The sequence below is a fragment of the Lagopus muta genome, chromosome 2 (genome assembly GCF_023343835.1).
Source record: "Lagopus muta isolate bLagMut1 chromosome 2, bLagMut1 primary, whole genome shotgun sequence".
Taxonomy (NCBI): Eukaryota; Metazoa; Chordata; class Aves; order Galliformes; family Phasianidae; genus Lagopus; species Lagopus muta.
This window is the reverse complement of record NC_064434.1, coordinates 54,319,213-54,391,301: the sequence shown is the minus strand read 5'-3', so window position 1 is coordinate 54,391,301 and position 72,089 is coordinate 54,319,213. Positions and strand designations below refer to the sequence as shown.

At 40.9% G+C, this 72,089-nt stretch overlaps 2 protein-coding genes across 3 annotated transcripts; one reads left to right on the top strand and one right to left on the bottom strand.

The window, feature by feature from the left end:
- The first annotated feature begins 21,547 nt into the window (after nucleotides 1-21,547).
- On the top strand, nucleotides 21,548-49,387 carry SLC2A12 (solute carrier family 2 member 12). The gene is made up of 5 exons (XM_048936756.1): nucleotides 21,548-21,845; nucleotides 29,061-30,380; nucleotides 45,937-46,059; nucleotides 48,187-48,319; nucleotides 49,110-49,387. The coding sequence occupies exons 1-5, from the start codon at nucleotides 21,728-21,730 to the stop codon at nucleotides 49,204-49,206; spliced, it is 1,791 nt and encodes a 596-aa protein (XP_048792713.1). The 5' UTR covers nucleotides 21,548-21,727; the 3' UTR covers nucleotides 49,207-49,387.
- Nucleotides 49,388-55,906: 6,519 nt separating this feature from the next.
- TBPL1 (TATA-box binding protein like 1) lies at nucleotides 55,907-68,369 on the bottom strand. 2 transcript variants are annotated; one of them, XM_048936384.1, is made up of 7 exons: nucleotides 68,052-68,369; nucleotides 61,725-61,911; nucleotides 61,050-61,132; nucleotides 59,870-59,933; nucleotides 58,176-58,279; nucleotides 57,995-58,089; nucleotides 55,907-56,426 (listed from the first exon to the last, which is right to left on the bottom strand). In XM_048936384.1, the coding sequence occupies exons 2-7, from the start codon at nucleotides 61,857-61,859 to the stop codon at nucleotides 56,356-56,358; spliced, it is 552 nt and encodes a 183-aa protein (XP_048792341.1). In that variant the 5' UTR covers nucleotides 61,860-61,911; nucleotides 68,052-68,369; the 3' UTR covers nucleotides 55,907-56,355. The 2 variants fall into 2 exon arrangements, with proteins under 2 accessions (XP_048792341.1, XP_048792343.1); XM_048936386.1 differs by having other exon boundaries at nucleotides 68,202-68,369.
- Between the last annotated feature and the right edge of the window lie 3,720 nt (nucleotides 68,370-72,089).

Sequence of the window (72,089 nt, the reverse complement as noted above, 5' to 3'; positions counted from 1 at the left end):
AGATAAAAGTTTTTTTCTTCAAGAGATTGAAGCTTAGTAATTTATTTCTTCACTGTAAAGGTAGGGTAGGTACTCTACAATACTCTTATATAATGACTACAAATTTCCACTCGATCACCTGCAGTTGTGAAATAAGTTTTCCAGCTTTGCTCTTTGGAAACCCAGAAGAGAGATGGGGTCTATTGTTTATTCAGGAGTTTCCTCCCATGTGTTTGAATATATAAAAGTGATGAGAGGGAAAAAAAGAAGAGTGAACCTCTGTTGTTCTCTACAGAGTAAGCACAGCCTAAAGAACCCAACCTGCTCTCACCTTGTGCTGCACTGCGAAATGGCCTTTGCACGAATATCAAAGGGCCATAGCCATGTCTGGAGAAGGCAGTCAGCATCCACATCCATTCAGTCTCTGGTCTTTGTACATGGTACCATGAGAACGGTGATGGTGGAACTTTCTTGTGTAAGTGCTTAGCTGTACCTCAATGGGAAATCCTTTGACTTATCTCACCACTTATGCCAATATTTGCTTCTGCACACAGCTGGAGGCCTCTCTTCAAGCCATGCTGCCCTGCTATGGGCTCTTTTGGGTCTCGGTGCAGGGAGGTGGTCTGGGCTCAACATAAGTCTGGACCAAGGGTGACATCGTGTGGTCAGATCGTGTAGTGTCTAGCTTCTGAGTGGCCGTAAGCACTCGGTAGTACAAATATCTGTTAGCTTGTCTATCTCGAGATTGCTGTCATTCTGCACCTGGCTCATCAATTGCTTTAACTTGCTATTAAGAGATGAGAGTGGTCTCAGAACTCCAGACCTTGTTCCACACGGGCTTCATCTTCTGATGACAGACTGTTTTCTTTCCTGAAGCTGGGCAGGCTGCAGTCTGCCCAGACAAACCCTTCCCTCAATCAGGTGCCGTCCCCTCTGTAATACCTAATACCCCTCTCTAGATCCACCTTTGAGATGCTCCCATCTGACACAAGTGTTCCCTCCATTTATTTAATTACTCACAAGTGTTTCCCGCATTTTAGTGTTTTGGTACGTAGAATGTCAACTGCTACAAAAACTGTTTATTTATTGCCTCCCTCCCTGTCCTCTAGCAGGTAGGCCCAAGCTGTGACAGGAAAACAACATGCACTATGCCAATGGACTCCTTCAGCAGCTCTTGTGTGGGACAACTGAACTGTTCAGTGAATGGGCTATAGCCTGCACTGGTTTGTTCAGGGAGGATCTGTTCACTGTTTTGGTCCTCTCCGCTGTGCAGGGGAATATGAGGAACCCAGTAGTTTATGCAAGGCCTCTCATTTATGAAGAGAAGATATCCCACTGCTCAGACTATCTCTTATGAATGTAATGTATGAAACACATGAATAAGTTGTTACTAGGATAAGGCCTAAGACTACTTCAACTTTATCCTTTTTTTTCAGTACTCATAAACATCCTCCTGCTTCTTATGATCTATAATAATAACAGTTCTCTGTTGGTTTGATACTGAGATTTTCTGGTCTTTTGAGTTTGAAAACACAGAATTAACATTAGTATATTGGAGATGTAGTACAGAGATCAAACTGTTTCAAAAATATATTCTAAGTCAGTTACTTTTTTTGCTGTTCCCAAGGAGATCAGTTCATTAGTTCAAGTAAATGAATATGTTGCTGTGATGACAGCTGAGTAGATATCTTCTAGTACAAAGTATATGCTATTCAGTGAAGTTTCCTGCTGAGAACCGTGCTGTATCAATTGCATTGTATATGCCAAAAATAGCCTTTAAGTGGATTTGAACAGAAGTAATAGATGCCATACAGCCATAGTTGAAGACTGACTGTAAAATAGCCTTTAAGTGGATTTGAACAGAAGTAATAGATGCCATACAGCCATAGTTGAAGACTGACTGTACTAAGGCACACTGAAATAAGAAATAGAGCCTATGTGTGAGTATATAGGGACTCAGCTTTTCCAAAGGGACAAAATAACATGCTGACTTCTTTTAATCAACAGTCACACAACAAGCTATGGGAGATGCTTCAATGAATAATGGTAAAGAGGGTCTCAGATGTGACATGTTTCCAAATTTGGGCACAAAGTTGCTCAGTGCTCCAGGATCACTTGGCGTCAGGGTTAGGAGCACACTGCGTATTCTGGGGTAGATGTCATCCTTAAACTCAACAACCAGAAGAGAGTGGTACAGTTATAAGCAATTCACCCGCTATCATTGGTGACTAGAAGCTATAGAGGTAGACTGATATAAAAAAGACACAGGACTGGAAATCATGAAACTCACTAGGGAGCTGAAGTATTTTACCATTTCAGTTGCTTGCAAGTCTTGTAAGTCATTGAAACAAAATTAACAAAGAAAAGCTACATTTATTTAAAACATCACTGCAAGCCAGTAGAAGTCGCATCAAATGTGACTATGAACATACTGGAAAAGCATGGGTTTTTAAATTCTGGTTTATAGGTAACTAGTAATATATTACTCCTTATTCCATGGTCACTAAAATGAAATGTCAGCAGCTGAGAACCAGGAGAGAAGGGGAACAAGTGTTCTATAAAATGAAAAGTGCTGGAGAACAAGAAATATGAAAACACAGGGAAAACATATTTTTGAACTTTCTAAAGCACGTTAGCTGCCTGCCCTGAAATATATGTGATAAATCAAAAATTAATCACATAACGCTACATCTTTTAGCATGTTTCCATCATGGAAAATATTGTGACAGATAATGGGAGAGTGCTGGAAATAGGTAAGATGCTGGAAATAAATAAGATACTGCAACACTCCATTAGAAAATCATTTGCAGAGCTTTCCATGGAGAAGTGAAATTATGTCCAAAAGTGTGTGCAAACATTTAAACTTCTTCCTGCTACTTTTTTCATACAACATAACAGCGTTGTTAGAGAAGCCATACTGCTAACACCAGTCAAACTAATCAAACCAAACGTTTGATGAGGGCATGTTATTACTATCTGGGTCAAAATTAAATTACCAGCTGTTCTTAATAAAATGCTTGAGTAATTACTACTAGCCAGATTATAGAGGTTGCCAAGATATCACGCACACAAAGCACTCACTCCAGTTCTGCCTTTGGTTTCAGTGAAGCTGTTTACATGAACAGAAGTTAACATCAGTGAGTACCTGCTCCATCACTGAACATTTGATAGCTCTGGCTGATGTATTCAAATAACCTTTTTTCGTGTGTGATTCAATGTTTTTCTGCATTCCATCTCAACTATGTGTGATAATGGATAAGCTGGACAACCATTGATTTTCATGTCACTTTGATTGCAACTGTCTGAAAGGAAACATTTGGTGACAGAACTTGCGAACTACCTTGCCTTAATTAAGTATTGCCTATCAAAATAGCTGTGGTAACCTACACTCTGTCTTGCCAGAAGCTGCATGGTGAACGTTAGAGGGTTCTTTAACAGTTCATTTAACCAAAATGGGAGGGCTCCTGTAAGTCCTCCTTTCTGTCATACCCTGGGGCCAGCATAGAGGTGGGGAAGGGAAGCTGTAATGCAGAGCCCAGGCTCCATTTTAGCGAAAGTTTTTAAATTGGCTCACCATTCTCATGGGTCTGCTACTGATGGTTTTCCATAGGCTATGGAAAACTGATCCCTTTGAATTCCCTGACTGTGACTTGAGATTACAGGTGGCAACTATGGGATTTGGTGGGTGCCAGCTGTGGGCACCAGCAGGCCTTTCCTTGTTTCATTTATGAGTCCACATATCAGGCTCCGGGCCGTGGACTATGACAGGAATTTTGCAGCACATACTTGCAATTCTGATGACCTCTGCAATATTTTTAATGGGTTCCCATGTTTGAGCTGAAGTCCTCACATGAGGCCCCTTGGGGAAACTCTATGATCTTCTAAATAAGCATAAATTGAATTTAGATAATCTCTTAAGTGTGTTCATGCATCTGAGTTTTTTTTCCTTTCCATTACGCAGTGAGGCGTTGGGTCACTTCAGAAATCTAGGAATGCTCAAATTAAGTGTTGGTATGCATTTTAATTTGCCAAAATTATTTTGAAAACCTCAATGATAATGAAATCAGGAGAAAAAAAAACCGACAACAGCAAATGAGCTTAATTCTTGCTTCTCTTTCTGATAGTTTGATTCTGGCACAGCAAGGGTGACTCTTCTGAAATTAATATGAGATTCTGCTGTGCAATAAAAAAATAGACCTACAACTTTTAAAATTTCATGCAGGTTGTTATAGTGAGAATAAATTTTGACAAGATATACTTACCTTTTTCTGCTAGAGACAGTTTTATGTGACAGATCGTAGTTTTAAAGGAGACAAATGCCAAACCTCTGTGAAGTGTGAGGAATTGCAAACAGGCTACTTGCATCTATTTTATGAGTGGATTTGAACCAAGTGGTAGGTTTTTTTCCTCACATGTAGCAAAGTATCTAGTCTCTATGTGTTTCTTCCATTTCAGTTATGCTCTTTCATACGTTACAGCAAGTATACCTTCATATTATCTTGTCATTTTATGAGTCCTTTTCAAGTTAAAAAAAAAAAAAAAAAAAAAAAAAGTGAACAGGTTCCAGAATTTTCTTTCTGTAGAGACCATTTAAAAATAGACATCAATATCCTTCTCTGGATGAGTGTTCAAGAACTCAATTTTCACTGCTGTTGTACTCCTGGTACTGTACTCATGGCTGATGGATGACATTCACATATACTGTATTATTCATGCAGCTACACACAGTATCCAAAGCCATTACACGTGGAGATAAAATATGCCTATAGTTTAAAATGCAACAGCTATCTATGTGACCACATATTAAAAACAGGACCTATTTTATCTCTCTATTTATCCAGCATCTAGTAGCAAATTATTCTATGAAACTGCAATTACAGTTTTGTTTCACAAAGATTACACCTAAAACCCCATTGGCCCAGCTGTCTGTGACCCTCTTTACAGTCTTTTGTGTGTCAGATCCCAGTCTCTCTGAATCCTCAGATTCAGGCAAGGTTATGTTCTATGGTGCAAGGAAATATGATGTCTTCTCATAGATAGTGCTGTAGTTTCTTACACATTACAGTGTACTGCAGATAGGTTTCTTTCCGAGGCTTTGATTCAGGTCCTCCACTGATCATGCATGGCACAGCAAGCCCTAACAGCCTGTTTTTTGTTTGTTTGTTTGTTTGTTTCTTTAAGCTGTAGACAACATTTTTAACAATATGCTGCCAGATATGTGAAGTAGGAACTCATATATTTTCATGGTCAAAACAGCTTTTCCCACATCCTTTCACTTTTTACTTATAGGAAAGATTTTATCCTGCTTGAAATTTCATGAAACTGGTAGTTACTTGCTGTAGAATCATTAAGTTCCACATTAGTCCAGAAAGCTTTAAATCCAAACAGGAACTTATTCCTATGTGAAAGACTACAAACTTTGTTTCAGTCATTTTTTAACTGGCCAGTTTTTAAAAAGGTAGACATTCCACTTGAATTACAGTGACCCCAGTGAGTCATCAGAGCTTACCTGGGGTTACACAACTGAAACTGAAAGCAAGGTTTGGCCATCATGGTCATTACTACTTAATAACTGAGTCCTGCTGAAGAACAAAATAGCCCAACAGTAATCTGTTCCCACGACGCTATCTGCTTTTGTTTTTAGCTCTAAGTACAATGCTTTCCATTATCCATCCTAAATTTAGAATATCTGTCTTTACAGGTTTAGAGTCTTTTCTTATGCTTGCCATAGATCAGGATTGTTTCGCAACAGCCCTAAATAAAGTGAGGCTCTAATGCTAAATTACTCACTGCCTAAGGACAAAAATACACCAATTACATGATCAGGATATAAAAAGGATGTCAAGAATCTTTTGATTGCAAGTGTGGTATTTCCAGGAAGCTTAGCTGTCTATACTGTGTCTTCTTTTTGTTATTGAAATCTGCACTCCAAAAAAGCAGCTGGAAAAGGACTGTTACGAAAATGAAAAATTACTTCAGAACCAATCTGATGACATCATCCACTTTCTTCCTTTGCACAGTGTCAGCCTGCCAATATATTCTGGAGTGAGGATTATTGATTTTTCACACTATAAATTCTTGATCAAAAAGGTATTTTTATTCTATTTGTTTAAAATACTGTGTATCGGCTTTCCGAAATTAAAGTCCCTTAATGACATCTCCGTAATAACTTGAATGACAAGTTAATTCATATTCCTAAATTAATGAAAGAGAATTTTTCAATACACATATTAAATCATTGCAGATGTACTCTAATATTTTCTCATTCTCAGCATAGGAGTTTGGTCTTCTGCCTTCATATCTCAGCAATATTCAGAGCCACACAACCAGACAGTTTTTCTCCACTCCAAGAAACTGAGATGAGAAGATTCTACCTCATTCTACCTCATGGAGTTCACCCAACACTACATGACAAAACTCTCAGTTATTTATCTAGGAATAGGCATGGTATTGCATCATAGAAATAGGAAGTCCTGTTTCCTAACCTCTTACTTGAGCCTCACTCTGGGAGCATGTATACCCTGCAGCTGGGATGTGACTGCACGAGTGTATAGGCATCCTTGAACTAGATTTAAGGTACCTGCAGGCTGCTCTTTCTGGTAGCAGGCTGCTTGGCTGCTCAAATACGTATTCTGCTTCTAAACTGGGTTTGGCAGTCTGAATTAAATTCTGCCGTGGGAACATTGCTAACTTGATTGATGTTTATCCTACACAACTCTGACAGGAACTGCAAGCAAGGCGTGACAGCCTGGCTTTCATTGTGGGCTCAGCAAACCTACAGGGGACATGCAATGCTTGCTTCAGCGATGAGCCTGTGCAGAAAACACGTGTGCTGTTCTTCACTTCTGTATATATTAAAGTTGACTAGATGAAGTTCTAACCAAGTACATTTCACTGTCCTGTCATCCTACCTTCATCTGGCAGCAGACTTCTCACTTTTGCTGATTCATAAGAAAGAGGGGTGCAAGGTCATACCTCACAATTCATGTCTTCATGCCAGTTCCTGCCACAAGAGGACAGTATGGGAGCTGGACTGTGGCCACAGACTGTCTCTGCTCCTGGACTTCCTTTTTATCTCTCTTCTCCTCGATGACCTTAGAGTTGTCACATTAAGGAAATAGTGAATGATCAGTCCCTGCTATCCCTCTCAGCGTCACTTGTGATTTATAGGCAACCAGCTAAAGGTGAGAAAAAGCAATTACCAAGGGGGTGAACATCCACAGTTTCGTGAGAGGACAATTTTTCTCCATCCCAGAGTCTTTAGCCATGTACAATACTTTGTTTTTTTTTTTTTCTTTTGCCTCTGAACAAGGGCAAAAATGATGTTGGCAAGGACTGAGAGAACGGAAGGAGTGTCATGCTCTTTAGCAGGTTTTTCCTGAACTACACAGACTTCATTTCAGAGATACTGCTGCTGAGAAGTGTTAGCTGCCATTGGTTAAATGCAACTGATATCTGTCAAGTGCTGTAAATAATAAGGTTATTCACATTCACAGTGGCTTAGCTGTTCCTTTTAAAAAAATGTAGTGCACAGTGCAGCACTGGAAAGAGTCTGCTTCAATTCCTTCTTCATCTGTTCCAAATGTGAGTGGCCCAGCTAAGCAGGTGGGGGTTTTCCTGTTCCTGTCAACTCTGAACCACTTCTTGCTGCCAGAAATGCCTGGAAGCCTTGCAGCTACCTTCTTGAGTTCTCTGCCATGCTCCCCTTGGAGCTGCAAACTGCAGGGAGTGAGATTTTCTACATTCTGGCAAACAGTATAACCAGAGGCAATACAGTCAGAACATTTGGTACCATATCATGACCCATTATTACTTGACACTCTCACTTTCCTGCAGGCAGAAGTTGAACTGCTCCAGAGTCACAGGACTGTGGTGACTAACAGTTTCAGGCAGACAGATAACCCCTTGTCTCTTTGCCTTCTTGGTGGAGCATGGCCAGGGCAATGCCCATGGAGGGGATGAGGATGGTAGACCCCAAAATAGACTAATAAACAGGAAATTAATGGGGTTAAGTCTTTGCAAAGAGTTGAAGGCAAAACATGGAAGAGGGAAATATCTGCAATGATGCTTATGAACTCATTAAACATTCTGTGCAAGCCATTGCTCAAGGAACTGTACAAAGTTTGGCAGCAGTGTTTGCCATTGATATCAGGTGATACATGAGCAATACACAATTTCTGGGAAAAGACTCATTTTGTTTCAAATTGCATGGCCTGTGACACAGTCTGGCAGCAATGGTGCACTCAGGGCTGTGTACCAGGACTGTGGGATACTGTATGCCATCATCTCCTGCTGCAGCATGATGTGTGATGGCCTGCTCCCCCCAGAAAAGCATGCCAAGGCCTGAAATTTCATTGTTCATGGAAAAATACAACCTCCTAGTAACCAAACCAACCTACATAGCCTGTGGCTCTGCATAATGACCTGATCCTTTTATAGGATGAGGTGTCAAGGCGAGGCTATGTTCAGGTCTTGAGATAACAGGTTAAATCAGGCTTGAACCTGACACTATTACGACACCAAAAGAGATAACTGTGCCATGCAGCTGTGGGGAAAGAACACTGCAGTATTTCTGTGTTGCAACAGGAGGAGAACCATGGGTGGCCTCAGGCTGCTGCAGGGAGCAGAAGGCAGGTTTGGTGCTCCCAGTGCGATGCTCTTGTTGCTAGATGTGTTAGAGACATGGGGTTGCAGTTAAGAACTGCTACTGCCAGCTCTTGATCTGATCACCCCTGTGTTACATAGCATATCACATAAATTTGGTATTAGCCAGCTGCAAAACCACCAGCAATAGAGTTGTGATGATCATGAGCTGAGCACAGCCCTCAGCCCCACAGAACAGGCACAACAGCAAAAATGGTTTCTGATTGAGTTTGCCCCTAGAGGTCAGATTATTGAGACAACTCTGCACTGCTGCAGGCCTCAAAGTGATCTTGAGGATAAACTCAAAGCTGGGTTTGAACAATTGTTCCAGAATTCCTTGGCCATATTCATCATAGAGTCTTAAGTGAATTTCTTAAACTGAAACAATTCCGGTCTTTCCCACAGCCTTCTTTGTAAAAATATTGTGCTGGTGACATCTAGTGGAATAAAAAAAAATATATAGATACCTTTTGATCCTTTAAGACAGACCCTAAAATCCCTATTAAAAACAGTGATTTTTTTTCCCAAGCTTTATTAATCTGAACACCATAAAATCAGAATTTATTTCACTTCTTTTGTGTTTAAAAAACTCAAATCAACACTATGAAACTGCTCTTGGGAGCTCATAATCCCAAGTGATTCATGTTACTGGTAAGATCACGGTGTTATTATTAACACAAAGGAGGTATGTGACATTTATAAAGCACATTTAAACTCTGGGTAAAAAGAGGGAATTCACAGAGGATGATTCCCTCAAAGCCTTTTCGGCGCTTGCTGTTGTTCTTCTCTATGGCCAGACGGTGGAGAACTCGTGGTTTCCCTCTCACAACTGATAGCAGGCGAGGCACTGCGAACAACTCAGCCGCTGTTGAGAACCAACTGCAAGCTTTCTGGTAACAACCCAATTAATATACTTAACAGAAAGAGTTAGTTACCTTTTTCCGTCCATTACCTCAGAGGTTGCCAATGGCTATTGTAAACGTTATTTGGCTGTAACTGTACAATTATGCCTTGTTTTGTTTGAGGCCTTTGAGCAGTGATTTTCTGTTCCTACTCTTTCCTTCTGGCTAAGCATCCTGTCCGGGCTCCTTGATTGCCTGCCCAAGTCTTTTTCAAGTTTCCTGGGCAGAGTGGCAGCCTGGAGCACCACCCGACTTCCCTGCACAAATGAAGCCCTGGTGATCAGTATGTACACTTAAGATCTGCTCACGGTGTAACAATGTTCTCTCCACAAGCAGTGCTAGGGAAAAAAAGGTGTTTGCCAATGATAGAAAATATGTTTACTTAGAAAAGCATGACTGCCACGTCCTCCTCCCCCATTCTGCCATATACCAACTATTTGAAATTTAGCAAAAGTAACTTTTGTATCAAGAATGCATGGTTTCCTGCAAAAAGCTGTTTGGATTTGGTCACATTAGGAGTTTGGACATGTACAGGTGTGCAAGAGCTTACAGGCTGAAGTCTCTCAGGGTGCTATAGAGAACAAATAATTGCACCCTTCCATCCCAGCTGTACCTTGCCCATGTCTCTCTCTGGAAGGGAGAGCTGCCCCTGTCCAGCTGCCCAGCAAACAAGGCCAAGAGGTGCCTTAGCCTGGAGGTGGATAGAAGTTGAGATCTGACCGCAGCCTGTGGCATGGAGTTGCAATGTGATGAAGAAGTAATGCCAAGCTTTCTGCAGGAGTTTATTTCCAAGTGCCTCGTTTCTTAAATGCACAGTTAGTAATGATAGTAGGATCACTACTTGAGGAAATACTGACAAATCATCATCAAAATGTACGAAAACCTTTTTCAGCTTCCACCATGGACTATCCTGAGTCTTCTTCTCTTTCCTGCTTTCTGTTCCACTGCTTATGTCATTAAAAGATGCACATATTGAAATTCTGTGGGAGACAACAAAGAACATACGGCTGGGAGAGGAGCTGCAGGCACATGGGAGGGCAGGAAGCAGACTGCAGCGAGTTGAAAGGAAGAAATAATTCAGGTAGGAAGACCACAGAGATTTACATTTAAGTAAGGGTAATTGATTTTCAAATTATAAAAAGGGACCTGATGGGATGGATAATAGTTCTGCAAATAAAGATCAGGGGTTACAGTGTACCCCAAGTTATTCATGAGCAAGAACATGATACTGTTGAAAGAAAAGTGGAGATCACTTCTGGGTCATATAAACAGAAGTAGCAGGAAAGAGGCACAAAGAAATCTTTCTGTCTTACACAGCACCGTGAGCCCCTGGTGCTTTGTGTCCAGCTCTGGGCAGCATTCCCCAAGGAGAGGTGTGAGCCAGCAAGCACTCCAGGGGCCAGCAGCAGATCCTCAGTGTGTTCAAAGAGCAGAGGAACATGCAGTTCTGTATGTTCCCTGCAGACAGAGCAAGAAAAGATGGACTGGATATTGTACAGAGGGTTTTGTCTAAACACCAGTCTAACAAGAAGCATAATTAGGAACTGGAAGAGACCTGCCTCAGAAGTCAGTTAAATGTCTATTTTTAGGATTTTTTAAGAACAGGTTATGCAGGAACAATTTAACTATGGGAATATCCAGGGAAGACAGCTTTAGCTGACCTTTTCTTAAGGCAGGAGGATGGGCTAGGTGGCCTACAGTGGATCCTTTTCTCTTTGTAAGAGCTGAGATTCTGAAGCTTTATTTTTCAGCTTTGTTTGAGACTCTCAAGTGCAAAGAAAGTCAGTGCACACTGCCTTTGAGCCTATTAAGACTTGCTTAGTGCTCAAAGACAAGAGCAGACTCTAGGTTTTCAGACTGAGCACCTAAATTTAAGGCATGTTTTTGTATTTTAATAATATGTCTCAGTTCCCCAACCCCAAAACTGAGATAATGCTGTCTACTCATCTTAATAGCATGTTGTGAAGACAGATTAGTTCAGGCTTAGGATTTTTTAATTATTATTATTTTTTTTTACATATATTACAGCACCATATAGGATTTTATAGGGAAGCTGTTAATCATAACTCCATGATGGATTATCCCCATTTGACAGCTTAGGACCATATGGCAGAACAAATAGAATCAAAATAGTGAGTAACACTGCACATTATAAGGACAGCAGAAATCATTGTGATTTTGCAGTCTGAGTTCTGATGTAACACAATTATTAGCTAATTGCTATCTGCTCTACGTAGTAAACAGGGTAAGGGTGTATGAAAGAAATCATATGCAGTAAAGCTATTAAACAATGTACTGTGCATATGCACAGAAGAGTTGAAGTACAGAGGCATGAATACTCTCTAAGTTTGGGATTTCCTAACTTCTGCGTAACTACCTTTTATAATAATCTTTCTAGGTATCTGAGTGCATGGAATAAACCTAAGCAGTACTCGAACATAAAGAACAGATACACAAGATTTATTGAAAGACCTGCCTTTTCATCACTAGGCAGCCTAGACAGGAAATATTTACTTCTTTCTCCTGCTCAGATGAAGGTGCCCAAAGAGCAGCACAACACAATTGTTGTTGAGACAGCTGCAACACTGTTCCCTATGTTCACCATCTCCCAGAACAGGAGACAACGTGCAGAGGGCTGTGCAACCCATTCAGGAACCACATCCATGTCTGTGGCTACTCAAAGATCTCTCCTCTCTGAACTTAGAGCTGCCAAACCTCTGTTTGGTACATAGTCACTCAGGGAAGAAGCAGAGGAATGGAATGACACAAGAGGCCTCAGAAAGCAGCCACAGCAAATACAAGAGTCTGTGCAACCTCTGCAGCTACCCCAGGCTGTAGAGCCGGGTAGACAGTTAATATCATGTGTTGCACCTGACCACCTGCAGCCATAATTCTGAAGGATTAAATCTCTTCTAGCTTTAGATTTGCTTATCCTCAATTTTAATGTCATGTATATTCAAGCTAAAGATAAATTGTTAAACTTTTTATGTACCTTTCTGAAAGCCAAAATCAAAGGACTGACCTACACAGCTTGGCTGTAAAAAATGAAAAAGCAAACAAACAAAAAAACCACTTGAATTCTTTATGATCATAGTCTCATTTTTGAGTGTCTTTTGAATGAAATTAAACTAGCTCAGGCTTTGAAGATTTTACCACTGAGAGAGTGGGTTGGGTTGCATAAGTGTGACAACCATAAGACTGCAGAAATTAGGCACTTCAGCATGTTGGTTATGTTTTCAGTGGCATGTTTGAGAGCTGGCCCAAGTGCATTTGTTTTTAGAATTTGCAAGGGAGCTAAATCCTACAATGATAGATATAAGAAGACATAGAGAACTGGGAGTCAGAAAGTCTGAGTGTGTGCTTGTGGGAGTGAAGGTGTCTTCACTGAAGCATAACTGAAATTTCAGAGCTGTCTGTCAGGAGAGAACAGACACCTGTGGCAGAAAGACCAGGTGCAATTCAGGAGTCACAAACATGGAAAAAAGGACATTTCTTTTGGTCAGGATAGTATGTATTTGTCATTACCTAGGAAAGAGGAAGATATGAAGAAGGCAGAGCTTGAGGAAAATGCTCCAAGTTCATTGCCTAACAAGGGAGAATGTGAAGGTAGTGCCAAAACTCCTCACAGGCTTCCCCAGAAGTCAGCAAGATTTGCGTCATCTCTCTGTGATGATACTGGAGAAGGAAAAGTGTTGCTTTGCTGATCCAAAGAAGCTAGGAAAAGCCTCTCATGTTCCCATGCTCTAATAAAGGCAGCTACAAGTAAGCAGCCACCCTACTGCTGCACTGGTTTATGATTGCTTTTTGTAATGAGAAAATAACCTTCAGCTGAGTGAAGTAATCCCTGCCTATTGACTCCATGTGCACAAATGCTTTCCTGAGCCTTGTGTCTGTTCAAGACACCACACATCTTGTGCAACACTTTGTACCACTGATAGTCTGCTGGCCTTTGCCAATTTCTTCTACGTTAATTTAAACACTTAATGATAAATTTTCAGTGATTAACCTGAAACAGGGAGCCTAAGGCCAAATTTAGCAGCACAGAATCTGAATTTGAACAAGATATGAGAGAGAAAGGTTTCTTATAGATGAGGTTTGTCACAGGCTGGCAGACCAAGACAAGGAGAAGCCAAATGGGTGCACCAGGTGAGGGGAAGTTCCAGCCTCAGCACTGATGTCTCATTGCACAATCCTTGGGCATAGCTTTGTGCTTGTGGTGGGGGGGGAGCAGTATCCAGGTGTCTGGGAGGAAGCCCAGAGCAAGGCACTGTTTGTAGAAGTCACACCATTAAAGCAAAGGGAAAATTACTGTAATATTCTCTGGACAGAGCTTGCTTCTACCCCAAAAGTAACTACATCAGCTGTCCCAGAGGTGGCATGGGCCTGCAGCTTTTAGAAAACCAAATAAAAAGCAAGCTCCTGAGCAACCAGCTCTACACCTATACTGATCAGGTCATGGGGCTGGGCATTTGACCTTCATTATTTCTTGCATCTACCAAGAGGAATCCTTTTATTTTTAAATTGAGAAATGAGGCCACAGTTTCCCTGCTCCTCCCAAGCTAGTCAAATGTATACATGGTGCAGGTATATATGTATATATACATATATACATACCTGGGCAGTGGGGACAGGAACTCTCCATGGGGCCACCCTGTTAAAGCCCTGACAGGCTCTTGCCTCCCCAACTGGCACTGAAAAGACCAAATTTCTGTGGGTGAAGATGCAGAGAAGGATATTGGGACAGAAGCCTCAATTAGTTCTCAGTCGTCCCTGGTTTGTTGTCCTGGCAGATACCAGAGCTGTCAGCCCATCTTCTGAGCTTTAAGTTTCTCCTGCTGTGGGTGAGGATGCTAAAAGACAAACCCAATGCAACTTTCTTCAGCAGCCACATGTTTGTCTATAAGAGCTGCCAGAGCTATTTTCTTTTTGTGTGGTGAGGAAAATGCCCCAGGAACTCACCTCCTCCAAAGCACAACTGACAACTCATGGTAACATCTTGGCAAAGCACGCTGGGAGTTGGTCTCATTCCCCATCTGCCTGTGATGGTCTCAGTGTTTTGCTGGGCTTTCGAAAGCTTTACTTGGACATTTGGTATTAATGAATGCCTGTAAGACTCCTTTTGGGCTGCCAACTGCGGTAAAAAAAACAGCAAGACATTAAAGAATTGAGGCATTAATGACATTTAGTTGTTTATTTTTGCAACAACAAAATTTGCAGGAGAAAACACAACACTTTCTCAGCAGAAATAATTAAAACCATGAAAATGACTGCATTTCCTATGTGACTGACACAGACCACGCGGGATAAAATGTTTCTCAGCAACCAGAAATACATTATAGTGGCTCACATTTCTCAATACACAATTTTTTCCCTAACCAAAACAGGCAAATTGAACTATAGGTTGCACATTTTTAACAATTTCTCACATGAGGAAGCAGAAATATCCTTTTCCCATGGAGCTGGAAAAATTTCAAAATCCCCCTAACTCTAAAAATAGACATATTTCATAATAGTCTTTCCATTCACGCTACTTGTAACCTGAGTTTATAGCATGACATAAATAAACTTTGTTTATTTATTTATTTATTTATGGTGGGAAATCTTCACTGCTGTGAAAGTAAAAATCTAAAGTAAAAATCTCTTTTTATTTCTCCTCTCCTCTCCTCTCCTCTCCTCTCCTCTCCTCTCCTCTCCTCTCCTCTCCTCTCCTCTCCTCTCCTCTCCTCTCCTCTCCTCTCCTCTCCTCCCTTCCCTTTTCCCCATCTCATTTTTTTTTGGTATTGTACTTGTCAACATCCCACTCATAACTTCAGTTTAATTTTAAGCCTTTGCCAAAATATAATTCTTAAAGTTGCTGGCCCTGGTCATATTGCACTTCTACAGAGTACTTTTAAAGAAGATGTTAACAGAAGAATAGCAGGAATAAATAGTTGTGGAACAAATCAGTAGGTGTTCTTGAAGCACTGGAGGGAGTTGTGAAGTGCAATGAGCTCTGGACTGTATTCATTGTTTGTGCTATCAGAAGAAATCAAGAACTTTTTTAGAAGACTTTTCTCGTTAGATAAAAATATGTTGGTAAAAATCAGTGCCTCTCAAAAAGTAAGGACTAAACATAAAGAGAATGACCTACCCTTGGGGGGACTCCATGATCTCTTGAGATCCCCTCCAACCCCTGCTATTCTGTAGTTCTGTGATAGTAAGTAAAATATGGAGCTGGGAACGGAGAAGTTTGTGTTCTCAGCTCTGACATGAACTCACTGTATGCCATCAGGCTATTTCATTCATTTATTTCCTTAACACTATCCATTTATTGATATATTTTGAGATCATTCTTTTGTAAAATGAGGCAAATTAAATAATATATTATCACGTTTATGAAATCTATCTTACATTTATAAAAAAGGCTCTTTGCACTGCCAACTCTGAATAGCAATTCGTTTACTGCATAATAGTGACAATACTTATCTTTTCTATATTCAAAACATCTTAAGGACGGATCATTTCATTTTCCGAAGATTGTTCTCTCTATCTCTTTAATCAGTTTTCCATTTCTTTGTGACTGAAATGTTGGTAATTTTTCTCCCTTGTGTGTGAGTGTCCATGTGTCAACACAACTAATGGGAAGACCACTTTTAGATTGGTCCTTTTTTTTCCTGGAATAAATGGATTTTTTTTGTTTGTTTATTTGCTCTGCTTCCTTTTCTGCTGTGTGTCTTTTTCCTCCTTTCTTCCTCCCAGCCTCTCTCACACTGTCACTTGCTGGCTAACCTAGGAAACTCATTTGTAAACACTGAACTATCTATCCTGAGAAGAAAGCCCAGAAACCACAGATTCAGGAAACATAACTTCAGCTGATATGTCAACTAAATCTCTTTCACAGTTCTGCTCCTAATCTTTACTTCCATATCTAAGAAGAAATGAATTGAAAGACTTCCATTATCTTCTTTTCATGAGTCATAAAATCTACAGATGAACTAAGATGATATTCCTTATTCCAACACTTACAAAAATGGCCTGAGAAAAATTGATTTAGAAAGCTGTTCAGCAGTTGGTACATTCCCATTGGCTAAACACTGACTTTTCCATCTCTCCACCATCCCAAATTTGAAGTATTAGTTCACTGGAAATGCAGACAAACACAGATGAGGACCAGAGAATTTAGAAAAAAAGGCAGACTTTAGCCTCATATGTTTTCTGGGCAGATTATTCAGCAATTTAATGTGAGTATCTTCATTTTTCAGCCTCATCGTGTTTCTAATCATAAACTTTTAAATCAGTTTTGAAAGCAAGGAATTCTACGAATATCAGAAAGATGATTTCTTGCCAAATGCATTTGGATATAACAAACAGAGGAATCTCATGACAATGTTACACTCACATTACTGGACTGTCTCCTGACTCTCTCATGTTTTAGGTTGTTTTATCTTTTCCACTCCTTTTTTATTCTGAATGTGTGACCTTCTTCTCAGCTTCAAACTGCACAGTTGTGGAACAGCTGCTTATATACTGCTTGGAGTGTCACTGTTGGTCTCTCCTGGTGTTTGGAATCTTTCTGGAGTATTCCACAGTCCCTATTTCATCAGGACTCCTTATCCATGCAGCAATGAGAGGGACAGAGTGGTGTCATGATGGATGTTCTCACTTTGCAAATCCTCTAGCAGCCCCTTGCCACCTTATTCTGTTTGTAGCTGTTGTGCTGAACTTTTGCTTGGCTGTTTGCTTGTTTGTTCCTACTAGAAAATAGAGTGGGGCTCAGGAACCACAGTGCTGGAGACTACCAGTAAGTGTTTCACCACTGCTGTGTCTCCAGATCCCTGTGCAATTGCCTTGGCTACAGGACCAGCATAAGCTGTTTGCTTTCCTTCCTACTGTCTGCTTTTGTTGGCTACAACCAACCTATTTGCAGTCCATTTTATGGGATGCCAGTTAATACCAAAAATATTAATACCTCAGCTTTCCAGACATAATTGTGAAACCAGACTCCTGCACCTGCTGAGCTGCAGCTCTTCATTATCCGAGAGCTACCAACGATGATTAAAAAAATCCCTCCTGTCAATTTCACACAGCAGATCTCAAAGTAAAGTATTTCACATTTCTACTTGCTGGGTACATTTTCCCCCAAGACCTCTTATAGGAAAGTGTTTATCATCCTCATGTAATGTGTTTTGCATGGGGTATTGCTGAGGGAGCAAGTCAAAGCCTTGAAGACTCCCTGGTGCCTCTGCAAGATCATAGAATCACAGAATATTCCATGTTGGAAGAAACCCACAAGGATGCAACTCCTGGCTCCACAGAGCACTACCCAAAATTCAAACCCTATGTCTGAGAGTGGTGACCAAAAGCTGCTTGAACTCCAGCATTTGGGATTGTGCCCACTGCTCGGGTGAGCTTGTTCCAGAGCCCGACCACCTTCTGGTGAAGAACCTCTTCCCAGCCTCCAACCTGACCCTCCCCTGACCCAGATCCATGCCATTCCCTCATGTCCTGTTGCTGTCAACAGAGAGCAGAGATCAGCACCTGTCCCTGTGCTCCTCTCATGAGGAGTTTGGAGGCTATCATGAAGCCTCCCCTCAGCCTCCTTGTCTCTGAGCTGCACAAACCTGGGGGCCTTAGCCACTCCTCATACTTGCTCTCTAGGCTCTACACCATCTTCATAGCCCTCCTTTGCATGCTCTGTAATAGCTTTATGTCCTCCTTATACTGTGGCACCCACACCACACTTGATCCTCAAGGTGAGGCTGCACAGCATAGAGCATAACAGGACAATTCTTCCCTTCACACGGTGGCAGTGCTGAGCCTGGTGCACCCCAGCATATGGTTGGATCTTTGCACTCCCTGTTCATTCATGTTCAACTTGCTGCCAACCAGAACCCACTGATCCCTTTCCACAAGGCTGCTCTCCAACCTCTCATCCCCCCATCTGTACATATACCCAGAGCTGCGCAATCCCAGGTGCAGAATCCAGCACTTGCTCTTGTCAAATTTTATGCAACTTGTGATTGCCCAGACCTTCAATTTGTCAAAATCTCTCTGCAAAGCCTCTATCCTTGTGGGAGTCAACAGCTCCACCCAATTTAGTGTCGTCTGCAAACTCTCTTAAGTATACCTTCAAGTCCTGTATCCAAGTCATTGGTTAAACCACTGAAGAGAAGCAGCCCTGCACAGCCCTTCTAGTGACCCACCACTAGCAGGAGAGGCTCAGCATGGTAAGCATGCACTGCTCTGGATGGCCAGGCTCAAAACACCAGTAGAGTTCTTTGCCCTTTCAACACTGCCAACCTGTCAGTATCTTCCTTCATTTCTGGCTGGTCATTGTGATCTGTGTTCTATACTGGCTTCTTAACCATAAATAAGAGCTCACTGTCTCCTGAGTTTACTTGCTGTGTGACAGCTGTTAAAAGTACCATGAAGTAAAAGCAGAGTTAGGAAGGAAAAATAGAGTATGAGGTCTTAATTTTGAGAAGGTCAGTCTCCCAGCTATCTGAGTAAACACAGAGGTAAACATTTCAAAATCAGCCCAGACTCTGGTTTCCGAGGGGTATATAGATAGCACTGAACTCCAGGTTGAAATGCAGTTGCAACAAATCCCACTGTTTGCCTAAAATATCTTTTTTTTTTTTCTTCCGTGTCATTCAAAAATGAATGGAATGCACCATGTATTTACTTAACATTCATCACTTAAAGTTTTTTCATCACAAGATTTGGAAACTTGATGAAGAGCAACCTTTTCTTTGTATTACTCCCACGGGTAGTATGCCTTTGATGATAAATTCTTCCCAAGTACACAGGTGCTGACAACTGTACATAACCAGTACATTTAGTTGGAGGAGAGGCTCTGAACATTTAGGGGGCTACAGTCACATTAGACCTCCACTTCAGTCAAAATTAGTAATAGCCTCTAGCTGATTAATCTGATTCAGCTCACAGATGAAGCATGCTCTACAAATGTGATGGAAGTGAAGACATCCGCAAAGGCAGTCCTAGACTTTTTCAGGAACATTTACGGGTGGAGCAGAGGAATGAGAGGACAAAGGGAAACTGTAGATCTTCACAAATGTGAGGACTGTTACGTATTTCCAGTCCTACAGATGCTGTGCTGCAAATTTGTCTAGATAGTTCACTCAATAGTTCCAATTTCCAGCAAAGCAGCCTCCCATCATTTGGATGCCAAAAACTAATATTAAAAATAAGTAGTCAGTTCTTGCATATCTGATTATCTAAGGATGGCGAATATTTTCTACGTTGAAATACATCATTTCAGGCTGTCCAGGATGCCTAACATTCCATTGGGTTTTTCTCCATTCATTTTGCCAGAGCTCTCTTAAGAGCCAGTGAGCTTCTCATCACTTCTCTGTGAAACTGAACCTCTCTTCTTCTGCTGGCTCCTTGGGAGGCAGTGGGAATCACTGCCCAGGGAGATCCCCACCTGGGCAGCAGCTCTGGCCTGGGGAGTGAACATTCTTCTTGGAAAGCATCCTCCTAGGGCAAATACCTGAGAGGACATGGCGGTCCTCTGACTTCTCCAGGACCACTACACAGAAGATCTCTGGGAGGTGGGAACAACTGTAGATACAGTGTTAAATGAGTTTCCAGATAGCATCACTTAAGCCAAACTATGGGTTATATGAGGTATGGGCCATATAAGGAAGTTGATCACAGATTGGATTGTAACAGAGGAATCTTGTCATAGCTGAAATTTAGGAAAGAGTTCCTCTCCCCTAGTCTGAACAGCCTCTCATTTACAATATATTCTTTAGAAGATGAAATTGTTTATTTCTGTGTAACACATGATGGAGGTAACATCTCTCCGGAAGGGGCAAGAAGTTGTTACCAGCCCGGATAGCATCCTGTCCTATTTGACAGGTGAGCATTTTACATGGAAAATACATCACACATTAGAGGAGAGGAAGCTATACTCATTTATCATCTCTGTACCAAAGGTGCTGCCACAACCAAACTCCCTGGAATCCATACTCCTGCGGCATCACTGGTTCTCCAGTATCTGAAACTGACAGCAGTATATCTGTTAGAAGGGGAAATATCAGAGTATTTTGTCACATTTTCTTGTTAGGCAAGCACTGATAAAAGGCGTGTCATGCTTACTCCAGGAAAAAAAAAAAAAATGTTTAGCACTCTTCCTTCTTAGAAATACTGTCAAAGCTACCAACTTTCCACATCTTCCTTCCCTCCCACACTGTATGTAGACATCACTGTGTTAAAACAAAACCAACCAAGACAAAACAACAAGTCATGGAAGAAAGCAAGAGAACAAAGAGCCTGTAGTGCTGCCAGATTATACAACAGCAGTTCCCACTGGGGTCAACTTGGATGACTTGCCACACTGAGGCCTGTTTGCTGAGAGCACGCAGAGGCTCCTGCACAAGGAGCAGGAGCAGGACCAGGATGAGGCAGGCAGCCCCCAAAGGCAGCTTACTTCCCCTGCTGTAGCCTTCCTTGCTCATGTGGTCCACTCCTGGTCACTGACTCTGCTGAAGATAGTAGGCATGGAGCAACTCCAGCAGCTCTCAAAATCAAGCCTTTGTCTCCCTAAAAATGAGACAATCTCAGCTTTTTCCTAAATGTTACAGGAGAGAGATTGGCTTGCCATTATATTTGGTTGTAAAATAGTGTGTGCATCTATGCTATGAAAACCTGCCTTCTATCTTCCTGGAGTGCAGAGGAATGTCATAGTTTTGCTGCTGTTTCTCAGCACAACTTGCTCATGCCTCAAAAGAATGAAGTGACACTGCGTGCATGTGTGCTCAGCGCCTGAAATTCAGCTGACACAGCACACACTCCAGATCCTCCCCTCCATGTGCCTTCTCTGCTAAAAAAAACATGTGTATGAGCATGAGGAAGAAGAGAAAAAAAGAGATCCCTTAAGCTAGTGGGTAAGGAATGTGCGCCGTGCTGTGCACGAATGTCTGATGTCTCCAACTATTTGTTAAAAGGCAACAGCAATGCTTCCGACAGATGTCCCTCCCCTCGCCTGCAATAGGCTCCCAAGAATAGCAACAGCCTGTGTCACTGCAAAGGGCAAAGCCTTCTGAAATAGCAACAAAGTTGTGCACAAACCACTTTGCGGTCCGCATTTGGTTTCAGCCAGCTCCAGCAACTTGTTGCAATGACGAAAATCAGCTGGGCTTTCCTGTCCAGTCTGGGGAGGACATCCACCCTCTGAGAGGCTTCCAGCTGAGGCGACGATGGCACCCGTGCAGAGTGCAGAGGAGCTCGGCCAGCAGTGCCAGGCGATGAGAGCAGGGGAGGATGAGGAAGGTGGCAGAGGCAGCGGGCACCTCCGCCAGCTGCCAGCTGCAGCAGGTAAGGTGGCGGGACCGGGCACAAGCTGTTGCTGATCAGCAGCACATGTGTAGCTTGCAGGGTGCGGGAAGACAGCAGCAAAGCCTGTGGACTTGGACACACACCGTCCCAGTTCCTAGCAGTGTGAGGGGGGAAATAGCAAGCAAGGAGGGAAACACCGTCTACAGTTTTGAGTGGTGACATATGCAGTACTTTTCCCTCAAGCCCTACTGTTCATGCATGAGTTGTCTGCTGTGTAAATCTCTTTCTTTTACGAGGATCAATTATCTGAGTAACCAGGGGACCCAATGCATCCAAGATAAGATAAGAGTGGTGCTTCAATCCATGCAAGCTCAATTCATTCCCAGGAGGGAACTCCAGGAAGGCCATGTGAGAATCGCACCTGCTTGTGTAGAGGGAGTTTTTGGGATAGGGTGCCAGGGGCTCCCTCCTATTTCTTCTATCCAAGTATTTCATGAAGAAGCAGGGTTTCCATGCTGACACTTAGAGAAATTAACTGCAGAATTTCTTCTGAAAAAGATTTTCAAGTGCTGAAGCTAAATTTCATAACTCCACCTTTGCTGTCCCACCCAGCAGTGTTTGCAAGTCACACATGGTTTCGCATCTCAAAGCTCTTCTGCTGCCAATAAGATCTAGTGAAATGGCCCACAAATGTGACTTTTCTCACACAGAAGACAGCTGTGCCCAAATGGGAAAGTATCACTGCAAGCCAGAAATGACTGTGATGTCAGGAGCAAGTTTTGTTCACTTAAAAATGAATGAGCTGACTGAGCCATGCATACTCAGTCACCACAGGCACAAATGCTTTGTTGGAGTGCAGTAACAGTCAGTCGAGCAGCTTCTACTGACAACTGGGAGCAGAGGAAACAGAGGTTAATGAAGAACAGAAAGCCAGTCGGCAGGCAGATGTATTTAACATTACCCTAGGGTATGGGGGAGCAATGCACATTGTTACAGGATGGCGTTATCAAAGGGAAGCACAGCAGTTGCAATAACCTGAGACTGAAGCTACTGCAGCATGAGAGCTATAGTTAAAAGTGGATGAGCAAATTACACACTTGGCCTTACCCTCAGGAATTGAAGCAGTAATCTGAGAAATTCACTAGGAATTAAAGGAAATTGTTGATTCTTACTGGAAAATAAGAAAACACCAGATTCCATTGAATGTACTGAAGAGCCAGGCTGCCTGTTGACATAATAAAAATGCATGTCAAAGCACTAAGAAAGGTGCTCAGGCTCTGCATTGCACTCTTTCCATTGATTCTAGGATAATTTGCTCATAAAATATCAATTTTATTCACACAATACATTCTCCAAGCTTACAATGTATAAAGCACACAATATTTCCCACCATTGTAGGAATGAAGGTGCATGAAAATGCGCAATACATTAGCTTCCTTCTGCCCCTTCTTTTTTTTAACTTCAGTTTAAAAAAAAAAAAAAAAAGCTTTGGGTTTTTCTCTCTTGCTAGCAAGAGTTATGTTTGTTGAACAGTTATGACACTACCTGGCACTGATGCTATTTTGGGGTAAAATTAATATTTTATGACAATGTCCATCTCTAATTGTAACATAACTTCATCCCAAAGCAGCATTTTATTTCTTCCCATAGGGTTTTGTAGACTAACGATTTCATATCCCACACCAAACTTCTAGATAGATGGCTAGTTCAAAGTTATCCTAGATCATGTAAGTAGTGTATCTATTGAGCAAGTACTGGTTCTAAATAAATCTCAGACATTAGAACAGATCAGTGGGGTAACATATATCTCTTTACACTGCGCACTTGCATGAGATAGAAAATAATTATGACAGTGCAGCAAAGATCACAATGGCATGAAAATGGGAAAATCACCTTTGATGAGAAACAAATCTACAATTTAATTATGCGGTGATTCCCAACATATGCTATTAAATATTTATGCTACAGAATCATGTGATCCACATGCTACTTATTAGCAAAATGCTACCCTGATGACATTTTGGGGAATTTTGAACACTATTTCCTCGTCAAGGCAAAAATTTTGGCAGTCAATTGGCACTCAGATGCAGAAAAAAAAAAAAAAAAAAGTTCTTAAAAATAGCTTAAAATTTTCAGATACAAATGCTGTATTTTTAATATTTATCATGGGCAAAGTAGATGTCCTTGGCTCAGATCATTTATCCATAATGCCCATTAAGTACAAGTGCAAACCAAGTTTTGCCTTTGGAAAGAGTGTGCTTGAACAGAAGTAGAAAGGGGCACACCCTTTTTAACTTGGCCCCATCCTGTCCCATCAGCAGCACACTCAGCTATACTGCAACTGTTCTCGGTCTCTTTTTCAGGAACAAAGTATAAACAGTTCCAGAAAATGTTCTTGAAGACAAGTTTGTTTGCCAAATAGTGCTGCTATTGACCTGAGTAACAGTTATGAAAAAGCATTTTGTTTACATGGGAAAACTAAACAAGAGACTTTCTAATCACTTGTCACATACCAGTCACACACTGGTTAGCCACAGGGCTTGTTGCAGGCAGGAGAAGAAACCTCTCTCTTTGGTGTAAGCCACCACAAAAACAGATTTTCCCTTGGGCTGTACACCACCGTACACTTTGCATGCATCTCCTGAAAATGAGAGGAACAAACATTTTAGGATAAAGGAATAAGGGATAAAGCTAAAGAAAAAGACAAAGAGAGGAGGAAAGAGAGAGAGAAGGAAAGAGAGAAAGAGAGAAGGGAGGGAGGGAGGAAGGGAGGGAGGGAGGGAGGGAGGGAGGAAGGAAGGAAGGAAGGAAGGAAGGAAGGAAGGAAGGAAGGAAGGAAGGAAGGAAGGAAGGAAGGAAGGAAGGAAGGAAGGAAGGAAGGAAGGAAGGAAGGAAGGAAGGAAGGAAGGAAGGAAGGAAGGAAGGAAGGAAGGAAGGAAGGAAGGAAGGAAGGAAGGAAGGAAGGAAGGAAGGAAGGAAGCCTTTAACTGCCAGAAACATTAAAAATGACAGCTAAAGGACCGTGAGTACAACTACTGTAACATGCTCTATATTGAAACATTGAAGCAAAATGTATCCTGAAGTCAAAGGGAACTTTGGAGACAGAAGAGTGGATGTGAACACAGTGAGGCTGTGGGTGGTGCATTTCAGCAGTGACAACACTGGGTCATCTTTGCTGTTGTGGTTATTTATGAGTGCTGTATACAGGCTCTTGTTCATCACTGGTGAAAATGCATAGCTGATGTTGCTGACTATGTGGAAAAACAGGTTTTTTTGTAGCCGAGAACTTGTTCCATCAAATAATGTTACTGTGCACTTTGTATTTGTTATAGTTTTCTTAGCAATAGTAGGAGGCATTACTTTCAGAGCAGATTATGTATAAGCAGCCCCAAACAATTCCTCATTACTCAGTGCAGCCCAAGCAAGTCAGAAGGTTGGATACCCATGCATTAGAACCTTCTTTCCACTCAGAGGTCTGCTTTAGCTACAGTCAATGGCTACTTCTATACCACTGTGAACATGTGTCACCAGCAAGGATACCAGCTGACACAGTGAAAAACAAATGTGAAGACATTTACCAAGCTGCTTTACTTGGGGGATGCTAAACGTATGTATAACCTTAAGTCACACATACGTTGCTTCTCTAGCAACTCCCAGGTGCCCAGGCTCCATCTCCAGCCTGCACAATCTCTCTCAGATTAAAAACAAAAACAAAAAAACCCCACCTCCATTGCACTGCTCTGAGGGACCAGGGGTTGAGGAGAGGACACAGTGAGATGTAAAGAATAGTGGTGGTGGCAGACTCCTTTAAATATTTGTCTTGGCACTGCCATTTTGAATAAGGAACTGGAACCATACCAGAGAGACGGTTGCACATTTAAAGAATTAAAAGCTGTGCAGAACACAGAGTTCAAAGCATAAATAGGAGACACTACCCAGGCTGCTTTGTTTCTGCTGGAGATCCTTAAAATCAATTTCTGTTCCTGTTACTTAATAGTTTTCTGTTGCCTGGAAAAAGATAATAACATTTGTGGGTGATAAAAGTGATGGGTGAATAATAAATGGGTTATATCACTGATTTAAGGAAATTTGGATGGCCTGACCTATTGACTGCAAGTGAATACCATGTCTGAGGCTCTCCACAGCTAACTTTAGACATTTGCATCTGAGCAAGCAAGGGATTCCTTTTATAGTCAGTGGAGAGAAGTAGGCATCTTACCTATTTCAAACATCTAGAAGTGCCTATTTTTTTTACAAATAGTAACAAAAGAAATCTAAAGATGCTGTTTATTTCTCACAGGGAACCTGAACTTGTCCTCTGTCCTTTAACAAAGCCAAATGCTAAGTAATTTTCATTTGTAGTTAGGATATAAGATGTCAGGCCAGTAAAAAGGAAAGGCACTGAGTGCCTTGGAAAGAACTCAGTCAAAAAAGAAATGGGTGGTGCTGGAGAGTAACCAGCTGCAAATGAGTTTCTGTGCATTGCTGTGACAATCATTTGATGGGTATGGAGAGAAATCTGCATTAGGAGTGGAAGAGTTATAGAAGACTCTCATTTGGCACTGTGCAACTACAACAGAAGCACTGGATCCTGTTAACAGTTTAATAAAGAAGTTGACAACCTGGAGAGGGTTCAGTGAACTGGGTTTTGAATGCTTAAGAGACTGGGAAACTTATGAAGACTCACAGGCTAAGAAGATTATCCAGGAGATATCTGTGGGATGACTTGATGACAGACTATAATTTTTGTACATATTGAATAAGGGTAAGTGAAGGCAAATGGAGAATGAGATCTGATGGCTGTAATCTGAAGATGCAGAAAATAGGGTTAGAAATAAATTACAGATAACTTAAAATTAAAGCAATTAGCCACAGGAACAATGTATGACTTAAACGCATTTTAAAATTTTAAAATCAAAGGTAAATATCTCAAGTGCTCTAATTAAAATAAGAATACATTTAATTGTGTCCAAAGTGTTATGTTCCTGTTAGACTAGATGACCAAAGTGATCTCTATTGGCTTCTTACTATTTAAATAAACCAGAATCTTAGGTTAAATCTTCATGGGCTGTTGTTGTAAAATGCAGAGATGTCAAAACAAGCACAGATGTCAGCACTGGGAATTAGCCTGGATAGAGCACTGTGAAAAAAATTAACAATCTCACTTCTAATACCCAAACATCAATTCAGCAGAACAGTCTTGTATCCTCAGCCCTGATTTTCAGTCAGGATATACTGGACGGGTATGTTTTCCAGAGCTAGAAATATATAGTCAGCAAACAAGTCGAAAAATAGAAAGGAAGAGGGTGGGAGGAATGGAGAGATTAGATTTTACAATAAAATGAATATTGCTAGCATAACTTGACATAAGTCATGTACATAACCCACTGCCTGGAAAGGCTGTGTTTACCCTATCAACGAAGTTGTCCAAGGCCAGGCTGAGATGGGGCCCTGGGCAGCCTGGTCTAGTGTCTGATTTAGTGATCAGCAAACCTGCCCATGGCAGAGGGTTTGGAACTTGATGATCTTTGAGGTCCTTTCCAACTTCTATGCTATTCTATGATTCTATACTTCTAGCTCTGTCCGTAATCAGTGCCATGCTCATGTGCATGCAAAATCATGCATTTTTCGCCTGTCTCTTGCCTAGCTGGCTTGTGTCAGAAATCGTGTGCCAGCAGGAGCAGGGAAGTTATCACCCCGCTGTAGCCAGCTCTGGTGAGGCCTCATCTTGAGTACTGTGTTCAGTTTTGGGTCCTTCACTGCAAGAAATTCCCTGGCGGCATGACTTATAGTCAGGCTTATACTTATTAAATTGTCCTATGCTCTGAAATAACTCCTGTGGACTGGCTGCAGGGTGTGATGATGGCCTTGTGCCACCAGGTCACATCCAGGAATTGTTAGCAGAGTTCTAGGTGGCATGGGGCAATACTATGCCAGAGACTGTGCCAGCAATTTAATAGGATTCATTGGCCCCCTTCCAGGATTGGGGCCGGGCTCTGGCATTATTTGTTTTAGTAGTGCAAACATCCTGCTGGGGTTGCTCTCCTCCTCCACTTGCCTGATTTTCCTTAGAAATGTAATAACCTCTGTCAAATGGAGCTGATTCTCGCCAACGCGCTCAAAATTATTGGCAAGGACCTTCAGGCAGTCAGCATGAACAGAGAACCTTAATGTCTTAGAAAATAAGCTAAAAATAAACAATCTGTGTATAATTTTCAGTTATACCATATAACAGGAGAATTAACTGAACTGTGGACTCTGTTGTGCTGCAAAAGCTACCTCTCCTCAGGCACATGTGATTTCTCCAGCTAAGCAGGAAATCAGAAGTCAGTCTACATTTTTCTTAGCTGTGTTGCAGCCAACATCATGGTGAGGGGAAAATCATGCTGGGAGAATGAACAAGACCAACAACAACAAACTGAAATATTCCTCAAAGTCTAGGGTGCAAAAGGCTTCACAGTTAGTAGAACATGATCAGTGAAATCTATCTTGTAACAATAAACAATGAATCGTAGTTGTATAAAATGAGTTTATTTTAAAGTGGAGGTTCAAAGGCATATAATCTCCACTTAGTTTATGTTTTTGCCATCTGCTCTTTATTCTTAACATTGAGGTTGTCCTAAGTATGTGAAATATCTGTTTCTGATATTCCAAAAAACGATGAGCAAAGCCCATAAAGTTTGGAAATTTGTACCTCGGGGATTGGTTTCCCTTGAATATCCTGGCTGTATGCATCAACCTTGGTATGGCAAATTAAAAACACTGATATCTGCAGCTGTCATGGCATCCTTAAGTGAAACAAAGGAATTAATAAGTGGCGAAGGATTATTTTATTACTTATTCAAGTCAAGGTTGAACCAGTTTGGGTGAAAGATTATTTCTTTCCTTACCTTGAGAATGTCTCAAAGCAAAAATTGTTTTCCTATCAAAAGGTTGCATTGTCAATGTTGCCTTTTGTGAAGATATTCTGCAGAAGATTTAATTATTTAGAGTTCAACCAAAACCTAATCGACTTCAGATTAGGGATATCAGAAACTTAAATGCATTAAAATTAAAGAGAGTGTTATAGGAATTAAAAATTACACACAGTCATATTTAGCATTGTATACAGCTACTGCTTCTGGGTTTGTTTGTACCTAATTGTTTTGCCTAAAAGTTACAAAAAATGTTTAATACTGGTTATATCTTATGTTTAGTACTGACTGTGAGTGCTGTGAAGTCACACTTTCAATTTCTTTTTCCCTCTTATTTCAGGCTGTGGAACATTTACTTTACTATCTTCTGCCATTGCTGCTGTAAGTGGACTTCTAATGGGTTATGAGCTGGGCCTTATCTCTGGAGCTCTTCTTCAGATGAGTAGCATATTAGCACTCTCTTGCAAAGAACAGGAAATTGTTGTGAGTTCCCTTCTTTTTGGGGCCTTATTTGCGTCACTTACTGGTGGATTCCTGATTGATCGTTTTGGAAGGAGATTTGCAATCATTATTGCATCATCTCTACTTGTGATGGGAAGTCTGATTTTACTGCCCCACGAATCATATGGAATACTTATTGTGGGACGAATTGCCATAGGTATTTCCATATCATTATCATCAATTGCAACATGTGTGTATATTGCCGAGATTGCCCCACAGCACAGAAGAGGCCTTCTTGTTTCACTGAATGAACTCATGATTGTGATAGGAATTCTCTTTGCCTATATTTCAAATTATGCATTTGCCACCGTATCTCACGGCTGGAAGTATATGTTTGGCCTTGTAATTCCATTAGGTGCCTTGCAGGGTATTGCCATGTATTTCCTTCCACCAAGTCCACGTTTTCTTGTCATGAAAAATAATGATGAAGCTGCAAGAAAAATACTGGAGAGGCTACGGGAAACTTCAGATGCTACTAAAGAGCTCACTGTGATCAAGTCTTCCCTGAAAGATGAACATCAGTATAGTTTCGTGGACCTGTTTCGTTCAAAGAACAACATGAGGGCCCGAATGCTGGTAGGGCTTACACTAGTCTTTTTTGTGCAAACAACTGGGCAGCCTAACATTTTATTTTATGCATCAACTGTTCTGAAGTCAGTTGGGTTTCAGAGCAATGAAGCTGCCAGCTTGGCTTCTACTGGAGTCGGAGTGGTTAAAGTGGTCAGCACAGTTCCAGCCACAGTTTTTGTGGATAAAGTTGGAAGTAAAACTTTCCTGTGTATTGGCTCTTCTGTTATGGCAGTATCGTTGGTCACTATGGGGTTAGTGAACCGTAACATACACATGAATTTCACCAATATCTGTAGAAGCCAGTCTCCAGAGGATACCTATCAGGGTCCAGGAAACCTCACTGGTGTCACCAATGGGAGCTTCAAGGACCTCTTTTCTAGTATGGCTTTACCAGAAAGACTCTTATTCGACATACAGAGAAACCTTGACGTCACCAGGACAGGAGAACTGAACAGGACTACTCCAGCAGGAGGCAGAAGCATGATGGGGTCTCACACAGAGAATGGGGAGGTTTCTGTTGTCCTGAAATGGGTCTCGCTGGCCAGCCTGCTTGTTTACGTTGCTGCATTTTCCATAGGTCTTGGACCAAGTAAGTGTTTCTTTTCTCTGATTCTTTGTAATTACTTATTTACAAGTAAGTTAGGTGCTTGGATGACATGCCCATCAGGCAGTTTCCCACATGGGCAAAGTAGTATTTTCTGCTTATGTGCACTGGTATTATTACAGATTATCCTGATGGGCCTAGAGTGTGCCTTTTACAAAGAGATCCCACCCACTAAAATTATTGGATTTATCTAATTTATCTAGAACTAATTGTTCACCTTCAGTGAAGCTAGGAACTGGTATAAGACTTGTACAGAAAAGTTTCAGGGCTCCTGTCAGTCTTTCCTCCTCATGTTCTGATATTTCTTTACACTGGGAAGGTTGAGATGCAGACATTTACTTCTGCTAACCCATAAACCTAAGACAGTGAAGAGCTCTTGGCCTCTGCAAGTTAAGGCACCATCAAATCCATGAAAAGGTGGCGTGCCTGAGTCCAGTTGAGGATCTGACCTCCTGACTGTATGACAGTCTTCAGATATAGTGGAGAAATTTAAAGCATCATAGTTAGTGAGCAAACTTCAGCAGCATCATCATTGCCACCTATGCTGAAACAGCACAAGTGGAAGAACGTGAAAGAGGGCTGCTGTGCAACCTTCTCCTGAGGAGAACATTTGTGCCATTTCCAGGTACCAGGAGCTAAATCTCTTCATTCTGTTTTCTTTCAGTTTGTTTCAATAGCAAGTGCATATTACTGTATTTGAAGGGGTTGATTTTTTTAATCTATGCTGCAAAAAAAACCCCACATGCACAGAGTTCATTATCTATTAAGTGACTTTATGTGCTCCTGTGCTCTGGCTCAAACCTGACTTGCAAACACACTGTACGTCTGCTGCACTATTACAGTAAAAACTTTCACAAGAATAAAGCCCAACAATTACAGTAACAGCAACTCCCCTGCAGTATTTATTTATTTTAAACATTGCTCACTGGGAGAGCTGTGTGAGATAAACATTCATTGCCAGGACAGCAAGCTTGGCTTTGTTATTGCAGTGTTGTTCCCTCTCTTGCAGACTCTGTGGGGACTGATCCTTTGTTCAGCGACACAAGCTCAAAACCAGGGCTGCAGCCCTGAAAAGAAATGTTGCTAGAGCTTTTTCTTGGGTGTTTCAAACACAGAGTTAACGACCCTCAGGGCAGGGATACAGACTCATGCTTGGAGTGCTGCTGCAAGCTACTTTCCTGTTGACCTGGCTGTAACTGGGTTCCTGGTCATTTGGGCTGGTCTGGTGTGACGCTATTGATAACAATGCCCGTTTCCCTGATGGCTATGGAAACCGAGGTGTGTTGCCAGGCTAATCTGAGAAACCTTTGAGGCCATTGTTTGTTTCCTGACCTCTTTCTTTACTGAGAAAATGCCCTCAAACAGCAAACGGGTAAGAACAGGCACCATCTCAGCTCCAGATTGAAAAAATCATGTAGGATAAAGCCATGGTCTGTTTGTGTGAAGTGAAGCACAGCAAAGTGAAGTGAAATGAAGTGAAGTGAATGTAAGGTCCAGGAGAGGTACGGGCATTTCCAAATGCAGGTACACAGAAATACAGCGCTCATTCTAAACTAGCAATGTATAGAAAATGCAATGGTAAGATAATCAAGAAGTTGTTGGAGTCTACAAATGTTCTCTTGGTTCTCTTGTGGTTACATAGGCTGAGTTGGGGAGGAGGCCATGGTTTGTGTCTCATACGCAGCCTTCAACATGTGCTACTTAGAGTCCAAACACCTGTATTTTAAAAGCCTAGATTTCTTATTCTTACTCTGCCTTTTTTAGTGTGAAGAATAACAGGGCAGGCTAGCCTCTATAAAATAAACAGTTTTAACATGTTCATGTTATTCATCTCAGTCCAATTTGTGGCCTAGACCAGACTGTTTGCCATCACCTGTTCTGCTGAGGGAGGAGGCATCAAGGCTCTGGCACTGCTTTCAGTGCTCACTGAGCCACAGCTGGGTGATGCTTTGTAGGCTGAAGTGCTGCCAACCCACACCTCTGGATTTTCTGTATTATTGTCTCCTATGCATGCTGGCTAGGGTGGTGGCAATACTGGGGATGTGTGATCTACAGATCTTATCAGGCTTTTTTGGACAAATTGCATAGAGGTTCTTGTGCTTTCTCTCCACCCTACTGGACCATTTCTGGAACAAATTCAGCCACTTTGTGTCCTTGCTGCGTTCTTCAGAGATAAACAAGAATCTGTGTAGTGCCATTAGGAAAATGGTGCATCCTTCTTAGGGCAGATCATACAACTACCAACTTGTTATAATTTTTTTTCCCTTCTTTTTCTGGGATTCTAGTCAAAGAGCTAGTTACTGTCCAAATGTGCACAGCAAACATTTGTAAATGCTGTATTTTTCCATTATTTAACATTTATCTCCAAATTAGATGAAGTAGATGGATTAATAAATGAAACATACACTAAATGTATTCACTGCCATTTATCAAAGCACTCAGGAAACACACTGATGAGTGTTCATAAATGGACAGCGAGAGATAAAAGCCATTTTTGCATTACAAAAGAATTCACAGATCATTGAGATCTGCATAGTCACTTTTTTGTTTACAGGGTGTTCTGTGTTTATATCACTAACCCTTAGGCAAGATGAAAGGAGAATTTCTGCTGCTCTGTTTTGGATTTATTATGCTTGATGAAATGGGATCTATTGCTTGTTCACACTCAATTTCACACAATCTTAAGGATGTTTTGTAGGTACAGCAAATGAGTGTTGCATCATGCTGCAGAGCAGCACATACTGTCTCTTCAGGGGTGTTTGCAGAGAGCAAAGGGATCTTATCTGCCAGCTAGCCTTGTCTGACTTGCCTTTTTCTGTACATCAGAAAGGTCATATGAAGATGAAAGGTACTTACAGAGACTATGAGAAATCTCAGTCTACATGAAGAGTGAAGAGCACGAAGGTCTGTCTCTGCACTGCATTCCATGGCTGTCTGCAGAGAGGCAGGCTGCTGACACCACTGGAAATCTCAAAGAAGTAGACTCACCATGGCTTGCACAGGGAGCTGTGAGTGCAGGCAAATGAGATGAGTGCAGTGCAGAGGTAGATCACCAATTTGTTACTGAAGCTAAAAGCTAGGCGTGACCCTGGAAATGATTTTAACATAGAGGAAACACAGAGAACTTCTATTCAGGGCCATGTCTACATGCGGCACAGATTAAACTAGAATTGCTGTAGGAATGAGGAAAGCCAAACTCCTGGAGTAGCAGATTTACTTTAAAAAAAAAAGAAAGAAAAAAAAAAAAAGCTGTAAATGTTGGACATCTTGGAAATGCAAAAGGCTTTTCATTCTTAACAACTGTAGAGCACCTTTAGCCTTTCTGAAAAAGAATGAGTATCAAGAACTTCTCAAGAACTTCAAGTGCTTCTCTCCCTGATGTAAAAAACAACATCCAGATTTAGGTGTTGGATGGCACTTGTTTACCAAAGATCTGATCCTCTGTCCTCATCTGCTGCTTTTGCACCATTTAGGGTCAAAAACTAAATATCATGCATGTGTGGACAACTTGCCTCCACATTTTCTCATACATCCACAGATATCTTTGAAAGCGTAAACCCATGTCTTTGCACTGGATGATCTCATCAACAAGTAGGTGAAAGATAGATTGTAGCACTATGCACATTAATACAGAAATGCAGTCTGCCCTGGAGCTAATCCTCTTTATCCTACAAAAACCAGAAGGGTTCCAGCAAGTCCTGTGGTGAAAAGCAAGTAACGTTAACTGAGTATGCACCCAAATGGCATCTTTTTCCTAGGCCTAAATTTGTTCTAGCACATAAAAAGTAACAATAAAACAGGACTTTGGTAGTACGTCTTACATGTAACGTAGGAGCCCTGCATGCAGTTCAAGGAAGGAGGCCCAGTGCTGCTCACAAGTTATTGGTTTTTTTGTTTGTTTGTTTGTTTGGGTTTTTTTATTTGCTGTGGAGTGGGGAATGCTTTAATTGAGAGACAGATGTTGAATGCACGTATTTGGATTGGATGTAAAGCGCTAGTGTCTTGCTCAGAAGAGCTCTTTCCTCCTCCTCTGCTAATCCTGCATAACTGCAAAGGTATTTATGCAGTTAGCCAATGAACTTCAGCGCAAACTTCATCAGCTCTGTGGAGGATGTGAATGCAAATCAGTGGAAATACCTACAAGTGGGACTGAGAGGAATTGTCTTTAGAAGATCCATCCTCAAAACCATGTAGATGCATAAAGTCCATAGGTACTTATCTCTTTGTGGTACTGGGACATAACATGTGCTATTACTACTTATCCGTGAGCTTTGTGCCGCTCTTCAGAGTCCAGGGATGGACTCTCAGAGCTCTGATCTTGAAGGGCATCACAGGATCCTCTTCTAGGAGACTTCGCAGATCTGCTGGGATGCCCTGACCCTGGCATTCAAAGCCCAGATGGCACACACATAATTCTCCCAGGGCAGACTAGTCCCTGCATCTGAAGGAAGGTCTTCTAGGTCTCAGGGCTTGGCACAAAGGAAAACCCCAAAGGAAAAAATAAAAGAAGTGGTTTTTTTATCTATATATATTTTTAGTGGACAAGTAAATGCATAATGAGGCTAAAGGGAAGATAGAACTTACAGTAAACTTTGTTTATCCACATAGCTTTTATAGCCCCATCAAAACTCCTTTAAGTAGCTGCTTGTAGAACTTTGGTATTAATATCAGCTGAAGAGTGGAATAAGTTAAATATGAGGTGCGTGGGATCCAGATTTGAGCATCCATCTGATACTGGAGCAGGGAAAGATGGCAAGCTACCAAGATGCCTTTTGGTTTCTAGTTTTACACAGTTGAAATTCCTCCCATACAAGAGTCTGCAGTTTCATGTCCTCTGGTACATGTGCCCCCAAGAGTGAGCAGTGACCCTACTTTTCAGCAAGCCCTGCTGGGATGCACCATCTCCATGCAGCTTTCTGTGTGGGGCTGTCAGCCCCACGAAGAACAAATTCCAATGGGGACATCAGTGAAGATAAGCTCCTGTTGAGAACAAAACTTAAGAGCAAATTTTTATAGATGAAGCCCTAATTTGAGTTGACAAATGCCTGTTACTAGTTTAAAGCTGGGAAGATTTGCCCTGTTGAGTGTATCAGAGTTTAATCAATGCTTTAAATTATTTAAATAATTAATTTTTTTTTTTTTTTCCTGAAAGGGAACCTCTACCTTGCTTGGACATTTAACTGATATGTGAGCCAGATTCCTCAGATAATTAGCAGAGGAAGATATTCTCTCAATCTATGGGGAGGGTTTCAGATCCCTGCTCTCTGACTTCTTCTTTGGAGCAGCCCTCCTTTCCTCAGTGGCTATTGAGGGATTTTAGGGTGCTCAGGAATCTATATTGGACTGTGAGATTACATTCCCATGTGAAACGCACCTGTTTTGTCTATATTTTGCTGTGAATTGTTGACATCTTTCAAATGCAAAGTTTTATACCTGTGCCGGGGACAATAGGGAAGATGGAAGAATGATGGAAGTTCAAAGATTCTCAAGAAAAGTGAAATCCGTGGAGGTAATGAAGGAAATAATTCCTTTTTTCAATCTATCTCTACCCTTATTCAATTTTATGTGGCTGTCTTTCTTTATATACTTTATTGTATTAGACAAGCCAAAACCCAGACCTGGAACATTTCTCTGGAAGTCCAGAGAATTATGCTGGAAACAGATTTGGTCAACTGGACTTTGCTTCTGTGATTTTTAGATGAATTGGCTACCTAAGTGAAGACATGATTCATTAGCGTGGTTAAATGCAAAACCTTTTATGTCTTTCTCCAAAGTTATATGTATCTCTAAGAAAACCCAGAACAGATGGTTTCACACATGATATTGAACAGCCCAGGGACCTGACCACAGAGGTCATGTCTCCTGTCATGTTTATGATCCAGACTGTGTAGGGCTGTTTTTTTCTCTATAACACAATGCTCCTGGACATATACTAAGCCAATAAATGCTCTACCAGAAACTAGAAAACCTTGTGGATGAGAGAGCCATCACTAAGAAAATGCTAACTCTCAGTTGATTTAGTCAGTTTTCCCTATTGTTTTGGAAGCCATATGGCCTTGCACTAACTTGGAAAACTACCTGGAGAAAGATAGGGGTGGCTACAATTCACATCAATATCTGTGGTGTTAGAGCAGTATTCCAGGTTTCTACAAAACATATGGCTATTGTCCTAATTTATAGTGTGCATTAATTTGACATTAACAGGCATTCATGCTCAGCATTGCCTTGCATGACATTTGTTTGCAATGCTTTATTTTTGAGCTTCTACATTTTGCAGAGCATCTGTGGCTCAGCCTTATATTTCACAGAAATGAACAGCATTGGTTTCACATTGTTTTGTCATTTGCTCTGGAAAAGAAGATAGCAGTGGGGAGTATACCAAGTGCTCAAAAATAAGCAAATGCTTAAATGCTTTCTTGGATTTGAACCAGAATAATAAACCTGGAAAATGGCAATGTTGCACTGTGAATCAGTATAGAAAGTCTTATTTTACTTAATTAAAAATGGTCTTGGATTCTTTATTTTAAGCGAAGATTCCTATCACTCTACATTTGTACTGAATCATAGTTTAATGCATGCATACATGTGGTTTTAATATGACACCTCTAGAATTTATCTGGTTCATTATTCTTGTGTTATTCAAACACTACTTTGTGCGGCCTTTATTTCACACTGTCTGCACCAAGCTGCAGTAGAAAGACAGACATACCACAGTGAAAAATAGAGGAAGAATTGTGAATTGCCCACTCATCCTACTTCCTTGTCCTGGACAAGCTTTATCTACATCCTTTTGTTAACATGACACTTCATTGAAAAATCAGGTTGTGTCTTCATAGTATGATTAATAGAAGTGAGGTGCAAGCCAGTTAAAGATAATTTTGGATAGCTCGATGTTGAATTACTGAATTTCAAATTGCAAAGGGGGGTTCTTTAAAATACCAGCCAAATGGATTCATTTTATCTAACTTACTGGGATTTACAGTTCTGGGAGGCCTTTTTAAGTGTGAAAAATTTCATTAGGCAAGGATGTTTTTGTATTACTGAAGCATGGCAAAGCCAGCAAGAGTTTCTCCTCAACTATTTTAGAGCTCAATTTCTGCAAGGAACAGAATAGTCTTGTTTAACCATTACACTGAAATTTGGCTGTACATTGAGGTGCACAGTTGAAAACTGGGAAGTCATTTTCACTGGCTTTGTTTCTGTTTCACTGACTTTGTTATGTTCATTATTGTACTTTCAAGAAGGTGAATGAGGGAGTCTCTTTTTGACCAAGGGCTTTTCATTCCGAAAAACAGAATTTTCAGAATGGATGATGACACCATGCCCCAGCATGGCATATTCTTATGCCTCCTCATTGACTGTGCTTCCATTTTCACTTGCTGAGCACAAAATCTGGCCTGAAGAGAACTGTCTAGAAAAGATAGATGGCTACATATCTTTTGACATAGTATGTTGGATTAAAACAATAATCAAACTCAATATTCTGATCTCAGTGCACTGAATTACATAGACATGTCTCTGCTAATGGTTTTATGTTAATAAACCTAGAAACACCAAGAAACTACTTGGCTTAAGAGGAACAGCTGTCATGCTTAAAATTATCCATACCAAAGAAGTACCTGTTCAATTCAGGTTAGTTAGTAGCTGCTGGCCAAAATAAGTGCTATATCTTCAAAAAATCTGCATAGTGAATACTGCTGGGATGCTAACTAGTAACTGAACCTAGTAATTTGTGTTTGTTCCATTAAGACATTATCTTCAGCTAAGTGGTGCACTGTCAAAGTGAATCTAGCATACTATCATGTAGGAGTTTTCCTGCATTCATCAAGGCTGTCTATTATCAACCATATTTGCCATTCTTATGTTGAAGGCCAAAAGTTACATCTAAGCATTCAGTAAACAATAGTGGCCTTTGGTAAACATATCAAAGATAATGAAAGATTTTACGTTAGTTTTCCTTGAGCGTGTTCTTGCAGGGAAGATCATTGTTACAATGGGATCTGTGAAAAAGTTCATAGGGCATATGTCAAGCTTCATAATATCCAGTTTCCATGGAGAGAAGGGGCTGGGACAAACTTTTAAGAGGCAACCTTACCCTGGGCCAGGTTTGTGAAAAAAACTAGAACTGTAAGAAGGATTTTGAGTGCAAAGACAATATTTTATTTCACTTGTAGAGGCCATCAAAAAAGCATGCATTATAAACTATGAGAAAAATATATACCAACAAAGTAAAATTGGGCCACCACATAACTTTCAGTCAGTGCTGAGGAAGGTGGAGACTAGCAGACAAAGTGCAGGATGGCCTGGTGGGTAAGGCACTGCATGGAGTTAGGGGATGGTTCTTCATTTAGGCATCTGAGTTCCTGGACCTTATTGAGTTATGGGAGGAAACCATGGAAGATTTCCTCAAAAGGAAGGGGAGCACAAAAAGGCACCCAGTTTCTGTTTTGTTTGAAAATCTACTCTTATAAGTGAAGGAGCACTGAAAGGTGTCATGTGATGGGTGAACCCAGAGTCTTCAAAATTCCTCCTTGATCCCTCTCTCCAACACAAACCAAAGCAAAGCATGAGCAGCAGTGAATAGAGATGGACTGAAAAAATGGACCACTGTGGTCCTTTCAGTAAATAAGTCTTTATTTTAGAAGGCTTCTTACCCCTTCCACTGGGAGCTTTCTGAAGTGTGTATACAAATCTCTATTTTGCAAGAACAAGAGTTTAAATTTCCCCCAGTTGTTATGTCCCAGCAGCACTTTTCTGTTACGCACCTCCCAAGGTCCAACATAGGTCCTCAGACACTAGAAAAAGAGGTTCATTTACCCCCACCCAGTTGGGTAATTTCTCCCCTTCATACTTTTCAGAAGTGAAATATGTGAAAATGCAAATTAATTCATGTTCAGTTTTCTTGTGGATTAAGGCCTCTGGCTTCTGCAATCATTCCTCTGCAAATGCCTTACAGGATTATCCTGGATTCAATATTCTGAACAAATAAACACCTCTAAGCAGGAGTACACATTTCAGTTTTTAATTAAAAGACAATTTTCAATGACTGTATGTGATTTATTATAGTCAATCATGTTATCTCTTGAAAGATTGTTTTCATGTTTCCCTCTTCGTTTTTTTTTTCCTTTCTGCTTGCCTTTCAAACTTTTCTGTCTTGATGGGTACATATGAGTGTCTACACAACAAAGGATGAGAGACAGAGATGCTGGATGTGAAATCCATTTGCAAACAGAATTGTCATCTTGTATGCCATCTTAAATCTGTTTCTATTGGGGGACCTGAAAAGAGGTGTAGATAATGATATACCTGTCTACACTAGAGCTATAATGTATCCTTCTAACGCACTGTTATTGGTTAAGATGGGCTCCAAATCACATTAACTGAGACAATTCCACCACTCTTAGATCCTTATACACCTCTCTGTTCTTGACTAATAATCATTTGGGTAGGAATCACTGATAATAGAAATGTCTTCTAGTTTTCAGCACCTTTGAAACTGCAAGCAGATGGACAGTAATTGAGTATCACTGAAAATGGACCTAGGAAAATATTGAACTGCTTGCATGAAACAGGAAAACACATGCTGGACAATATGTATTTTTTCAAGTTCACGGAGATTAAAATTGCAATAGTAAATAAAAATATGTGTGTTGAAATACAAGTTTAAAAGCAAAATCACAATGGTGAAAAACAGTTTATGGGAGAAAAACACTGGGAGAAAATCAGAGGTGATGCACGTCTTGCTGCCCTCCTCCTCCAATGGCCCAGGCAGTAGGGGAAGGAGACAGTGCATTAGAATCACAGTTTCTTCCCCAAGACCTTCCTGCAGTTTGAACATGAACAGGAGGAGGCAAGAGTGAAGGATGAATTCCCTCTAACACTGGGAGGCCTGTTTGGGTCATCATTCAGTGATGCAAATAGTTTGATAATTATTTTTTTGTACTCTACTACATCCTCAGAGATCAAGCCCCATTTGTATTACCATATGATACTTGAACCTAAAGGGTTAACCGTTAGAAATAGAAATGTACTGTATCAGAAGAAAAGATGAAGAATTTAAGCTCTGCCATACCATGCTGGCTCCTTCATATCATCAGCAGTGCTAGGCCTCAGAAGCTGTAAAATTGCTTGGAGAGAAGCATTGAACTTTACAGCACCTCAAAAGCCATAGAATGAGGTAGCAGCAGAGATGGGATCCAGCAAGAGGTATGAGATCAGCTGTGGATTCTCCTGGCTTTCTGTCCCTCAGTAGTAGAAGCACTCAGCTCCCTTCCATGTGGACACAGAAGAAGCAGATACTCTGCTGGCTGCTCACCTGCTCTCCGAATGAATACAGCTTTGCATTTTACTTTGTATTTGCCAGCTATTAGTTTTGAGCAGCCTCTTCAATCTCACGTTCTGAAGCAGAGCCATGGAGACAATTAGCTTTCATCAAATAGATGCAGTGTCTGCTTTGGTCTCTGGCAAAAAAATGTGGGCAGAATTTTAGTCCAGAAACCACATGCGTGAAAATCTCAGGGAAGGTCATGAGCCTGGAAAAACTTGTTGTCTTGGTAAAGACACGTCCTTTGAATTCCTTCTTCTCATGGCAGCTCCACAGTTGCTTGCTTGCATTCTTGCTTAATTTTATTAATTTGTTACATGTTCTTAGAGGGCCTGCCTGCATTGCTGGTAGGATAATCCCTTCCTCCTCTTCACTTGGATCTCTGGTTGCTACACTCCTTCCAGAGCCTTATGTACTTCTGGCTACTTCCCTGCTAAGCTGTAAACCCCCTTAATCTCGTTCTAGGGTTTGTACCTCAGCAACTTGAATTCTTTCAACAATTTCAACAGCTGCTTCTAAATTTCACCACATAGAGCTTGTTCTCTCAGAATACAGGTACAGGAAAGGAAAAAAAATGCCAAGCAGCAAATGAATAGCAATGGATCTAATATTTCATTAATGAGAGCTGCTGAGCAGTTTCCAATTTGCTTCTGCCTCCTGGCAGGGATGAGGACAAAACAAGGACATTTTTCATTCATGCATCTTGAATGCTGAGTAATCTCAATCTCACAGCATTGCTTAGATATTCTCACTTTTCTTCTTCTCTGAAGTAAGTCTGAGATTTTTTAAAAATTGTTATTATTGTTTATTACTTACCGCATAAATAGAATAAGGAAGAAAACACACAAGGGTCCAAGACACCTCTTTACTTATGGCCGTAAGGTTAATCTTATTATATTTTCTACATCAGCTCAAACAAAAGAGCTTCTCAAACCATTACCCATCTCCAGCTACAGCCAGCAGCAGATGCTGAGGGAACATATAAAAAGAAGGCACCTGCAACATGCACAGCAAGTCTTTCCAGGTCTTTGAGAACGATGCTGGAGATTTATTTCTACTGTTGTTTGACAGTCCTGATGGATCCTTTTCCACACACATAGGGAAATATTATTTAAATATCCAGCATTTCATCATTTTAACTCAATAATAATTTTCGCATATGAAGCATCCTGTGCAAGCCAGTTTTGCAGTTAATATAAGCATTGGCAGGAGAAACACATCCTCCTGTCTCCCCTAACAGCTGTTCCTGCTGACTTCACTCAACTTTTCCTGGTTTGTGTCTTTTAAAAAGCAACATAAACCTCTCTCCTGCTTGCATTCACAATGTTATAAGCTTCAGGTCTATTTCCCTCCACTGTTTTCTAAGCTGGAGTTCTCATCTGTCTAATTGCCGTGTTCAGAGCCAATTCCACAGCTTTCTATGTGGCACTTTATAGCTCTGAGCTCACCAAACCTGCACACAGCACGTCCAAGTCAGGCATACGACATTTATGGGAGGCACTACTGCATTTCTAACATCTTTCTTCACTCAGTTGTTTTACTGTGCTGAGATATTTCTTTTACTTTTATTCAGTTTTATCTCTCTTTTAAGCCTCTAATCAGGTAACAAACATTCTCCATACCACCACTAAAGCACTCACTCCAATAGCCCTGTTATTTCCTTACAGAAATCATGCTTTTTCTAATACTGTTCTCCATTTGAAACAAAATATTGTGAGAGGCTCTTTTCATTTCTAAATAATTTTGATTTTGATTTTGAAATATTACAGCCAGTAAAACAGAGCATCTTTGGGACAGTTACACCTTGAACAATCTGTTCAGCTTTAAAACACAATACATTTTTATTTTCTCATTAATTATCAGGTAAATTGCGATCAGGTAACTTGCATCATCTATGCCATATAAAAGGTAGGCCCAGCAATGTACCTCGTCTTGCAGTTTATGCAGTCTGAACAGGAGTAGCTGAAATCTTCCACCACCATCATTATAATTATTATTCCTTTACAGTCTCTTGTACTTTGTATAGAGATAAATGTCCCAATCCGCCAAATGACTGTGTTGTACCTGCATCCTCTGCTCTTCCCATGTGGGTAAGGAACTTCAGTGCTTGGAGTTTCTGTGATACTGGAACAGTTAAAATCCTTCTAATGCAGATCAATGTTTTCATTGAATTAACCACATCCACAAACCACCAGTGGGTGGTTTTTCTTCTCCGGATTTTGCCGTAAGAGATCACTCAATTGTACAATTTCCTCACAGGTCAGTGAGGTGAGTGCTACATGCAGCCTCTGCATGAACAAATCCTCTTGCACAGAGACTCCTGCTGGGCTCTGAGCCTCACTTCTTATCCCACCTGAACTGGAAGGCACCAGCTCTTTCTCCATCTATTCCACCAACAGCAGCTGGGGCTGCTGAATCAGTCACTGAAAACTGTTGTGTGTGTGCAGTGTGGTTCTTACTGCAGTGTCTTTCTGCAGTAATGCTGGATTCCCTAGAAGACAGAGAGGTGGTGGTGGTGGTGGGAGGGGATATTATTTGGACCCTGGTTTCAAACAAGGGCTGTTTTCTCCTGTACAACGCAACTGCTTAGGTTGGTGGGGGCACAGAAGCCAGTTCTCTCTGTGGAGACTATGGGAGCGTGCAGGTTAAATTTCTGAGGGCTGCATGCACACGGTAGCAGCAGCCATTGTGACTGGAAGCAGAGCCTAGTTCCCGGCTCCCCAGGAGAAAGCCACATCCCTCTGTACCTACAGCAGCTGCTGCTTTTTGGCAACAGTACAAATAGTAAAAACAATCCCGGGGAGGTGCTAAAAGCTAAGAATTGATCGTTATCGCTGCCTCAGCTTGGGGAAGGGGATAAACAGAATGTAATAAGTCTCAGATTTCTACAGTTGTTATTTCTCTCGGGGAAATAAACCTTTCCACTCTTAGCCAGTTAAGAGGAGGTCAGAGGCATGCCAGAGGAAGCAGCTACCATTAGCAGACATGAAGAACAGATCTAGTAAGCCTGCATGCACAAAATGGATTGTTGAAATGATAATGGCTAAGCACTACTCTAGCTGATGCAAAAGCTCAAGAATTTTGGTTTCTTAACAGGAAAACATCACGTTTTAGCCCCATAGATGAATCACATTAAGACAGAAAGGTACAACCTATCCTTGCAAAAATGCATGGTATTGGAGCTGCTGCAGCATTTCAGCTGTGGTACAGTGCAGCCCCTCATGCTCACCCAGCTCAGGGTTTGTCCCGTTAGCAGAAATGGAACATGGTCCATCTTCAGGGCCTCTGCAAGCAGGCACTGTCAAGTGCTTGAATGCAAGAAAGCCCTTGAATGAGCAAAAACAGAGCAAAATACCCAGGGAAAAGGTTTATTCCTATCCCTGTCATCTGGAGATGGCTTGTCCCCTGCAGAAAACGAATTTGAATTATTTCAGAATCTATTTTAACCCTGCACTATGAATATTTTCTTTGCTAGTCTTGGTGTATAATCAATTTCTCCGGTGTTGATCAGCTTCTGGCTGTAATAATATCCTATGGTAATGAAGCCCACAGGCTGGTTACCTACTGCTAGAAACAGTGTGTTGCATCCTGCTTGCTCTCTGTTGCTCTGTGGCTGGCACTTCCTGCAGTGATGTGTTGTATCACTGTGGCTAACGATCTGTGCTTCAGCAGCCCTGATGCTGAAGCAGCACAAAGCACAGCAGCAAGGTTGTTATGCATTGCTAAGGCTTGACTTTTCTCAGGAGCCAGACAGCTGGCCTGACAGTGAAGAATACCTGCTTCAGATGCCAGGTTTCTTTTTACTTGCCCCTCCCCTTCCTTATTTGTAGAGACCACATAGAACTTCAGACTAAACCATTTATTTAGATGAAAGTTAGCTTTCTCAGCAGATTGTATTGAATTTGCTGTGATTCAAGTCAGAAAACAGAAGTCTCTCTACAGCTTTCTCTGTATGATGCCCATGTGTCTCTGTAACAGCATCAGGCTCTTATGCATCGTGGTCTTGAATGCTGCTCCTATACCTGGGCTAATATCACCACTGTGCTAAGAGGATCATAGCATGAGAGGGAAGCTCTCTCTGTAATTCTCCATAAAACTAACTAATTAAATAAATCTGAGTCAGCTCCAAAAATTATTACTGAATTTGAAACAGTGGTACAAAGAGATCTAAATTTGAGATTGCTGGAATCTACTCTGTTGAGTTAAGGCTCAGGTTTCTTTCCCTTTCAGTTGGTCTTTTATAGTCTCCTCCACAGAATTTTTCCTTTCATACCCTTGTCACTTCAGTCACAGAAGAACCCTGCAATCATCCAAAGGGACAACACAGCATTACACATGCTTGGCCACAGAAAGTCAAGTTTCTCAATATAACTGTCTGCCAAGTGTGTGTCTCTATCTGTTATCATGCAGAAAACATGTATCAAAGAACCAACCTGTAATGTCCAAGGGCCTGAGGATATAGTTTGTCTGCATGCACCTCTCTGCCCTTTTGCCGGTTGTCTGCTAGCCTATGATTTCTCCACAAAGCAACTTTGAGAAAACGCATCTTATTAATGAGCTAGAGAAGTTGAGTTGGTTGTTTTAATCCTTGTTTTAGTAACGAGGAATGGTGCAAAAATGTGGTGTCGTTGTTTTTTTTTTTTTTTTCTTGCCACCAAGATTGCTATTCAGCCAGCTCTATATGACTGAATTAATTTTTTATCGACCAGAAACACAAGCACTGAGGTCACTCACATTATGCTGTGATATGAAGGAGCCAAAAATCAGGATGTCTGCCTTAATTTATCCCTCAGCGATCTCACTGATTCATAGCAGAGAGCTGGAAGAGTGAACTTCCCTCAGCATGGTAGGCTGATTTATAAGGTGGAAGAAACACCCAGTGCTGCTCCGAAGCCTAGGATTACTTTGGTTTGCTGCCCCAGCTGCATCAGCATTATGTCACTGAGTTGTTTATAGTGCTCCCTTCCATGAGCAGATGTGCTGTCTGGGCTCACTTACTTTCCAGCCTTTCCTATTTCCCAGGTAATGTCTGGAAGGTGACAATGTTCCCATCGCTGGTGTTTCTCAGGGTGGGCCCTCATGGGGCTGGGCCCATGCACGCCAAGCATCCTCCAAACTACCTTATTCTGCCAGGTGGCTCCAACTGAAGCCATCTGAAGTAACAACAAGTCATCCTTTCAAAGATATTTTACTTTTTTTTTTCTTTCTCCATTTCAGTGTCTTGGCTGGTCCTGAGTGAAATTTTCCCTGGTGGGATCAGGGGACGAGCCATGGCTTTGACATCTAGCATGAACTGGGGAATAAACCTTCTCATTTCCTTGACATTTTTGACTGTCACTGGTAAGATTTCTCTGTGTTCTCTCGCGCTGATATTCTCCTCATCGACATAACAGAAGTCTCAACTATGCAAACAGTACTGCTGAAATTGCACCCACTGTGCCCAGGAGACAAACTCAAAGACTTACTTGGGTGCTCTATGTTAGTTTCCTTCATACCCTTCTGAGTCTGCCTGTGGCAATTCTGTGTCTCCCACAGGCCATTTTTAAAAAGCCATTTCGTTAGTAAGATGAAAATATATGATATTTAGGATTTAGCCCTGCTCCTTCTGAAGCCAGTGAAAGTTCTGCTCTATATTAAATCACAGCTTTTTGGATCAGACATATTTTTCCTCAGGAAAACAAAAAAAAAAAAGAGAGAACATCCTGTAGAAATCAACCTCTTTTTTTGCAGGATTATCCTGACTTTAAGGAAATTTCATTTAGAAAAAGGTGTCTTTGGAAGGTGAAAGTGTTTCATGTTTTAATACAAGAAAGTAGACTGTCATAGTATAATTTATAATCAAGGGAAAGCCTTAAATTCCAAGTTGGAAATTCATTGATTGGCAAATATTTTTTTTTCTAATTTAATTTCATAGGAAGTATTGCAAATTTTGGTTTACAACCTTTCTCTGAAGAAAATATGGGCTGAAAGTCAAACTATATGAGAGAACTGAGATTCCAAATTTACTTTAACTCTGCATAACTCAGCAACAGATGAAGAGGCAGGCAAGCAACTGTTATCAGACCCACAAAAAGTTGAGGTGATTTCATCCTGTTAGATATATTTTTAAATTGAATATTTAAATTAAGTGTGATCTATGACTAAAATGAGTTTCACATTGGCATTTTCTGAGAGAGAGAGGGAGAGAGGGAGAGAAAAAGTTCTCTTTTACCAGAAGTAGGGCAAAATATGCCAGGTTAAATTCAGTGTGTCTATATTGGCACTTTAGCTTCTTCAGAAGAAATTTTTCCAGTTGTCTACACTTGTGACACTTTGGTCTCCATCACAGAGCAGTCCTGAACTGCTTTTCAACAAAACCAAATGGGAAAATGCACCATGAATGCTCTCTATCTGCCAATACGTGTCCAGATCTTGGACCACACTAGAGCTAAGGAGATGTTCCTGAAATCAGATGATGTGCATCTTGAATAATAGTTGACCTGGAATAACTTTTCTGCCATGAAGCACTACTTGTTAATGCATACATAGCCATTGCTTTGGTCTCAATTATGGTGAACGTAGATCCACAGCAACTTTGCTGGTTTAGCAGATGTAATCTGGATTTCTGAAAGTGTAACTATATGCAATTACAAGTTCCTAGTCTGGGGTAGAAAGGCAGAATCGGAAAATCTGTCTTCAGACAAATTTATGTGGAGGTCAGTATGGCCAGCAAGTATATAATGTGTAAGATAGCAGTTGGAACAGAAGCTTCAAGCTGCAATTTTTAGCTCGTGATACAACTGACAAGTGTCTCAGCATTCTGGTCTAGTTTTAACAGGGAAGAACACTAAGGACCTGTCTATACAGAAGCGTGTATGAGGTGAGATTTCCAACAACATGACAGTAGTGGCAGAGTCCATTCCTTCAGCCTGAGGTCCTCTTTGCCCCCTTAAACCCAAAACGACAACAACAACAACAACAACAAAAACCAAACCACAAAAACTTTGAGTTTTTAGCTGGCTCCATTAGGAATTATCTTTGGGTCTCTTTTTCTCTCCCAGAAATGCTGGGAACTGACAGCCTGGTGGGATTAACTGAGACAACTGCCACCGTGTGAAAAATGCTCTTATTGCTCCATGAAAGAATTTGCAAAAAAACCAGACATGGGTGGAATTTCAAGGCGCTTGTGACCCCCAGTGCCCTGGCATGAAACAGCAACAATGGTTGCTCACTGTTTCTATCCAAAGTGACAGCAAACAAAATAAATCAATGGGTTTATGCTAAATGGGTCAATATGAGTTGCTTAGTTGTTTTTTTTTTTTTTTCTCATCAAGACTGAAAAAGCAAAAACATTTCACAAATGAAAAAGCCAAGAGTAACAGCCTGTTTTCTAACATCTCCTTTGTGTTTGGGGCTGTATCCTATAGAAAGGTTGCAGCAGAAAAAGTAATATTTGAAAATTGAAGAACTCTTTTTTTTCCTTTATAGAGCTTATTGGCTTGTCCTGGGTGTGTTTCATTTACACAGTAATGAGCCTAGCATCCCTGGCTTTTGTTATTGTGTTTATACCAGAGACGAAAGGATGCTCATTGGAACAAATATCCATGGAACTGGCTAAAGAGTAAGTACAAAGCGTGACTGCATCCCCATGGTGCCAGAGAGACAAAGCCTCCCAGAGATGTGTACCAACAAAACGGGAATACAAGCTGATATTTTTTTAGAAAAGTCATGTATTTTCAAGGCTTGAGCTTGCACATGCTAATCTCTCTGGCAAAGTAAAAAAAAGTAAAGCTTTGCTGTTGTTGTGGGAGGACTGACCCAGAAGGGATGGTGGTTTCCAGCAACACTAATAACTGCCTGACTCCCCAGCACATTTGCTGAGTGGCCTTTTGAGGAGGAGGGAGCCCTGCTCTCCCACTTGGGCTGTATGCCTTTGCTTGCAGTTAGGAAAATGGAAGGACAATGACCCTCTCTCCAGTACTTCAAGCCTCCATGTAAGTTTGGGTAGCTTTATTAGATGGGGGCTTTTTGCATGTGTTCACTGAATCTGGTGGCCCTGTGGACTCAATTTTTATTATCAGTGTGATGCTCATAATCTCCCCATCTTTTTCAGTTCTTTTTAGTTATTGAATATATATATATATGTGCATATATATATACATAAAAGCAGAGTCCCATAACGTGTTCAAAGAGGATGTGTGCCTACTTTTTTACCAGCCCAAAACTAAAAGACAGCATAGCTCCCACACTCTTCTGGCAGTGGCCCAGGGCATGGGCCTTGCAAAGCCTGTAGGGGTGGTGGTGGTGATTGGGGGCAGTCCTCTCGTGCAAAGTGTCCCACTGACTCTCAATAGCAATTTTTTATTATTTATTTATCTTTTTTTTTTAATTATTTTTACTTTATTCTCCAGTAAATACACAAAGACCCCCTTGTGCTGGATGAGCCAGCGCAGGGAGAAGCTGGTGCCGGTGGAACTACCCAACAGGGAGAAAGAACAGTTCTACTAGAGCTGAGGCAACCAAGGCAGCCTTTGCCAAAAGACTGACTCCGAGAAAAAAATACTGACACTACAATGGGACAAATGGTTTCTTTGTTATACACAAGATAATCTCTCTCTTATTTCTTAGTAGACCTTCTTTCAGTGGTAGTTTATGGCCAGCATTAAAGATTGTTGTAGTTTGTAACTCACTGGAACACCAGGCTCCATCTGTTTCAAACCAGAATCCCTCACCTCCCCTAGGTTACTCTGACACACAGGAGGTGCATGGAAGCCAGAATGCTGTGCACAGTCCTTGTTATCTATACTCAGCAAGTGCTCAGAGCTGCAAGGAGCTACCGGGTGCCAAGGAGAAGGAAGAGTCTGTCTCACAGGAGGAGACTGCCAAAGACTTACGTCACTCCAACTCTTTGTCATTTCTCACCAAATGTATCCTAAATTACTGAACCAGCCTTAAAAAAGGGTTAGCTGTATGGCTCCCATGAAATAACTTAAGTCTATTTTTTCCTAAGAGGTTAATGAATCTCTTAGGAAAATAATGAATAATGAATAGATTAATACTTATTAGCAGATAAGTAAATGGCCCAAGAACCTGCAAACACTTTAAAAGCATATTGACTGTCTCAGCAGCCACATAGTGGCATTTCTCTCAGCATTTCATAGAGGGAGTAAGACTGACACGCTCAGCTGGAATACTGATACTACTTTGGACTACACAGATGATCCCATTTTATTTACTGTCTCATAGCATTAAAGCCACCTGACCATGTTCTGCACTAAAGGAACTTAACGATCAAGGTGAAATTCTACTCCTGGACAGATTGAATCAGTTCTGATCAGATTCTGAGACTGTCACACATTTACACACTGATTTTGTAATTCTAGGGGAGAACACCTATTCATACAGTTAGTGTGTGTTCAAAACCTGAAAAGAAACTATTGACGCCAAGGCCATGATTTACCAAAGTCACTAGAAATTTAGCTACCTCAGGACTTTAGCTATCTACTGGTCAAATCTATGCCACAACTTTCTTACACTGTAAGCTTTTAGGGAACTAGTGTCAAAATCTTGTTGGACTTTTTGTACAAAGATCAGGCAAGTGGTCATCACAACACAGGATTTTTAACTGTGAAGATCCTATGTCATCTAAAACAACCAAAAATCTTGCTGAAGCTTTTCCACCAAACTTCTAGGTGATTGGTGAGCTATCTGGCTTATGGTTGCCTTATTTTTTCTGTTCTGATCCAAGAGCCATCAGTGCTCACACCTCATGAGTGTTATAAGACCTATCTGCTTTCAGAAATGCATATAATAGTGCACATAAGGCTCAGCAAGATACAGATTAAGGGACACACATCAAACATTAGGTAAAATCTTCCAATAAGGGTACATATAAGTACTATTGACATAGTCCTTAAGAAGCAAGAAGAGACCAAGCACACACAGGCTACACAAACAGTGGGGCCGTGCACCTAAGTTTGAGGTGATTCAGGGTGAAGCCTCCTCCAGAAGGAGTAAGCGCAAGGACTTCAGGTTCACATTGCAGAAAGGATTAGCCAAACTGGTAGTAATGTACAGGATTCCCATCCCAAGTTCCAATCCCACTCTGGACCAGACGTACTTCCAGCTTTCCCATAGATGTGGAAGAGTTTCATTTCCATTACTTCGAATTTTCCAATAAAAAATGAAGACCTGCCCAGAATTTTGTCTGAGCACTACAGTCTCAATAAATAACAAGCTGTTAGAAGAGGCATCTTTGCCATTGCATGGAAGAGACCCTGCAGCTAAGAGTCTCCTTGCATTTTCCTGGCTGCACCAGGAACAGTTTACTCAACACTGCAGCAGTGACAGAGGTAAGTGTATTCCTGTAACTTCTTCAAATAGTCACAAAAAGGATGCAAAATGTGTGAAAGCTCAGTCACAATGCAAGGATAGCTGGGTTGGAGCCATGGTGAAGAATAGTTTTGACAAATATTAGTGCCTTATTACTGGAGAAAAACAGCAACAAAACATTCTATTACTGAAATGGAAAGATATTAAAATATTGGTTAAACTGTTGGTGCCGTGTAGTGTCTAATGAGTGTGTGTGAAGCCTACTAAGCACTAGGAAAAAAGTAGAAGATCCAGGAGATGTTCTCAAGTACCTATAAGGAGCTACTACAGTTCTGCTAATACTGTAACTTTTCTTTTTTTTACATCAACACTAGCATTTTTTTTTAATAAAACCTACTAGTTACACCATCTGTTCTAAACACTTGGCAAGTCATCTCGTCAAAAAAAAAAAAAAAAAAACAAAAAACAAAAGAACCCCACACCTGACTGGATCCACCATCTTTTGAATTCTGTGTGTTGGCAATTCCCATGTTGCTCGACATTGAAGTCTACTGAAACCTCTCCATCTGCTGGTGGCTGCGTTTCAATCATGTGCATTGTACTAAACCGGCCTTGCAAGACACCTACAGCCGATTCTGGGTAGTCTTTCAAATATGCTACTGGTTTATCACATTCATTCCTATACTAACAAGCATCTGAGATTAAATCAAGGAATAAAACGTAGTTTTAGCGGCAGCAGGAAATTCCTGCATCTGTGATTTGACGGTGATTGTCCGTGCTTCCAATAGCATTACTTGCTCTGGTTGGTACTGCTTTTGGATAGCTGAACATACTTTTGCACATGCGATCCAAGCCCACGTTGGCTTTTAATTTCTATTACATCACACTGAGTGCAATGAGCTTCTGTAAAATCCCGCTAAGCATCACAGCTTCCAAAATAAATTTCTGCTGTAACAAATTCTGTGTTATCACAAAAATAAATTTAACTTGGAATATACCATGGGATTTGTCTTCTCAGAGACAGAGATTTTGGCTTCATGGTGAGCTTTTGTGAGCTTTCCCCACACACAAACACTTAGTGTAGAAATAAATAAGTAAAAAAAAAAAAAACAGTATTTGTGAAGAAGGCATAGTTCCAATGCTGTTTAATTGCAGACTCTAACAGTTTCAGGTACCTCTAAAGGTAGTATTATGAGGTCAAGGGCTTTTTTACTCCTCACAGCTTTAGTCTTAATTGTAATCACTTAATTGTAGTGATGTAGACTTACATAGCCTAGTAAATGTAGCCATAATTATGCCTCTCTTTTATAACAAAGCCTGCACATCTGATGACACAGAATTAAGAGTTACAACTTCCAACTAACTATTAAAATACAGGTATAGCAGAAATGCTAAGTCACGGCCTAAAGCTGTTTGAGCACCTGGGGGGAAGGCAGGGCCAACCCAGGGGAGCTCAGGTGAATGCAATGCACCTCAGTGACTGGAAGGGGTGAAGCCAGGATCTACCCCTCATTTAAGGGTAGGCAGCGGAGGTGAGAGCATTGTCTGCTGGAGATCCCTGCCTATCTGAGGCCTTTTAAAGGTAGGGAGCTCTTTTCCTTAATTTCTGCATTTGCTGTGCTTGGGCTTGTTCTCATTTGCAGAAGCTAAAGACTTTGCTACCCTGCTGTTATTGTGATTTGATACTTTCCATCTCATTATAGCATTACAACAGGGCAAAAAGAGGCATCTTACGCATCACATCCCTCTGAAGGCCTACCCAAAAAGTTTCTGAAGATCTGGAATTATTCACTGACTTGATTAATAGAGTGGATTACAGAACAAATGTGCTTATTAAATTTGCAGGCAGTGTTAAAGTGAGAGGGACTGTGTTAGAACTCAGAGCTTAGGAAAGTTCTGAGAAGGCTACGAAAAAAAAACAACAGTGTAATTGCAGAAGGATAATGCAAATTTCTCTGGTTATGCTGTCTAACTACAAGTCAGTGAATGAGAAAATGGGGATCAGAACATGCAGTTAAAGATCTAGTGGCCATGGCAACTCAAAAGCTAGCAATGAGTCAGTTCTCATTCTGCTGCAAAAACGAGTCCTTAGTAGGTTGTATAAATAGAACTGGCTGTTCTCTCAAAGGAATGTGAAATAGACTTCTTATGGTACTGCTAGTGCTACAGCTGAGCACTGTGCAGAGATCTGTGTGTGATCCGAATGGAGAATCTAGGAGAAAACAGGTAGAACTATGGAAACCAAGGCTATTGAGGAAGAGCTGATCAACTGACAGGTTTAATCTAAATGTAAGGAGAGGCATTGTGTCTGTATGTACAGAAATAAACAGCATCAGCAACTCACAGCTGGGACCTGCAGTTTCCCAGTACTGACTGAGAACACAATGATATCCCTGAAGATGAGTATACACCACCAACTTCATCATCTGTGGTTTTAGGATGTTTTTGTCACAGACTGAGTCTCCTTGGAGATAGAAATATATATTTCAAGAAATCTTTTATTTACTATCATTTTCTTTCTTAGTGCTACCCTGTCTGCAGGTTTGGTAGGGTGCTTTTTGGCTCACTTACTGATTGTTTTTATGGTCTCAAACAAAACTAAATCAGCACTACAGCTAATTTAGCATGAATCTAAGAAACACATTATAAGAAACTATTCCTATTTTAGAATAGGTCCCTCAGTTGAAAGATACCTACAAAAATCATATCCTCCAGCTGCTTGACCACTTCAGGACTAACCAAAAGCTAAAGTGACCAAGGGCATTATCCAAATGCGTGTTGAACACTGGCAGGTGTGGGGCATCAACCACCTCCCTGTCCATTTACCATCCACAGGGAGCTGCAGAGGGTAAGGAGAGGTTGCCTCTGAGCCTCCTCTTCTCTAGACTGGACAACTCAAGTACTACCTGCCTACCCTCATAGGGGACAGGTCTGGGAGGCATGTCCTGCTTTGCTGCTCTCCTCTGAATGATTTTGAGGACCTTAACATCATTTCTATATTGTGCAGTCCAGAGCTGAACAGAATATTAAAGATGAGGCCACAACAGTGCTAAACATAGCAAGAGAATCTCTTTTAACTATCTGGCTATGCTGTTAACCAAGACTGTCATCTTGGTTGTTAACTCATGTTGAGCCTGTTGTCACCAGCACCCTCAGGTCCCTTCCTGCTGATCTGCTTTCTAGCTACTCCTCTCCCAGTCTGTCCCTGTACCCAATATCGCTGTGTTCTTGCTACAGGAAATCACATACGGCCCATGAAGAGCTCAAACCCGCTGACACACTAACAAACTGAGCTAACCAGCCCAGTTGGACATACATTGTAGGCTATAACACCTTTTTCTTCCTACAAGAGGTGGATTTCTTACTACACCATGATGTTAATTAGAAAAAGTTTTCTTTCATCATATATAAATTTAGGAGACATACGTGCTTCATAAAATCTCCAGAATTTCACTGGTATCATTCAAGTGTTTCAAGATTTGATCTGAAAGAGCCAAGCCTCACCCACTGTACCTACTGTAGGTACAGCAGCCAAATTCTCATACATTAGTATAGCAATATATTTTGTTACTGAAAACCTCATACCATTTTGTTAATTGTTCAAATGCCTTTTTAAAAATCATACTAATACAAGTTCAGTGTTCCCTAATGGTAGCTTGTCCACTGCTGTGATGTTACACAAAAATACTGTCAGGAGTGCTGTGGTTCACGCTGTCTTCTGTACTAACTGGAGAGGTCACACATAGCAAGCATTCCTTTGCGTATATTTTAACAAGAGTTCTGTGACTGTGGAACTCTACTTAGTATTTCATAGTCACAAATCCTTTGCTTTGTTACCTTCACTGATCTAAAAAAGGCTTTTATGAGTATATCACTGTTGTTCTGAAGGGTATGACTGAGCACTTCATAAACAACTCTTCCCATAATTTCTGCATGGAGACACAGCAGATACCCAACTTCTATACCACCCCTCAGACAGACAATATGCATTATACTAGGCATTTACTTTTTCAGGATATTCTGCCGGTTTCCTTCCACAAGACAAGGTGTCTGCTAGTATAATAACAGTTAATTGTTCAGTTTGCAGGACCCACACAATCACATATTACTTGCAGCACAAGCTGTAGTGTTAAATGTCTTCATTCAGGGAAAAAAGACATACATACATTTATACATATTTATTTTAATTTTTTAAAAGTAGCATTTGCAGTTTCTTTTAAGCATTCACCTCTCTTTTGCTTCAAATGTGCACTTATTGAAACATCTACTGGCTTCCATGTCCAAGATTCATACCTATAATAATACATGCCAGAATCAAGCTTCATTGCTTGTTGGCAGCCTCCTGTCATGAAAACATTATACAGTAACTTGAATGTAGGAAAGGCCTATGTTTGTCATCAAGCAATAGGCTGGGACTGGATCAGTCTCCTTGAGTCCAAGGGTAACAATGCTGCTTTCCAGAACACTGAAGCTCACATAGTAACTTTTGTTTCCTTTTGTATCCAGTAAGTGAACAAGGTGGTTGATTTTTCTATGGTAGCTTCTTTAGTTGGTAAGATTTCCTCAACATCTACAGCAAAACACCAGTTGTAAACTTCAATTATTTAGAAATGTCGTCTTTTAACAGCAAGAAAATACTTGATCTGGCATGTAGTTAAGCGAACTGGGAACAAACCAAATTTCATCCTCAGATAAACATATGTAACTACTATAGATTTTGATCTAACCCACACACAAAATTTTACACATACTACAAATAGAAACAGAAGTTATCAGCAAAAGACTATCTTACATTGTTTCAAATTAATTTGCAACTATACAATTTTAATGTAATAGAAAAAGGAAAGGAATATAACAGAACAGGTATGAAGAGAAATATTTTCCAAACTTTTATTTGTGCACATTCATCAGGTGAAAAAGATAACTTTTACAGCTTCTTTGGTGCCCAATATTCAGCATACAAAAATGTAAAAGACTATTCACAAATAAAACACAAGCTCAAACTAAAAAAAAAAAAGTTTTTAAGGTAGTGCACATCGTGACAGCTTTGCTTATGAATACACAGAAATTACTGCAAAAATAAATAGAATGTCTTTTTAAAAGCAGCAATTTCATATCTTGTAAACTTCTGTTTTTACAATACAGCACTGTTAAGAGTAAAATCCAAAAGGACTGGAGTTTATACTGTGGCCATGAACAAGAAAAAAGTCTGTATTCCTCTGCTATAGTTGGTCCAGTTTTCCTTTTTGCTTTTAGTCCAATGTGCAGCAGTCTTTAAAGGTGCTTGGTTAGGGAACCTAACCATCAAGTGGTGAGTTATAAAACTTATTTTCTGCTTTCAAACACGAAGGGGTAAATCTGCTCCACAGCACTGGCGACAGCCTTTACGTTTGGCCCTGAGATATATTAAAAAAGGAAAAAAAAAAGCAATAGGAAGAGAAATAAATCAGACCATCGTGAATTAAAACAACTGTCTTTAACAATTTTAGCTACCATAACTTCAGTTTGTAAACAAGAACAATTTCTCCCAAATTAAGAATGTTTTCCTCCCATCACCTCTACTTACAAGAGAAAGACTCTAATGTGGATGCTGTAAGATGTTCCACTCTGGCCAATGGCTAGAGTACAAATAAACACTATTGATTTCCTTACAAGTTTCATATTTCTTAATCAGTCAGCCCAGGGAAGATTGTAGCAGCTGAGTGTCAGAAATAAAGGAAATAATTTTACTTACGCTACTCTTCTAGGAATTTGCACTACCTAGATTTGTATGAGCTAGCTACACTTAATTCTTCTTTTAAATAGCCACCAACAAAAATTAATGCTAAATAATGCTGCATTTAATTTAAGTATGTTTCAAGCAAATTTATCTTCGAAAACTTTTCAATCTTGATTTTGCAAATAGTTCCAAACATTCATCTCAGGACATCTGCAAGCCAGAGAGTGATTATTATCTCAGGATGAAGCAGCTGTAGGGTATCTGATTTATCAACATTTGAGGAAAGAAAACGAACTACCAGTGCTTTTTAACGGAACTAGATTCTTTTCCACAACAAACAATTGAGGTCATAAATGAACAAGCAATGCACATGCCAAAAGAAATTCATCCTGGATAGAAGTTTGGTGATGCATGATAAATGAAATCGGCTATTTCTCAAGTGCTTCAATGCCTAAGAACACAATTTCTTTTTACTCTCCTTTTAGACTTCAGAAGTTAACCTCAAGTAGAAAGAACCATTCAAAATGGCTCCCCAAAATCACAAATAACTGGCTACACCTTATTTATGTAATCTGGGAAATACTGTTTTAACTCACGTGCTAAGTTAGGAAGAAAATGGAGAGGACCAGGATTATTCTTGTTTTCAAACTGAGTTAAATGTTCACTTAAGCTTAGGTAAAAGCCTATAATGTTCTCCACCTTCTAGACAGATGCTGCACCTTTCTCTAAGTTGTCTGCTACTGTACAAACACAAGCTCAAGAGACAGCCTTCAGGAAGCAGCACTGAGTAGACACAAACTTACAGAAAGGCTAAATCTCGTTAAGAAGATGATGTGATGTACTGAGTCTTCTAAGACTTCAGGGAAGCTCAAGCTTCCAATTTATCTTAAATCTAATTTCTGGTTTAACCAGTTCAGAATACATGCTTCAGTGTAGCTTACAGTATTATGAAGATTTAAAAAAAAAAAAAAAAAAAAAAAAAAAAGGAAAAAATAAAATACAAACAAATGAAGCCCCCAGACCTTGTCCACTCAAGGTAATTTTTAAGCCTATCAATCATAACATCTTCTACGTAACTCCTCTGGAATTTGGCTCTGAAACAATTTAGATGAAAGCACTGGGAAACAAAATCCACTCCATCAACTCAACATATCTTTTGACTATTCTGAACATCATCTTTTCCTAACTAACTGTCCCTGAAGTTAAATATTCCCAACAAGTTAAATATTTATGGCATCAAAATACCTGTAACTGTGATACTGCCAGTTGAAAAAATCTGTAAGGTAGCTCTGAGAGTTTTTATTCTGTAGCACACAGCAGGATGAAGTTCTGGTTCATAACTAGAAAACAAAATAAGAGGTCAAAACTCAAAATGAAAAGCTTAAGAGGTACACAAGCACTGTTACTCTTTAAAATCCTACCGTACCTAGCATGAGGTCTGTTATTCTTCGTAAATTCTGGCAATCTGATCTCAAAGGGCATGTTGCACACTGCTAAAACATTCACAACTTTAAAATCTGTGAAAATTACCTTTTTAAAAAGAAAGGAAAGAGTCATTAAAAATTCAATTCAGAGAAGCAGAGATGTATGCATTGCAAAAAATCTTAAACAAGTACTATAAGAATACTAGCTAATAGTATTTCGATCAATGTGATTAATGCATTTCTGATAAGAGTTTAAAGAGTACTTAATGGATTCAAATCATTTACTTTATCCTTCTATAGTACAGTAGTTGTTGAACTAGGTATTTCACAGTTCTACTATGTGGTTTTAGTACAATTTACTTTAAGAATGAGATGCAGGAACAACTCATCGCTATCCTAAACACATCAAATTTGAAAGCAAACTAAAATAATTCATGAGACATTAAAGTAAGCAAAAAAAAAAAAAAGTTTCATTGTTACAAGAATTCTTTTCAATATGGAAAAGTGTCTTTAGTGTTTCATTGCTATAAATGATTTTATTAAAGGTAGGAATAAGAAAAGACAAAAATTTCTTCATTTCAAATCTCCACTCTGGCAACCTCTTCTTTACAGTCTTCGACCTTCTGCAACCTAGCACAGACCACTGACATTTTAATTCTCTATTCATGGATATTCTACATTAAAGTAGTCAACAGACAATACCTAAACAAGTGCACTGATCAATAGTCAGTATTAGTAAGATCACTGGAGAATATTTCAGTGTATTTGAAACAAATTAAACAGAAAGTGATCATTCCTCAGTCAAAACTTTTAAGAAGTATGAGTGGAGGCAAAAAACCTTATAGAAAAAGTCAACTGTTACTTCAAACCTTAAAGTACATTCCACTTAAACCACTCACTTTATTATAAAACTTTGTGCACCTACACTGGAGGCACCGTTCATCTCCCAATAATCCAATGTTCCGCTCTAGCTTTTAGAGCCTGGTTCTAATGTATACATTAGCAATAAAATTGCCTAACTTCTGCTTGGGTTGAATACAGCCTGAATGGGATAGCCTGTCGGTAAACACAGATTGTGGATAAACAGCACAACTGGCTATCAGGAAGTTTTAAAATACATTTTCATACTCTGAGTCATTCATAACCCTTAGAACACAGTTGAAGGAGTATTTTTGACTAGTAACTGTAATTCAAATAAAAAAAGAGGAGCTTCATGCCCTGACTTTTTCATTTGACTTAGTTTCAGCTGTGCAATCTCAACACTGCAGCATTTCCCTCCACTGCAATTAACAGGGCTAAAATGTGCCCTAAACAAGATAGACATGCATTTGCTATTCCACCATATATGAAGGAAATAGTCTTCAAATGACAGCTTGGTTTATACATCTCAGCACTTCTTCCAAATGAATAGAAAAATACATTGTAAGATTCAAGAAACAATTGTGGGTGGTTCATTTAACAAATACTGTTCATTAGCCAGAGAAAAAGCACAATTCTAAGCTGCCAAATGAAACTCAAATCCGCTAAGACAGATTCTCTTTGATAGCATCTGGAAAATGTATTCTGTAACAAAAGGGGCATCTGAGTGAAAACATGCTGGTTGCTGGATTGTTAAGTTCCCTCATATTTTTTTTTTCCAAAAACAGTGTTTACCAGCATTGCTTAAGTCACACAATTCCATTTTCATTAGAATTACCTGAAAACCTAGTTTCTGTAGACAACGAGCTAATCGTCTGGCACCAAATTTAGCTTCTTCTTCACTGTAAAGCAGACAATCTAGCATTAATAGAGTATATATTTATGTTCACACATACTACGTAGATAATCAGAGTATAAAACCATTATGCAAGCATGAAGTGTGATCACGTGGACAGCTGTTTATTTCATCCAGCTGTACATATCAAATTCTATTTTCACTGTCTAGATATTCAGTCTTCAAATATGGTATAAAGAATTCTATTTCTCCGCTCAGTTCGAGTCCGTAGGAGCTGCAGTGGAAGTCATACTTTGATCAAACATATATGCTCCTAAGAGACAAATATGACTACAAGCAGCCTGAATTTGGCCATCCTGACTTGGTGGTTACTTTTCATCCCTCTCTCCTTTACAATGGGTGTGTTAACTTGCCTGGAGGTATAGAAAAGAATGCAGCGTTTAACATTCCTACTAGTAGAAAGCACAACATAAAGTTTAGGAGAAAAGCTCACCATACAGTTACATGGTGTGCAGGGTGAGAGGAAAAAAAAACAAACAACTCTATCATTTGAATGGTAGTACTGACCAAACATTCTCCATTTTGAGATGGAGAACATACACAAAAAGCATACAGATTTGTCATTGTATCTTATCCACAGTGTGGACACATCTCAAGAGGAACTTAGCCTAATGAGCCTTAATGGGTTCAGTGAGTTCCTGTATCTGAATTAAATTTGCTCTTGCTTCTTTCCAGTCCCTCAGTAGTAAATAACCTAATTAAATTCAGGTAGGTTTTCATGTAGTAATAAAAGACATTCCTTAAAAAACATCATCCCTTTCTAGATTTCAAGTTCTGGCTTAAAACAACAACAACAACAATATATATATATATATCTTAGAGAGTTTTCAAGAGAAATCAGTAGGATTTTTTTTTTCATAAAGTAGTTTTTCCAACTGTTCTTCCAGAAGGCTGAAATGAAGTTTCTTAAGATTTCAATTTGGTCCAAGGCAGACACTGCATAGATAAATTCCTCCCAAATGCTTAGTTGGCAAGAATGTGATACAATGTGACAGAATATTAACAGTAGCAAGCACTGCCTCTTGCTAACTTCCTCATCTGTAACATTATGTTTTAAAATACACATCAATTTCATCCACAGAAAAGATTTTCATGAACTCACCTTGTGGCTCCTGTGCAAATAACTTTTCCTGAGGACCAAATTGTGGCTGTAATCCTAGGTTTTCTAAGTTTCATTAATACTTTCTGAAAAGGAAAATGAAAGCGAAGCATTGGGAATTAGTTCAATTTCATACTAAGGAAAAAAAAAATTACACTAATAATATTCTCTTTATTTTTTATAAGTCTTGAACCGTTCCTTTCATCTCTTTCAGCAATTACAAAATAAGCTCCTGAGAAGAGCTAAATAAACATGCACTGAATTAGCCGTTCAATTTTAACACAACAGATTGAAAGTTACTCTCCCCTTAAAAAAAAAAAAAAAAAAAAAAAAAGCTGAAAGCCACAGCACCATTATTATTATTATTATTATTATTATTATTATTATTATTATTATTATTATTATCTCAACTATCATACTGCTAATTCCTTATCAGCATAAATTTTCTGAGAAAAGAAAATCGAATTTGGAGGAGACAAACTAGATCCGAATGCATAGGAGGTCTCATCAGATATCTTAACAAACAGGCTTAGCATTTGACATGACTTGTTAAGCATTCTGCATAACTACAGAAATAAAATTTCTCTATCCATCATATGTGGATATCAGATACATGAAGTTTTAGCTTAAGGAACATATATATAAAAACAGATAACTGTGTTACATTAAATCTCTTACCCCAACATCACGCTTGTATATCACATTTGCTCCCTCTAATGCAATCTTTCTCAAGTTTAAATGACATCTTGTTCTAAAAACACACACTACATTTGTGATTAAAATGTCCAATGCAACATCACTGTCTGCATCCATTGGGGTGATTTACAACTCAGTTCTCACACCAGTTCACCATGAAGATCACATCCTGAGAATGAAAACAACAAAATTAAGCATACCAGTAGAAAACTGTCTATTAACACTGTTCTTGTATACACTCATCCCTTAAATGAGACAAGAAGCAGAAGTGACTACAGTCTGACTCATTTAAGTTCACTGTGTGTGTGTGGGGGGGGGGGGGGGATGTCTGCATCCTGTGCACTATAAAATAGGAGGCTGCTTGTTTGAAGCCACGTTGCCAGACTTAACAGACATAAAATGTATGTACTTTATTTTTAAATCTACTGGTTAAATATGTTACAGCTCTTAGCAACTATATTAGGACACTGCAAAGCTTATTAAAACATTTTCCATAGCTTCAAAGGATAAATGAGAAATGAGCTGAGGAATGAGTTGACGATGTCACTAGACGCCTTGGGAAAATGCATTTCTCTCACTGCTTACATTGATAATTCTGAACAGCTTATCATTTGTATTGAAATGGATGAGCCTGCTGAGTAACTTTGAAACTCAGAAGTTACACACACTACAGCCTGCAGACAGTCTGCAACCAAAGTTTACCCACTTCTCCCTCAGCATTCTAGGCTAAACTCTCCAAATGTAAGAGCATGGGGTGAACTATACAAACTATCCTGATGGCAGCAACAGGCCATGAGACATAGGAGCCTCTAATTCCCTTTTGCTCTGCCACAGGAATAACACAGAACAAGCATACGCTATGCACACAGAAAAATCAAATGTTTCTAAGGAACAGCATGAGTGTTACTATGAAGGTACAGGACAGCCACCCAGCACACAACACAGCAAACCTAACACAGCAAGGAACTGCTCAGTCTGCCTATGCATGCCAGGGGTGATGCTCCTACCAAACACTTTTGACTAGAAGACTGTGAGACAGGGGCAGGCATATTGCTCAATGCCATCCTGCAACTGATGGCATCGCTTCTGTAAGCACACCAAAGCCAAGATGGCTGGCATTTCACATAAATTCCAGATGAAGTGGAATTCCACCTTTTAGAGAAAGGTGGGGGAAATAAAGAGCAAGAACATTGGTATAAAGTAAAAAGGACTAATATACAAAAATATGAGAGCTTATTAAGGAATTTTTCTTTGTATAAGAATGTAAAAATGTTAGTTCTCATCCAGGAGAATGAGGTTAAGCACAGAGCAGCCTGAGGGTTAGAGGCAATAGTACCCCAGATAGCTCTTGTGCCACTCATCTAAAATGTTAGTAAAATTTCACCCCAAATGAATCCCTATAGAAAGCAAAGGCCAAAATCAAAGAAACTGTCAGATACGCAACATGCTCTATGCAGTCACTGCCATCGAAAAAGCAGAAGACTATGTATCAAAAACACCCATACACATAACACAATGCAATGCACATTTATAATCTTATAAATCTTTTGGTTTATGTATCAAATCTACAAGACACAAACTTACCAATGTTATTATGGATTATATTTATCATTATTTCCACCTTCCTAAACGTCATAATAAAATTCACTGCCAACACAGAATAATGTACAGTGCAGATGTGTGTAATGCACTTGATAAACTGCTGTGACAGTCACCTTCTCCTATTGAGCAGCTGGCTCCCAGCTAAAAGAATTATTCTATAATTATTGGTTTGTCCAATATAAGAAAAGGAGAGGCAGGTGACTAACACAGAAATCGATGAAGAAATGGCAAGATAGGGAGGAAACCAAAGGCAATGTGTGGGGGAGAGAAGGCAGAGAACAAACAGTTACTAATTAGTATTCCCAGATCTTTTTTTTTTTTTTTTAATTCAAAATTATATGAATCCTATGTAGTTACAAATGACTTGTTCCATCTGGTTTTGCTGGACTACTACAGATTGGGTTAGCAATTTATGGCACTGGATCCAAAGATAGCACATGTGCAGATTTTGAACAGCACGCAGGCAGGGACAGCGTAGAGAGAGGAGCTGGAAGCCATGGCATCCTGAGAGAGGCATTTGTTTTCCATCCTGGCTCCATGTCCTGACTTTTGCTAAGATCACTTACTGGAACCCAGGAACTAATGCTAGGCAAGAAGATAGCTGCAATGGACACTGTCTCCCAGATTTCACCATGTTCCTACTGGCACATTCAATCTCCACAGTCTGTAAGAATAATGCCATTGTGCAGATGAAAAGGTTCCTAACTGCTAAGCAAACTATAACACTGTATGAGAATATCCCCATGAAACACTGGCAGTTTGTCTTAAATAGAACCTAGGAGAAAAGCTTTAAGGACAAAAAAAAAAAAAAAAAAAAAAAAAAAAAAGCAATTGAGAGACATGAAAATCACATCTTAAAAGGAAAAGATCTATCACTAAAGGGAAATTTACAGGAAAAATCTCAGTGTTAAAATGTTGTGGAACTGTCTGTAAGAAGGTTTTCAGAAACTATAATGTATCTTGGTTAGGTGTACAAGTTACTTCAATGAGTTTTAAGGGAGAAAAATCGTAAGATATTAGGGTACCATACCCCCATTTTCATTAGCCACATTCTGAAAGCTCAAGACAACAGATATATAGGGAGGACCTTTTTAAATCTGTAATCTAATTTGAGCTGTAGCTAATATTCTAGACTGTGGTTTGCAACATTCAGTTAAAAAATGACAGAATTTTTCATAAAAGCAGTTATGTAAACACAGCATAAGAATTGAAAAACTGCCTTTTTGTGACTGTAGCATTATCTGATCTACCAAAAGAAGATCACTGAAACACTTCACTCAAATGCTGAACATTTCAAATATTCGCTATGACATTTCTCCATTTGCACTAAGATGACTGCATTTGTTGCTGCAAATACCACCCAAATTCCTTCAAAATCTGAGTGTGGACAATTTCAAATTCAGTATGTCCGTTCTCATTTAGCACATAAATACAGCACCAACCTCTTCCAAGGCATGGTTTAGAATTACTAGATGAAACAAGCTGCTTCTATACTTGGATGCTTCTGCTGAACAGTGAGCATAACCTGCTACAAGCTCTGCCTCAGGTGTTCATTTTGATGTCTCACGCTGTATCAGCAACAAAGAAAAAATTGTTCAGAAAAAGATGTGCTCCTTCTTCAGGAAGTCTTAAAGAAATCCAAATGCACAGCAACCACTTCAACAGAAATTAATGATTTAAAGAAACACTAATATATGCACCACATAAAAACACCCCAAACCATCTTTACAAAAAATAGTGTAAGAAGGTTCATTAAAAAAACAAAAAACAACAACAACAAAAAAACCTGTTCTTTCTTCTGTTTCTCTCCAGTAGCACAACCAGCTGGAACACATAGTTGTAACCAATGCTTTGATGCTCCTCTTCCCAAGTTTTCCCTTCTCATCTCTGCTTATTGATGCACCCTACTGCATCCCATTCAAGGCCAGGTTGGATGGGGCCTCAGGCAGCCTGATCTTGTGCCAGCCCTGCTAACAACAGGAGGGTTGGAAGCAGATGTTCTCTAAGGTCCCTTCTAACCCAAGATGTTCTATGATCCCTTATGGGTAGCTCTGATCCATTCTCTTATTTTCCAAATTGAATTTCTACATTTCTGTTTCGTATCTGCAAACTAGGAAAAATAATCTTGTCATGCTTTTAGAAAGACATTTTGATATTAAGGAACAGCCTTATGTATGTGCCTTTTACTATCCTGTATTTATGCACTTATATTTGCAGAGCAGTGGGACTGAGTAAAAACTTAACATCTGGTTCTTTCCTGTTTAGGGTTCACAAATTCCAAGTTGATTTCACCGAGCTCAATTTATGTTCTCCTGATTAATATCACCCAAAAGTTCTCTCATCTGAACCTTAAACTTTTGGCAGCTTAAATCCCATTTCAAAAGTATGTTCTGCCAGCCACTGCTAATTTAGTAACAGGCTAAAACAGAAGATAAAATCATTTACTTTTCTACACACACAGCTTTACTTTTGTATTGTACACTTCATTCAGCTTTCTCCAGAGCAAGTAACAAGTAACATATTTGAATTCAAATTTTCTTGTATGAATGTAACAGAATCCACACCAAGAGAGAAAAGATTAATAAATGCATCTTCACAAAAGTTTGTATTATTCTATTTTATCATAGACATTTTGAAAGCTTGTTCTCTCTTTTAAACATGGATGTCAGGGAAACCAATGGAATACTGTCATTAAGGGAAAAAAAAAAAGGAGGAAGAAAAGCAAATAGATCAAGCAAAGAACCTCAAAATAAGAACAATAAAAACTAATCCTAAGAATATTTGGCTCTAAGAAGTAGTGCATTCTACCCTGAAACTAGAGAAACTTCCCACTTTAGAGTAAGAACATTTTGAAGGAAGGAGAGAGAAAAGGATTGCACACTGCAATTCTTGGACAAAGCATTACCCATACATCCTCAATTAGGATCAAGGCCATACTATTTTTGAAACTATATAAACACACACAGAGAAACACACCCTGCACTGAAATCTTGCAATCTAAAAAAAGCCAGCTTGCTCTGACTTCCAAAAAAAATTCCAAACCAACACCACTGTCATTATCAAAGAGAAAGAAAAGTCACTAGGGAAAGGGTATATAAACAAAGTACTATTTTAAGCTTTTGGCTACCTTTAAGCTGAGAAACTCAGAGTTATGAAGGTAGATGATGGGTACCTAACAACGGTGATGCTAACATCAGAAAAGCTTTATGAACATATCTGTCACACCAGCAGAAGGACAAGCAACTTGTACCGGTTATTTTTAACCTAAGCGCTTTGCCAACCAATTCCAAAACCTGTTCCAACAGCCCAGTGGACAGCGTTCCCAGTGGAACATACCACTGTTGCTGCTGGCATTCCAACAAATAGCTTGAAAAGCATTTTTGACTAAGTTATCAAAAGAGTCCAGGTGAGAATGAAGAACACAAAACATAAATCCTAGTGGGATCCAGGAGATAATTAATTCCATCCTCCTGTTCGCGTTCGGGCCATGGGGAAGCAGGTCCGTACGAACAAGAGCTGACAGACCTGAGGTCTGCTTGAATCCTGGAATACAACACTATCACAGCGATCGGTGGACGACTCCCAAGAAATGAGAGCAATACTGCTACTGTCTGTCCAGGAACCCTCTGACTCAATCAGCTTTCTAAGTGTCAGAGCCAGAGGCATGTACTTTCATTTTTTATTGCCTCCAGTGGCAAGTTAAATTGTTCTAAAAGGGATCATTACCTTCAGACTAGCTCTTTCCAACTTCTGAGATTTACAGTTGCATGACTGTTTCCTATGGAACCAAAGCACATACAGCTTGGAAGAAATTTTACAAATATGTGCAAAAATAGCTGAAGTGGACATTTGTCCAAGAAGAACAACACAAAAAACCATTATACCTGCAATGCCAGGAGCAAGTAGGACACAAATTTCCCATTCTGCTTTGAATTCTTTTGAGTTAGACTATTGTGTGCCCACAGACCCAGGGTCTTCCAACACAAATCCAGCTACAGAAATAAAGCCAAGCTGCTTACAGAGCTAGATGAGAAAGCCTGCTTTCAGAGAGTAACTTGTAACAGGCCATTTTCCTCACGTTCTTCCCATCAAAATAAATCTGCTCATAGCCAGAGTGAGAATCACTCTGCATCCAGCTCCGTGCCACTTCTCCCTCAAAGCATCAAGCGATAGCCCAGCTCCAGGTGTTGAGAACTACCAATTCGATCTCAATAGCTAGATAGGTAGAAAACCGTCCTAAGTGCAATAAAAGCCTGGCCCAACAGGCTCGGTGGCCGTTCCACACTGACAAACTAGTGAGAAAAACACAAAACCTGAACGACTTAGAATAAAGGGCACGTCGCGTGTTCCCTTTCTACCCGCCTCAGCTGAGAGAACTCTGCTAGCCGTACTGCCGAGCCCGGCACGTGCCCGTCCTGTGCCGCAGCACTCAGGCAGCAATCGCCCCCTGTGAGCCGCGTCCCGGAGTTCCCAGCCAAGCACAGCACAGACAAAGCGCGGACACAAGGCCTCGCGCCCACCCGCTAGCCCACCCCGCACCGCACGCCCCGGGCGCCCCTCGGCACTTCGCCCCTTTAGGGGTCGCTCCCCTGGCCGAGCCGCGTCCCTCCCTCCGGCTTCCTCCACCTCCCGACTCCCGCCAGGGAAAGGGGCAGCGGAGGGAACGCGCCGACGCGAGGAGGGGAAGCCGAAGGCCGCGCTGCCTACCCCCGCAGCAGGAAGGGGCGCGGGCTCCCAGCGGCCGCCCGACGGAGCCGGGTCCCTCGGGCAGAGGCTAGCGGTGGAGCCGGGCCCGCTAAGCGGCGGCCCGCGGGCGGCGGGGAAGAGCGCGGCCCGGCGGCACGCGGCAGCCGTTACCGTACGGGCGGGAGGCGGCTGGCAGGGTTGCTAGGCGCCCCGCCGCTCGCGCCCGGCGGCGTTCCGGATGACGGGCCGAGGCTCCGCGACAATAAACATCCCCCAGCGCCGCGGGCATAGACGCGACGCCGGCTAGAGCGGCCACCGGAAGTCGCTGCGACGGGAGGGGAGGAAGGGGGCTGCGCCTGCGGCGCACTTCCGGTGTCGTGCGGGGTGTGTGTGTGTGTGGGTAGGTATGGGGGGGAGAGAGGGGGCTCTTGTTTGCGACGGGTCGCCCTTGGCGCATACTATTGCGATAGGCAGTTGCGACAGGCGTTGTTTCTCAGCGTGCTGATGGGATCCTCCATAGTACAAAGCTGTAGTGCCAGGCCGTGGTGTTTGAGCGGAACGTTGGGCCCGAAGAAAGAAAATGGTGGCAGCGTGCCATGGTGCATACCACGCTCTCCCACTTCTCCAGGTCTATGGGGCTGTAGGTATCTAATGCCACCTCCATGCTTCCACCAGGAGGAGATGCTGTGACAGCAGGTGTCACGCTGGAAGAGGACAGGAGACGCCACGGGCATGGGCCAGCCTGGGAAGGGTCTCTCAAGTATTCCCCTCCAGCTGCTGGCATGAGGCATTACCACGCTGCCTACCTGCGCTGCTGCATGCACCTCTCTGCGATATCCCGGCTGCCTGCTGCCAGCAGAGTCAGGGTACAGCAAAGTGGCTCTGAGACGACGTCTGAGAGCTGTGCTAGCAGCACCCAGAGCACGTTTCAGCTCCAAAGCTCGCCCTGTCCACACTCCAGTCCTCGCACACACGCTCAGTCGGAGGCCAGGCACGAACTGCCGGGCCGGGCTGCTGCGCCTGCGTTAAAGCAGCGTGTACCAAGCAGTCAGAATGCATCGCACAGAAGTGCCACAAACCGTGGCTCGGCCGTGTTGCCAGTCCTCACCTTCACTGGGTGACATCACCACCCGTCCCACAGCAATGTCGCCATCCATTGCTTGCTCATCACCGTGCGGCGGCCTCACCTGCTGCACGCGTGCGAGCAGCACTGCAGCCCCAGCACACATTCCTCGGCTTTCTGCAGCGCTGCTGCCCGCTCCATTCCCCCCCCACCTGGGTGAACCTGATGAGGTTCAACACGGCAAAGTGCAAAGTTTTGCACTTGGGCCAGAGGAATCCCAGGCATCCGTATAGACTGGAAGGAGCGGTCCTTGAAAGCAGCCCTGTGGAGAAGGACCCGGGGGTCCTGATAGATGAAAAACTCAATATGAGCCAACAGTGTGCTCTTGCGGCTCGGAAGGCAAATGGTATCCTGGACTCCATCAAAAGAGGGGTGGCCAGCAGGGACAGGGAGGTGATTGTCCCCCTCTACTCTGCTCTTGTGAGGCCCCATCTGGAACACTGTGTCCAAGTGTGGAGCCCGCAGTACAAAAAGGACAGGGAACTGTTGGAGAGGGTCCAGAGGAGGGCCACTAGGATGATCAGGGGACTGGAGTACCTCCCTTATGAGGACAGGCTGAGGGAGCTGGGCTTGTTCAGCCTGGAGAAAAGAAGGCTGCGGGGCGACCTCATTGCAGCCTTTCAATACCTAAAGGGAGCCTACAGAGGGGAGGGGAATCAACTCTTTGAAAGGGTTGATATGTGTAGGACGTGGGGAAATGGTTTTAAGTTGAGGGAGGGGAGATTTAGGTCGGACATAAGGGGGAAATTCTTTACCCAAAGAGTGGTGAGGTACTGGAACAGGCTGCCCAGAGAGGTTGTGGATGCCCCGTCCTTGGAGGTGTTCAAGGCCAAGTTGGATGGAGCCCTGGGCAGCCTGGTTTAGCATTAAACGTGCAGGTTGGTGGCCCTGCATGTGGCAGAGGGGGGTTGGAGATTCATGATCCTTGAGGTCTTTTCCAACCCTGGCCATTCTGTGATTCTGTGATTCTTAGACTCATAGAATGGCTTGGATTGAAAGGGATCTCAAAGACCACCCAGTTCCAACCCTCTGCCATGGGCATGGCTGCCCCCAGCAGCTCAGCTGCGCAAGGCCCCATCCAACCTGACGTTGAGCATCTCCAGGGATGGGGCACAGAGCTTATTTGGGCAGCAGTGCCAACGATTCACCACCCATTCAGTGAAATATTTTCCCATCATCTAATCTAAATCTTTTCTCTTTTAGTTAGAAACCATTCACCCCCTTGTTCTATCATTATCTACTGTGTGATGTTTGGGAAGTTGTGAATACTTGGGTTTGGGTGCTGGGGAGCCAATTGAGGGCACAGCACCTTACTGAAAGAAAATGGTCTGGTTGAGTTCATAAAGACACGTCAGTCTGTGTGTGAGAAATGTAGGTGTTTGTACATGTATTTATGGGAGTATAGTGCACAGTATTGACAGTTGGATTGACACTGGATTGACAATTTTCTGAGGATCTGTAACAATGTGTGAAGTGATTGTGGAATGGCTTTCATTAGGATAGAGGGAACAGTATGAAAATCTTCACAGTTGGAATGTTTTCCTCTGCTACGTTAAATTCAAAAATTGAAATTCATTGCTGAGTTCACCTGACGGAAGTAATTACTTTAGATTCTAACAGAAAGTATTGCAGCGGCTGCACAGATCGTTAACCCAGGCTTTGTCTTCCCGTTAGGGGGGGCTGCGCTAACGCCAGCGCGCAGCAGCACTGCCACCCTGTGGTTTTCTGCTGGAGCGGATCCGTTTCATTTCGGTGGAGACGGTAAAATGAGACTCGCTTTTGAAAACGGGAATTCTGGATTTAGGCAACTGTTACCACAGTAATATTTTTCCTGACGAAGAAATGAGCTCTTACTATGCCACAGTTTCAGCTGCTTTTTCAGCCTGAGTTTTCCCCATTTGAGCTGGGATGTGTTTAGGATTTCATCTCTAAATATATGCTTGGAAAATATGCAATTTTTGAAAGTAGTTGTGATCACACTGTCATAGAATGCAAATGAGGTGATTAGGCACTGTCTGATTTTATGTGTAAGTTCATCAGTTGTGCATACCATTTTATTTCAGACTTGTGCAGTTACAAAGCTGATTATCTTTAGCTGTGCCACTCGTGGTAAGCATGGTGCCAGCCATTTTCACCATTAACTTGTATTTGAGGTCTCCATCCCTGTTTGCAACTCTCTAGTCTCTGTGGCTGTGTGGGTGAGGTGTTAGTGATGTCCCACCTGCAGAAACAGTGCATGCTCTAACTTCACAGATGCTGTACTGACATCTCACAGATAAGGCACTGAAGCCATTTCTGCCACTGTCTTGCTATGTAATTTTAAATTTTTCTATGCTTTTGTTTCTCAGTCAATTGTTTGGAAAGCAGAGAGGAGATGAAAATGTAAGGAGGCTGTTTACTATGCTTGAATGTTCTGTGATGTGGAATTGTGGGTTGCTTAGGACCATCAATATCAATATGAAGACACTGCACATATTTTTGTTTGGTAATTACAGAAATGGGAGTGAGCAGAATGCAATTTTATGACATTGTTATTCAAATGTAATTGCAGGTGTCAGTAAAAAAATAAAAAAAAATAAAAAAAATAAAAAATTCAACAACCTAAAGGAAATGTATGGTTATTTGGATTTCTGTATTTTTGCAGGATCCATTTCCAGTCAGATAAAATCCAGTGCAAGGTAGACTGTGGAAAATTTGTAGGGTGGGATGAGAGAGCTGGAGGAGGCCCACGGTGAGGCTAGACTAGGATTGTTACACAGCTGCTTAGAACTGTGAGCTCTATGCAGAAGACTATATTCAAGTATTAGTTTCTGAGGAGGAGATATCTAGGAGCAATCCATATTTTGCACGTTCCATAAAAATGACATTTTCTGGAATGACCGTGAGCTAAATGCATATGATATTACAAGTTAATTATGAGAAAGCTGCCAAGCTGA

What these genes read in the sequence shown, in the direction of transcription:
- SLC2A12 (XM_048936756.1), top strand. Translation starts at nt 21,728, where the DNA reads ATGGCACCCGTGCAGAGTGCAGAGGAGCTCGGCCAGCAGTGCCAGGCG. An exon ending in CCAGCTGCCAGCTGCAGCAG is followed by an intron (nt 21,846 to 29,060) that starts GTAAGGTGGCGG and finishes CTCTTATTTCAG; the next exon opens with GCTGTGGAACATTTACTTTA. An exon ending in TTCCATAGGTCTTGGACCAA is followed by an intron (nt 30,381 to 45,936) that starts GTAAGTGTTTCT and finishes TCTCCATTTCAG; the next exon opens with TGTCTTGGCTGGTCCTGAGT.
- TBPL1 (XM_048936384.1), bottom strand. Translation starts at nt 61,859, where the DNA reads ATGGATGCAGACAGTGATGTTGCATTGGACATTTTAATCACAAATGTA. An exon ending in TACAGAAACTAGGTTTTCAG is followed by an intron (nt 58,280 to 59,869) that starts GTAATTCTAATG and finishes CTTTTTAAAAAG; the next exon opens with GTAATTTTCACAGATTTTAA. An exon ending in AATAACAGACCTCATGCTAG is followed by an intron (nt 58,090 to 58,175) that starts GTACGGTAGGAT and finishes TTTGTTTTCTAG; the next exon opens with TTATGAACCAGAACTTCATC.